This window comes from Trichosurus vulpecula, chromosome 7, assembly GCF_011100635.1.
Source record: "Trichosurus vulpecula isolate mTriVul1 chromosome 7, mTriVul1.pri, whole genome shotgun sequence".
Lineage (NCBI taxonomy): Eukaryota > Metazoa > Chordata > Mammalia > Diprotodontia > Phalangeridae > Trichosurus > Trichosurus vulpecula.
In genome coordinates, this window is record NC_050579.1 from 22,524,125 (window position 1) to 22,594,143 (window position 70,019).

The following is a 70,019-nucleotide window of genomic DNA, read 5'->3' on the forward strand; positions in this document are numbered from 1 at the left end:
GAGACATAATAAGAAAGGGAGCTGGAAAAGGGTCAGGGTAAACAGCATATAGGCCTGGTTCCCAACAAGCTAAAGTAAAAGCTCACATGTCTGAGCCAAGGGACCCTGGGGTGGAGTCCTTGTTGGGGGTGGGGGAAGGGGGATAGAGACGAGGGTGATGGCCGATTCAAAGGCCAATGGTGAGATAGCTGGGAAATTCATAGACTTAGTTAATGGAGTGAAAGATGAATGTACTTTTCCTCTAAATTATTTCTTAAATCAAAGGTCAAGCATGGTAGCATTTTAGAGAGAATGAGCCTTTAAGGAAATGAGGTACAACTTAGTACCTTTTCCCCTAGTTCTGAACCATTTCTATCAGAGCCTCATCTAACCCCAGTTGAACCACCAGATCATCCCAGTGGATTCATTTTGGGAGTCAGGCAGCTCCCAGGAGAGTTCTAGGTCTGGAGGCCAACATGACTTCAAAAACCCTTCATGGTGGTTCACTGCCAGATGCCCGTGGCTTCCTCAGTCTCTATTCTGTCTGGTCACTAGAGAAAACCTTAGTTTGCTGTTCTAAATGCCTTATCAGGCAGGAGAGTCTCTTCTTCATGGCCCAGAACCTGACAGAGAACAACTGAGTCACAATTCATCTCTCTGTATCAGCAGATTGAATGCCCATTCCTACCTTTTCCAATCAGAAGATGGTCATTCCTAGACTAAGTTTTTATTTCTTTATGAAATAACTTCATTCTTCCTCCCTCCCTTCAAGTATCAGGGGCTTCTACCTGCAATGATTCCCCTTAGATTCTTAAAGTAGGAGGGCATAACTTTTTTAGAAAGATGTTTTGATAACTGTATTACAATATAATTGGCTTTCTTTGTAATCCTTCGTATTTTATTTTATTTTATGCATTTAAAAACATTATTCCGTAGGCTTCACCAGACACTGTCCAAGGGGTCAATGGTGCCCATGAAAGCCCCTGCCTTGGAAGCTATGATTGCCCCTAGAAACAGAATTTTTTCCAACTTGCTTCAGATACAAATTATTTTAGGGGAAAAAATCCATTAAAACTAATTTCTCTGTTTTTTAATAAGTTTTATTGACACACACAAAAAAAACTTTCCAGGGAATATACCCTTCCTTCCATCCTTCCCCTCCTTCCTAGTTGAATCCTCCCTTTTAACAAAGAAAACTGTTACTGTTCAGTCATTTCAGATTCTTCATGACCCCATTTGGGGTTTGCTTGCAACCGCTGGAGTGTTTTGCCACTTTCTTCTCCAGATCATTGGATTGATAAAGAAACCAAGGCAAACAGGGTTAAGTGACTCGCTCAGGGTCACAGTGCGTGAGGCTAGATTTGAGTCTTCCTGAGTCCAAGTCCAATGCTCAATCCACTATGCCACCTAGTTGCTCTTAATAAAAGAAAACATCTACCCAAAAACACTCAATGCAGGGAGCTGGTCAGCTAATGTATGCAGTGCTTTACTCCAGCAGTCCCCGCCTCTCTGCCAGGAGGAAGGATCATAGCTGATTTTCTGTTCTCTAATGGCTTTTCAATTACTCAGAGTTCAGCTTCCTTTTAGTGACCTTTCTGCTTGCATTATTGTTCCTCATTGTGTTTATTGTTCTCTTGAATCGGTTCCAAACTGATTTCTCAAAGAGCTCATACCCCACCAAAATAAACATTTCAAAATGATTTGGCCAAGCCAGCCTCAAATACCAGGACTGTCCTGGGAGGGGTGCTGACTCCAAGAGAAGGATACGGGGGATTAGGAGCACAGACAACCAAGTTTTTAAGTATAGATTTATAGCTGTCTCATCTACACTGCTCACTTGTCTTTTCCATTTATCATGTTTGGGAGTTGGGGTGTGGATAGGATCAAGAGCTGGCAGGGCCCTTATAGGTCAAATCCAACTCCTTCATCTTACAGATTAAGATACAGGGCCATCGAGGACAATGGCCTGCCTGAGGTCACATTAGTAAATTAGAAATAAAACCAGGATTTGACCACATCACCTCCCATCGGAGGCGAGAGCCTGCTGGAGAAGAATTTCTGCAGACAGCTGGAAATTCATGAACATCTAGCCTGTTTCAGCTGGGAGGGAGGAAGGAAAGGGTGGGGGGAATGGCTTCTCCTCTCTGGGCCCCTCTCCACCTTCACTGCCCCCACTCAATCTTGCTCCCTTTCTCTCTGTTTACAGAAGCACTGGCTCCATCAGCAGCCGCGGCCAAAGCCGCCGCCAAAGCCGCCCAGTATGGTGTGTACCCTCCCGAATGTGTCAGACTCCGGACCTAATCCGTTCTTCAGTTTGGTTCCCAGGGTCTCCAGTCCTCTGCTAATGGGCTGACTAGTCATGCCCTGAGGGGAGCTAAATGGCGCCATAGTGCATAGAGTGCTGGGCCTGGAGTCAAGAAGACTCATCTACATGAGTTCGAATCCAGCCTCAGACACTTGCCAGCTGTGTGACCCTGGGCAAGTCACTTAACCCTGATTGCCTCAGTTTCCTCATCTGTCAAATGAGCTGGAGAAGGGAATGGCAAACCACTCCAGGATCTCTGCCAAGAAAACCCTAAATGGGGTCACAGAGAGTCAGATGTGACTGAAACAGATGAACAATAGCCATGACCAGGGTCCCCCAGCTCAGTTTCCTCTTCTTAATTAACTCTTTATCTATTACAATCCTTCTCTTCCATATCTGCCTCCACTCCCCTTCCCCCAAGACTTAATCACCAACCATTTCTCAAAGGGCTGGCACAAGTGGCCCTCCTAAAGGACAAAGGACAATTTGGGAATTTGAAAAGCACAGAGCATGTGAGTCCCCCTCCACTAACAATAAGAAAATGCATAACACAGATTTTGAACTGGAAGGGACCTCGCAGATGAGGAAACCGAGGCCTGATCATACGTGCTGTTGTTCAGTCGTCCTGGTCATGCCCGACTCTTCATGACCCCAAGGTTGTACATACATGTAGCAAATTTGTAGGCTCCTAGGTCAAGGGCTGTAGTCAGCTCTGAGGACTTCATTTCATAAACTGAGGCAGGTGGTGGTTAAGTAATTTTCATGGGGTCACATAGCTATGAAGTGTCTGAGGCCAGATTCAAACTCAGGTCTCCTAATGCCCAATCCAGCATGGAAGCTATGTTGGATTTGGAGTCAGAAGAGTCCTGGCTCTCCACTTACTAGCTGTGGGATCTGAAGCAAGTCCTGTAACCTCCAGTCCTCAGTTTCTCTCTCTGAAAAATGGGAGAATTGGAGTACAAAGCCTTTGAGGTCCCTTCCAGCTTTAAAGCTGGCTGATTCTGTGACTCTTCCCATGACCCCACACTCTCCATCTTGTGTCCCTAAGACCTGCAGGAGAGATCACCTCCTGTATTGCTCCTGGGTGTCTGCTCACCTCCCACGCAGCCTACTTCCAGGACCTCTGTGGCTCAGACATGGGCTCTAGGTCCCCTTTTTGTTCTCCACAGGGTTAGTCCCAGGTGTGGGAGGACTAGGAGGGGTCCCAGGTGTTCCTGGTGTTGGAGGTCTCCCAGGTAAGAAGGAATCCCTGTGGCATGGGGGTGTGAGAGAGGAGCCTTCGTGGACATTACTAAGTCCTCCCCACTGGAGGATAGATGGAACAGTCCCTGACTCCATCTCCCACTTTGTGTCTCCAGGAGCAGTATCTCCAGCAGCCCAGGCTGCAGCCAAAGCAGCCGCCAAAGCCCAGTACAGTAAGTTACATTTTGGAAAACTGCCTACTGCCCAGGCCCAGAGACTTTACCGTAGGACTAGGCTCTTACAATCAACCTTAGCTAACCATCCACACATGGATTCTGTTCTTTTCTGCCCCCAGGAAATCCTTAAAAGACAAAAGATCCAGGGATTGCTTTGGTTCTTGGTTTCTTCTCAACCTCTTCCGTGTTGGCTTGTGCTATTTCTCACCAGGAAAGACATTTGGGGTCTTAGCCTCTGGACCACCTCCCAATGGGCTTCCTTTTCCATTGGATCAGCTGTCCCTTGGTGTCCTAGCCCATGTACCCACCCATGGCTTTTCTTTCTCCAGGAGCTGCTGCTGGGATCGGAGGAGTTCCTGGCTTCCCAGCTGGAGTTGCAGGTGGCATCTCTCCTAGTATTGGAGCCATCCCAGGCTTTGGGGCTGGTGTAGGTGAGCATCCCAGACTGGAATGGATTTTAGCTGAAATTGTGCTCAGTGAGGGAGGTGGAGGAGCTGGTTTCTCTTCTCTAGGGCCATTCTAGGGGATATAAAGAGTATGAAATTGACCATGAGTTCAGTGGCTTGGGATGGTATCTGGAGCTGGTGGATCCCAAGTTCAGAAAGGCCACTGGGAACTTTAGTCATTCAACCCAACATGCACTGAGGGCCTGATAGGTGTTCTGGGGGAGAGAGGAGAAGACCCAAGCCCTGCCCTGTGGGAGCTTGTAACCTGATAGTGAAAATGAAGATTGCATGAATCCAGCAGAGATGCCAGAAATGTCACAAGTTCACCTGGGATAAGCCCCTAAAGGGGAGCAGAAACAGTCTGAGCTACAGTTTAACGGAAAGAGAGATACAGTGAATGTGATATGGCTGATGTATCAGCTTCCAGGAGGGGAGACTTGCCCTGAGCCTAGAAGTAGGAAGCTGGGTAGGCAGAGAGCAGCGGGTAGGGCTTTCTGGTCAGTCTGGTCTAGTCCAGATCTCAAGGGTCCCTTGTCCCGGAACCTTGTACCTCCATACATTTGGGACTGCGGTGTGGTGAAGTCACAGTCTGTCTCTTCCTCCCCAGCTCCAGGATCCTTGGCAGCAGCAAAAGCAGCTAAGTTTGGTGAGTATCCTTCTCTGGGCTCTCCTGGCCAAGTCCCAGGTGCCCCTTCCATTGTCTCAAGGCACCTTCTGTCCCACTTACGTGGCCTTGGGTCCTGTCCTGGGAACTGTGGCGTAGAAGGCCCCCTTCTTATAGGAAGGCTTAGCAGGCTCAGGGTGGGGGAAGAGAAGTATTTCTCAAGAGATGCAAGCCTGGCATCATAGTACAAGCACTGCGCCAGGAGAAATCAGGAGATCTGGGAAGGGAGAAAATGCTGATCCAGATGGGATAAGAACAGCAGACATTTACAGAGCGCTTTAGGTTTACAAAGCACTTTACACACATGATCTCCCTTGAGCCTGAGCAAACCTTCAGTTTGTGATGTTAGAGTGGAGGCTTCCTGAAAGCAGGCCTTATTGTAGCCCCAGCGCCCAGCACAGTGTCTGGCACATAGTAAGTGTCTCATAAATGCTGGTTAATGGTTGATTTATTACCCTCTTAGCTTCCTAAAGCTCAGAGTTTCGTGTGCCTATGTGACCCCAAACATCCCAAATGAAAACCGAAAATGTCTGGCTGTTTCAAACAGCTCTCTGGGCCTCAGTTTCCTCTTCTATAAAAAAGGGGGAGGGGGGCAGCTAGGTGGCGCAGTGAGTAGAGCACCCGCCCTAGAGTCAGGAAGACCTGAGTTCAAATGTGATCTCAGACACTTGACACACTTACTAGCTGTGTGACCTTGGGCAAGTCACTTAACCCCAATTGCCCTGCCTTCCCCCCTCTAAAAAAAGGGGGGGAGGGGTAGACTCATTGGGCTCTGAGCTCCTTTCCAGCTCTAAGTGATTTGTCTCAGGAGGTTCCAAGTCCAGCATTCTGAAAAGACAAACAAGGACGATAACACCCTTACAGTTCAGCACCATGAAAGGAAGGAACTTGGCCGTATATTCTCTCCAGGCCTCAGTTTCCTCGTTGGTAGGATAAAATCAAGGCCTCCTAGGGTTTCTTCCTCGTTAGAAGGGGTTGTACAGACTTGATATATTTGAGGTTCTTTCCAGCTCTACATCAGAGACCTTGTAGACATGCCTACATTCCAGTTCTTAGAAACTCTTACATAATGGGGTTTTAGAAGTGCTCCTTCTCTTCCTTCTCCTCCTCCTCCTTTTCTTCCTTTTCCTTCCTCTTCCCCCTCCCCCTTCTTCCTTCTTCTTCCTCTTCCTCCTCCTCCTCCTCCTCCCCCTCCTGCTCTTCCTTCTCCTCTAGTAAAGGGCAGGGGAATCATAGGTCAAAGCAGAGTCATCATGAGACACTTTAATGGAGTGAGGTGTCAGTCTGTGGCCATGGAACTATGTGGGACTGGCTCCCATGAGAAGAGAACTCCAAATCCCAATTCATATGCCCCATGCTCACTGAACCAACCAGTCGGCTCTGCCATATGGTGCCTGTAGCAGCAGACAACATCCAGCTACAGGAAGACAGGAAAAGCCACTCCCCTCAAACCTTGAGGCCATGAGTTCCAGATATGGTAGCAAAGATTTCCCGTGTTAATTCAATTTAACAAGCATTTTTTCATCTACTGGGTGCCAGGTGGCTAGGTAGCTAGGAGGCACCATAGGGCACAGAGTGCTGAGCCTGGGGTCAAGAAGACACATCTTCCTGAGTACAAATCTGGCCTCAGACACTTACTAGCTGTGTGAACCTGAGCAAGTCACTTAACTCTGTCTGCCTCAGTTTCCTCATCTGTCAAATGAGCTGGAGAAGTCAATGACAAACCACTCCAGTATCTCTGCCAAGAAAAGTCTAGTCTAGTGTCTAGGACCTAGACACTCAAGCACTCTAAGAATGTCATTTGAGAGCTATGGCAGAATGGATTATGGGTTCAGGTCTGGGCTTTGCCATGGATCAGATCATTAAATCGCAGGCTCCTTTCATTTGTTTTATCATCGTATCTCCAAAGCCTAGCAATCAATCAATCTTTTGCCTCTTTTTGTATCCCTAATGCTTAGTACAATGCCTGGCACACAGTAGGTGCTTAATAAATGTTATAAATTAAGAGCACTAGGGAAGCACCACTCCCATGCTAAAGAACCTGCTTCTCTTGGTCATGGGGCTGGGATTTAACCTGCTCTAGATTCTGAATACTGACTGGCTTGCCTGAAAGGGTCACTCCGCTCTCAAGCCTGCAGGTTTCTGCAGCGCATTCCTGGTCATCTGGCTGCCAGGATCTGGGCCATGCTGTGGCCAGGATCCTCTCTGCTAGATCTGTTGGTGGGGGACAGAGGAGGGGCCCTCTGGGCCTCTGAGGACGTGGCAAGGATGACAGCATCCCCAGGCTGGCACAACCCCAAAGCCAAGCTTGCGCCAGCCACCGACGAGAGCGCTGTCGTTTCTGGCCCATCCTGTACTCGGCAGCCCAACAGATGATTTTCAGCTTGGTTTATTAGGATTCTGCATGAAGCAGGATTCTTGGACGTCTCGGCCCAGCTGAAGTCCACTGACTGGCCCATGCTTGGAGACTAGGGGCCCAATTTCCATCTTGGAAAATCCCTTTCTTTTCCATCCCCTTCATTCCAATGCCACACTCCAGGGGTGTCTGCTCACATGCTTCCACGTCCACTCTGCTGGCCTGAAACCCACAAGCTTTTGAGGAAGGTCAGTCTCATCCCCAGTCGCTGAATGAGGCCTTTCCAGCTGGAAGGGCCTCAGAGCTCATCCAGCCGGACCCCCTCCTCTGACAGAGGAGGAAGCAGGGCCAGAGGGGAAGGGACTTGCCCAAGGTGTCCCGGCCAATGCTTGAGACATTTCCTGCCCTCAAGGAGCTTACCTTCTCTAGAATGGGTTTGTATTCTATCCTTGGGGAAAAAGAATGCCTTTCTCTGGTTTGTGGGGCATCCATCATTATTCCTTGTTCTTGTTTAGCATTTTAATGTTTCTGTTTGATTCTGTAAGGAGGGCAGAGACAGGCATTATTCTTCCCCATCACCCCCTCCCCCTTTTTACAGAGGAGGAAACTAGGAGCAGCTAGGTGGCACAGGGGAAAAGTGCCAGCCCTAGGATCTATAGCATCTGAATTCAAATCCAGCCTCAGATACTTCCTAGCTGTGTGACCCTGGGCAAGTCACTTAGCCTCAGTTTCCTTATCTGTCAAATGAGCAGGAGAAGGAAATAACAAACCATTCCACTATCTTTGCCAGGAAAATCCTACACGGGGTCATGAAGAGTCAGGCACAACTGACAAAACAACAACCTAAAACAGTCAAAAGGAACAGGTTGGAACCTTGGTTCTGACCACTTACTACCTACATGACCTTAGACAAGTACATCACTTCTCCTCCATGGGCCTCTGGAAAGCAGGTGTTGGACGGATAAACTCCAAAGTGCCTTCTGGTCCTTGATCTATGGATGAGCCCAGGACCTGTAGAGTGGAGGGGTTGAACTCCATGGCTCCTGTGGCCCCTTCCAGCCCTAGAGAGAGGATCCTAGGAGGGGGGAAGAGGAGTGTGCTGCTCAGTCTCTGACCTGCGTTATCCCTCTACTATCTGTCTCTCGCTGTGGGGATGGGAGCAGGGAGGGCTGAGGACCCTATACCCCTGAGACTCAATGCTAAAGGGGCCTTGACTTTCTTTCTCTCAGCAGCGGCTGGAGGAGCTAGAGGCCTTGGGGACCTGGGAGGGGTTGGAGCTGGCTTGGTACCTGGTGTGGCTGGAGTCCCAGGAGCAGGGGTTGGAGGTCTAGGAGCTGTTCCAGGTAAGTAGAGCATTAGGGTCCTTGTCAGGCAGCCAGCAAACATTGATTAAGCATCTACTATGTGCCAGGCACTGTTCTAAAAAGGCAAAAAAGGAGGGGGGTCTGCCCTCAAAAAGTCTATAGTCTAATGAGGGAAACAACGTGCAAACAAGATAATTTGGTAATCATTACCAGAGGGAGGGCCCTAGCATTAAGTGGGGTGAGGAAAGGCTTCCTGCAGAAGGTAAGAGTTTAGCTAGGACTTGAAGGAAGTCAGGGAAGCCAGAAGAAGATGCAGACATAAACCATTCCAGGGATGGGGAAGCCCTCTAGGCCAGTAAAGATGCCCTGAGTCAGGAAATGGAGCACCTTGTCCAAGGGGAAGAGGTCCATGTGGCTGGATTATAGAGTACATGGAAGTGGGGTGAGGTCTAAGGAGCCAGGTTGTGAAGGGCTCTAAAAGCCAGCCAGAGGAGTTTATTTATTTCATCCTGGAGGCAATGGGAGGCTACTGGAATTTACTGAATGATGGGAGAGGTAGACATGGTCGGACCTGTGATTTGGGAAGATCATTTGGTAAACAGGTGGAGGCCAAGAGACCAAGAAGTGCATGATCGTCACAGTCCAGAAGTGAGGTGATGGTGGGAGGAGTATCCTTAGGGAGGGGGACTGTCCCTTAGCTCTTCTGTCTCCCCAGGAGCAGGTGCTCCAGCTGCAGCTGCAGCTGCCAAGGCCGCTGCCAAGGCTGCCCAGTTTGGTGAGTGTCCTGTTCCCCAGGCCATCCTCAAACCTGCAGGCCTCTGTCCCTCTGTGTTTCCAACACCCCTGCTCTCCAGCTGGGTCTTGGGCTCCACCAGAGAAGTGTGCCAATTTAACAACCTAAACTTACATCCCCAGTCCCCTAAAAGTCCCCGCTGAGCCTTGCCATCTGTGATACCACTTCTCCCTGTGGACCAGCCAGGCTGCCTCAAACTCCTACACTCCACAGGAGATGTCCTCAGCTTTCAGCCTTACCACTGACCACCCCCCAATGCATCCCCAAGAACTTGGGGACCCTAAGCAATGTTTCCAGGAACTTGGTGTAGTGAAAGAATGTAGGACTGAGAGTTAGGAGGTCTGGGTTTCAATCTTGTTGCCGCTCACTCATTGTGTGACCCGAGGCAAGAGAAGTAAGAAGAGCTAACATTTCCGTAGTGCCTACTATGTGCCAGGCACTGGTGGGTGCTGTTATTATCATCTTACAGATGAAGAAACGGAGGCAGACAGGTCAAATGACTTTCCCAAGGTCGATGAGTTTATGAGTCTATGACTCCTACACTGATGATCACAGCCAGGTTTGTTCTCTTCATGCTCCACAGGCCTCGGAGGAGTTGGAGGTCTGGGAGGCATCCCAGGCGTTGGTGTTGGAGGTGTCCCAGGTGTTGGCATTGGAGGCGTCCCAGGTGTCGGAGTTGGAGGTGTCCCTGGAGTGGGTGGTGAGCTGTCATTCCTGAATCTGTGTGTGGATAGGACCTCCTTGTGTTCCCCTAAATACATCCTGCTCACTCCTTCCTCCAACCCTCAACTCAGACCCTTCCCCAAAACCTGGCAATCCTTCCCCTCCACCTTAACAAATCCCGATGGCCATCCCCCAAGCGGTGGGCACCTCCTCCTCCAGGAAGACTTTCCTGACCACTCCAGCCTCACTGATCCCTCCTCCTCTAAGCCTCCTCCACCCTGCTTGTCTGGCCCATGTCCTTTGGACCATATGCCAACTCGGGATGACAGTTATCTTTTCACGGAACTAAGTCTTCTCTTCTTAAGCAAACTAAACTCCTTGAAGTCAGGGCTTGTGTCTTCCCCCTTCTCGGCTATACCAGCCATCTAACACAAGGCTCTAAAGACAAGAAGTGCTCAATGAAAGCCTGGTGATGATGGATTAGTGAATGAATGAATGAGTGAGTGAATGAATGAATGCTTGAATGAATGAGTGAGCAAATGAATGAATGCTTGAATGAATGAATTCAAACAGGTAGAAGCTGCCTCCAGGTGGTAGTAGAAGTCTCTGAGCCTTCTCTTCTCTGCCTCACAGGTATAGGAGCTCCAGCTGCAGCTGCTAAAGCCGCTGCCAAAGCAGCTAAGTTCGGTGAGTGCTTGTCTCTGCTGAGTTTCAGGGAACCCCAGCAAATCAAAAGCCTGTGAAAAGAAGACATCTAGATGCATGGGGTGTTTGCTCATAATAGCATGGGGCTCTGGGGGGCAGAAAGCCAGAGAAGGATGAGGCTGAGGTTCTGGCTGAGGTTCTGACTGAGGGGGCAGCCCCAGTGAGCCCAATGACTTTGAGCATCTCAGGTAGGATGTGCGCTCTGGTCTGGAAGGAGGCCGTTGCAGCTGTGGAGCCTTGGGAAAGGAGGCAGCGGCTCTGCCAGGGACCCCCAGGCCCATAATAGAGGCATGCCCCTGTGGATCTGGGGCCTGACTTCTATTCTCCCTCTGCCATAGGTGCTGCTGGTGGGGCTGGCCTTGTGCCAGGAGCTGGAGGCTTGCCAGGGACCCGAGTGCTGCCAGGGGGTGAGTCCTTTCTCTGAGATCATGGTTATGCTTCAACCCAAATCAAGGAATCAACAAGCTTTTGTTAGTACTTCCTCTGTGCCTGGCATCGCATCATACTAAGTGCCAAGAGTAAAGAAAAAAAGCAAAAATAACCCCTGCCCTCAAGGAACTTATGTTCTAATGGGATAGGACTTGACCAGCCCTGAAGGTTTCTCATGAACCAGCCTGCCAGGAGCCATTGACTCCTGAGCCCTGTGTAAGTTCCTTTGTGCACAGGCCAGTGTGTGCACATATGGAGAAAGGCAGGGAAGGGGTGGAAGGGTAGTGACCCTTCTGAGACGAGCTAGGGCTTGTTTACTGAGGACTTCTGTGCCCTGAGTCACACTGACCTGGATACAGAGTGGAGAGACAGAGACATCCTTGGGAGTTCTGGTGGTGAGTTTCTGTTATTGGAGAGCCCGTGGGCTGATACGGGGGAGACCCTACCTCTGACCTTGGAGAGCTCCTGGTCTGATGGGTGAGACATGGTTCCTATCCTTGGAAAGATCCCATCTGATGGTGAGACTGCCTTTGGGAAGTCCCCTGTCTGATGGGGGAAACATGGAGCCCCAAATATGAGGACAGACAAATGAGAAAAAAAAATCTCTAACCTCTATGTAGTTCAGCACAGTCGATAGAACAGCATAGAGAGAAGGGGCAGGGGCAGGGGGATGATGTCTAGGAGCCCCAGTTGACCCTGAGCAGGGAGCAGCAGCAGTGACAGCCATCGAGTCTCTTCTCTGTCCCCTCCCCATGCCAAACAGACAGGCCCCTGTTCATTGCTCTGAAGCCCAGGACAGCCAGGGAGGCTCTCACACTTGTAGCCACCCTGGCGTGGGGGAGCAGAACCACCCTTGGGGCCCCACCCAATGGTTCCACCAGTGAGGATGATGGGAGGCAGCTGTCTGGGAAGTCCCTTGGCACCAAGGCAATCACTACCCGGAAAGCTGGGGTCAGAGACCTCGGCCAGGGTCTCTGGTCCCAGGGAACCAAACGAGGCCCTTGAGAGAGGGTGTGGTGAGCAGGGCAGGGACCAGGCCTGGGGCCAGAAGCTTGGAAAGGGAAGGCCAGGATTTCTCTGGAGACCTGGAGACCCGATAGGGTAGGAATACAGATTCTCTCTCCTCCGGGTCTGGTTTCATACTGACCCTCCCCAACAACCCTGGGGAACAGGCAGAGCTGGGGCTTGGAGACCAGGTTAGAGTTGGGGGGTCCAAACATCCCTGTTTCTGGCAAAGGCACCACCTCCTTCCAGTCACCCAGGTTGGCAGCCTCAGAGACATCATCCTCACCTCCTCACTCTCTCACCCCCGCCCCACCCCCCAACCCAGTCAGGTGCCGGATCTTCTGTCTGCTTCTACAGAACGTCTTCCCTCCAGCCCCTCTCTCCATCCACAGCCTCTGCCCTGGGTTACTCCTCTACTGGAATATTACAATCACTTCCTCCTTGGCCTCCCCAGGAGTCTCTCCTCACTCCAGTCCAGCCCCCACCCGGCTGCCAAGGCGATTTTCCTAAAGTCCCTCATCTATTCAGGAAACTCCACCGACCCACTTCCCGTTATGATAAAATACAAAACGTCTTATTTGTCTTTAAAGCCCTGGCCCTGACCTTCTTCAAAACCTTTATGGTAGAGGTGTCTGAGTGGCACAACGGACACAGTGCTGAGCTTGGAGTTAGGAAGACCTGAGTTCAAATCCAACCTCAGACACTCACTAGCTGTCTGACCCCGGGCAAGTCACTTATATTCTGCCTGCCTCAGTTTCCTCTTCCATTAAATGGAGATAATAAGAGCCCCCAAGCCCCAGGATTAAATTAGACAATCTTTGTAAAGTGCCTAGCACAGTGCCTGGCACACAGTAAGTGCTACATAAATATTCGCCATATATAATAATGATTGTCGTTCTCCCCTTCCCACAATGCAACCTGGACTTCTTGCTATGTCCCATACCTGGTTCTATCTCCCTTCCCCAATGTCTTTGATTGACAGTCCCCCATGCCTGCAATACCCTCCATCCTCAACTTCACCTCTTAAAATCCCTTGTTCTATCCATCAATCAACATGCATATATTAAGCGCCTACTATATGCCAGGCACTAGGGGAAAAAAGTGAAGCTTTACAGGACTCTCACTTTGATCCTCCCACTGCATTGTATGGCAGGTCTGGAGTGAGCGAGTCAACTTATCTCTTTGGGTCTCAGTTTCCTCATCGATAGAATGAGGGGATTGGGCCACAGAGAAGGTCCTCTGCGGGACCTTCCAGCTCTAACATCCTCTGATCCCACCCCAGCCCAGCCATCACTAACCCCTGCCTCCTGCTCTTTGCAGGTGCCCCATCACTTGGCTTTGGACTTTCACCTATTTTCCCAGGTAGGTGAAGTTGGCAAGGCCCACCCTGCACTAATGTTCACAGACTGAGGAAAACCAGTTCTCTCCCTCCTCCTCCATCAACAAGCCTCAGCTTCCTCACCTGTGGAATGGGAATAATGATCTTTATGAATCTATTACCTCCCTCCCAGAGCTGGAATGAAGGAAACCTTGTGTAACCTTCCAAGTGCTATAAACACGAGACGCAGCCTTTGCTCCCCAGCACACCCCCTCCTTTTCCTGCATCTGAGGGTCCTGTCCCAGGCTCTGGGGTGGAACCACTCTGCTCTCATCCCAAGGTCTTGACACAAGGGATGAAGATTTCAGTTGGATGTCAGCAAAGCACCCCCTCTCTCCCTCTCCCTCCCTCCCACCGCCTCTCTATTTCTCCTATCTTCCTTCTCCTTCTTTCCTTTTTTCTTCTTCCTTCTTTCCTTTTTCCCTCCCTCCTTCCTTTCCTTTCTCCCTCTCTTTCTCCCTCCCTTCTTCCTTCTTTCTTTCCTTTCTACTTTCATTTCTTCCTTGTTTCCTGTCTTCCTTTGTTGTTCTGCTTCCTTTCCCCTTCCCTATCTCCCAAATTCTTTTCTTCTTTCCCTCTTTCCTTTCTCTTTCTCTTTTCTTTCCCTTCCATCTTTGTCTCCTTCCTCTTCCCTCACACACTCTCTCCATCACTACCTCTCTTCCCTTTTCCTCTCCTTCCTTCTCTGCCTCCCCTTTTCCCTTTCCTTCCCTCTCTTTCCTCCTCCTTTTCTTCTTTCTTTTCTTTCTGCTTTCCTTTGTTTCTTCCTTCTTTCCATCCTTTCTTTCTTTCCTTCCTTTATCTTCCCCCTTCATTCCTCCTTCTTTATCTCCTTCATTCTTTGCTTCTTTCCCTCTTTGAGAAATCTCCCTCCTCTTTCTTTCCCTTCCCTCTTTGTAATTTTATTCTTCCCTCTCACACTCCCTCCATCTCTATCTCTTCTCCCTTTTTCCCTCTTTCTCTCCTTCTGGCTCTTCTCTTCCTTTGTGCTTACATATCTCAATCTCTTTTTAACTTTTCCAAATCACCTTTCACATATTGTCTTTAATGCACACATGCACACACACTCACACATGCACGCATGCAAGCACGCATGAACACATGCATGCACACATCCTCACAAAGATCCCTGTAAGGTAGGAAGGGCAGAAATTATTCTCCCATTTTACAGAGGAGATAAGCTGAGTTTAGAAAAGGGAAAGTCACCAAGTAACAAATTCATGGCAGAACCAGACTACTGTCCACCAGACATCCTTCTCCAGCTGCCCACCCCAGGCTTTGGGCTCAGTCCTCCCTTTCCTGGGGAGTCTATGGAGCCATCCTGTTTCCAGGCAGGGTGGGAGATGGGACTGAATGCTTGTTGACTGAATGAGCAGTACTCATTTTCCCAATCTCTTGCATTTGCAGGCGGTGCAGCTGGTGGGCTGGGATTTGGTGGTAAGTAACCTATACCAAGATGGCAGCATCCATGTCACTAGATTCAGAGGAATCTAGGAAATCTAGTTTCATTTGTTAGGGTTTTGGTTTTTGTGTTTGTTTTTTGCTAAGCATCCTTTACCACAAAGCTCTGGGCTTGCTACCATGAGGGATCCAAATACAGCCAAGAAGTGGTTCTCATACTCGAGAAGCTTGTAGTCTAGGAGAAGAGACAAGACATAGAATCCAGAGGTGACCTCTAATCCAAGGCAGAGTGTGAGGACAAAATCCTGTAGGAGTGCAGAGGGGGGAGCAATAAACTAGTGGGAGCAGGGAATGCTTCTTGGAAAAGGTGGGCCCTGAAGGATGGGTAGGACTTGGAGGGAGAGAGAACATTCCAAACTGGATAAAGGCCCAGAGGCAGTAGTAAGACAGACACAGACACAGAGACAGACACGTGCACGTCGAGGAATGGGAGGTTAAGCTGGCAAGGTCAGATTGTGGAGCACCTTGAATTCGGATCTTATTCTCTTGGCCACTTTACACTTAAAAAAATCATTGAGGAGTCCCCACAAAGGGCTTTTTAAAATTTGGGTTCTGCCTATCAATATTACAACTGATGAAGTTTTCAAATATGTATGAATGCTTTTGAAAATAACAAATATATTATGAAAAATGACTATATTTTATGAAATTTGTCTTTATGAAAATAACTATGTTTTCCAAAACAAAAAGAAAATGTGATGAGAGGAGTAGCTCTGTTTTATATGTTTTTTCAAATCTCCTTAACGTCCTTCTTAATAGAAGACAGCTAGGTTCTCATATCTGCATTCGATCTGTTGTGATAGGTTGTTCTGGTGGTAGCATCTGAAGAAAATCCAGCCTAGTACAGATATGTCACTGGCAAAGGGAAGACTATTTTAATAGGCAAATAATGTCTTAGTATTACTATGAAAGTAGATTTGACTTCACAGACAGGGTCTCAGGGATCCCCAAGAAGAGGTGTACTAGAGCTGGTACAAACAGCCAAGAACGTGAGGCAGCTAGGTGGTGCGATGAATAGAGCATTGGCCCTGGGGCCAGGAGGACCTGAGTTCAAATTTAGACTCAGACACTTGACACTTGCTGGTTGTGTGACCTTGGGCAAGTCACTTAACCCCAATTGCCTTGCCCTTCCCCGCTCCAAAAAAATAACTAGCTAAGAGCTGGTTGTTAAATGATCGGTTTCACACTTAGACCTCAGAAGCGAGCAAATACTATAAATCAGAGCTTCATTAGTCATTCTGCTGATTGTCTTCTTCAGGTGATGGGGGAAATGTGAATAATGTAGATTAAACTTAAAAGTGTATCATGAATACATTTTTCTTCCCCCCAGAGAGCTGGTTGTTAAACATTTACCAACACACTCCCATCCCTGGGGGTCCTTAGACTATACTCTGAGAAATGGTACCCTAGGTCATGGGGAGCCATTGAAGGTTCATGAGTGAGATCATGCAGGTGGTGTGTTAGGAAGATTACTCTGACAGTTGGGTATAAAGCAGATTCTAAGAAGAGAGGCTGGTAATAGAGAAACCAGTCCACAGGAGACTTATAACGGTCCAGGTATAATTAGGCAGACAGAGGAAGGGTATGAACCATGGAGTCTGGGTTCAGATCCTGCCTCTGATGTTTGCCAGCTACATGACCTCAGACAAGTTGCTTAGTCTCCCTAGACTCAGTTTCCTCATAGGTACAATGAGGGTTTTGGACTAGTTGCCCTTCAGGTTGGGAGCTCTAAATCTATGGTTCTGTGATAAGGCTTGGGTTCTCCTTATTTAGTAACCACCCTGAGCCCCAAAGCTGCCCAAACAGCCCCCTGAGCCAAGGACCCGCAATGGCCCCCCCTCAAGCCCCTTGCCCCCACTGGCTGAGTTGTCCAGAGGGAGGTGTTTGTGGGCACTGGTCTTGCTTGGCAGGAGGAGAGGGAAGGAGCCCAGAGATGCCATGATTCACAAGTGTCTCCCCCCACCCCTGCACTTTGTCTTCAACAGCAAAACCTGCCAAACAGTATGGCGGCGCCCTCGGAGCCCTGGGATATCGAGGTACGTGAGGACATTGGGGGTAAGGGCAGGTGTTTCAGCTGAGCTGGGAGAAGGGCAATGTCTATTTCATCAAAGGCTGAGATCCCCTCGACCTTGAGATGGAAAGGTGTCTCATGTGTCTCATGTGCACAGCTCATGTGTCTCCGGTGACTCCCAACTGTCCTATGTGGGTCAAGAGAACAATGTCCCTGATGCCCAAGTAGACAGGAATAAATAGCAAGATTCCACCAGCCCAGCTACTTCCCTGGTCTGGCTCCCTGGGCACTGCCAGGGCAGCCTTCTCCAGGGCCCCTGTGTTTGCCTGAGGGAGCTGGGTATACTTTCTCCCTTGTAAGAACCACCCTTCCAGGATCCTCCTTCCTACCGGGCTGTCCTCCCTTATGATCAGACCAGAGGGCTTTGGGTCCCATCTTCCTCAGCACCCCCTCCTGCAGGGAACAGGAAAAGAAGGAGAGGGATGAAGAGGAAGGAGAGAAAGAAACAGACAGAGATGGAGAAAAGAAAGAAAGGGAGAGGGAGGGAGGGAGGGAGGGAGGGAGAGAGAGAGAGAGAGAGAGAGAGAGAGAGAGAGAGAGAGAGTGAGAGAGAGAGAGAGAGAGAAAGGAGGGAGAGGAAAAGAGGAGAGGAAGGAAAGAGAGAGAAAGAAAAAGAGAGAAGATAAAGGGAGTAAGAAATTAAAGGATAGAGAAGGAAGGGGGGAACAGGAGAAAAGAAGGAAAGAGGGAAAGAGCAAGGGATAGAAAACCAAGAGAGAAATTCCTGGTGCGGAGTGTGGTGAGAAGGAGCTAACCACCTCTGGAGTGTCTACCGTCCAGAGCACATTTGTCCTTCCACTGCCCCTCTTCCTCCCCCCAACCCCTAATCCATAGGCACTGTCGATTTCCCAAGGCACCTCTGCACACTCTCTGACTAGCCCCATTTGACCGGTGCTGAACTTGGGTGTGATATGACTTACCCCCAACCACCCAGGGAGTCAGGGAACAGGCCTGAGACTAGTTCTAGCCAGAACTGGGGCAGGCAGAAAGGCTGGTCCTCCGTTCCCTACATGTACACTGGCTGCCACCAGGTGGTGGTAAAGAGTCTTACATGGGACCAACCAGGGACCTTACTGGCCTGAGATCTCAGCAACTCATTTCTAGGTCTCCTTAAATAGGGGCGGAAATGCTCTTTTCTTAAAATGGATGAAAACAAATGATTAAAAGAAATCAATATGAGTCCAAGAGGCCCGCTCTTCCACGCCAATCAGGTAAGAGAGAAGACAGGGCTTTCGTAGCTTCTCCTGCATCATTGGAGGATGCATGGCAGAGGCTTCTCCTTCTTTCTCAGGCTTGGCTGAAAGATTGTGGCTTTGTCCTCCCTGGGCCAGGAGACAGTCTGGCCTGGTGGATGAAGCTGTAGGTTCAGACCAGGAGCTCTTAAGCTTGATGGGTCCCCTTGGCGGCCTAGTGAAGCCCCATCTCAGAATCATGTTTGAAAGGCATAAAACACACAGGATTACAACAGAAGCTATTTGTACTGAAATACGGCTCCCAGAATTCTTTTTTAAAAAACAAGTTTACAAGCTTGTTTGAGAACCTGTGCTTTAGAAGCAGGAAGGTATGGATCCTGTCTCACAGTGTCACTGGCTGTGTGATTCTGGGTAGGTCACTTCATTTTTCTATGATACAGCTTTCTCGTCCGTTAAAATGGGCACGATAATGCACATACTTCACAGAGTCGTGAGGCTCAAATGCAGTATGGTGTGTGTGTGTGTGTGCCTGCAAATCTTAACCAGTCAAACTTTTATTAAGCGCCTACAATGCGCCAGGAACTGTGCTAAGCTAAAGTGAGCTATCCTTATCATCCTCTTCATTATATTGTTATTAATGACATGTGAGCTATCCCTGACCTCTCAGGCACTTAGGATCCGTAAGGAAGTCAGGTCCAATCTTTTTCACATCTTTGTGACCAAGAGCAAATGACATCTCCTTTCTGGTCCTTCCCTTCTTCCTCTACACAAAGGACACCGGCCTCACTAAATAGCACTCTCTTTCCTTCCCAGGTGGGGCTTGTTTGGGGAAATTGTGTGGCCGGAAGAGAAAGTAAATCTTCCCAGGACACCCGACCCGCGACCTCATGAACTTTGATGCTACTGCCTAGTCTAGAATGTATACCTTGAGTGACTCCCTCTCCCTCTCCCTCCTTCGCCCTCCCTTCCCTTCCCACCCTCTTGCCTCCCCTTCTCCCAGGGTCAGATCCTTCTCACTGGAGTGTTCCTATAGTCACCCACCCATCTGGTGGGGATAGGGGATGGGGTGGAGGCATGGGCCCACGGGGCAAACAAACACAAGAACCAGGGGTCTCCTTCCCTAAAGGAGCTTGGGTAAGGGGGGGGATCAGATCCCCTCTCTACCACCACCTCATTCCCACCTAGGAGCTCTCCCCTCTATGTTCATGATCTTGAGGGAAATATGGTGCTACTTGTTGGTGCTTATCACTTTCTTGGGGGTGAGGGAGGAGGGAAGAGGGGGGGTCCCCTGGAGGAGCCCCTCACCCAGAGGCTCCTCTAAGCACAGCCCTGGAGATTTTCAAGACATCCAACCCTACCCCTGCCAGGAAAGGTCAGCCCAGGACCCACAACCATGCTCTCCCACTGGGGTGACCAGTCTTTGGGGTTGGATCTGTTTGCCCTACCTTCTACCCAAGCACTTTAAGTCAGCCTCAGTCCTGGTTGTGACCCATCTAGATCTGGCTGCCTCTTCCCCCCAGAGGGTTGTCCCTTCAGTCTCTCCCTTCCTAGCTGCTCCTCACATCCATCCATGGAGCCAGTATACCTGAAGACTGGGAACAGCTATGCCCCTGATCTTTTCAGAATTTATCCTTCCATCCATCCGTCCACCCCTCGCTCAAAAAAAGTTTACCACCCAGTCTGGCAAGAGGCTCCAGCCCCAGAAGACTTGAATGTCTTTCAGTGATGCCCTCCACCTTGTAGGACCTGTCCTGGTCTTCCCCACCTCTACCCCTCACCCCAACCCAGCCACCACATACACTCACGCACACCACTGGCAAGGGGAGACCCCTGCCATGGAGAGTGTGGGAACGCATGCATGTACTCACCATTGACAGCGACTCCATCCCTGCCAGGCCTGGGACAGCCACCACTGCCTAGAACCCCAAGAGGCCCGAGGGTGGGGCTGTGGCGGGAGGGGAATCTGAGGGAAATGAGGGCCCAGAGCCCCCTGCCTATCCCTGGTATATCTCACACAGCAGTACTGTATCCTCAGTCCCTTGAGCCCCTGGGCGTCGGAGCAACTCTTCCCAACATTCAGGCCCTGTCTCCGTGTCTCGCTGTGATAGATCAATAAATATTTTATTTTTTGTCCTGGATACTTGGGGTTTATTTTGGTTTGGGATTATTTTTGTTTGATTTTGTTTTGGGGGTGTGTGTTTAAATTTTTTTCTGGTTTGGGGAGCTGTACCCCACAGAGGGGAACTGACCCCCTATGTTCATTTTAATCACTTTGGTATCACTTTGGATGGAACACACTTTTTTTTATAAGAAAAGAAAAGTAACTGCTTCAGAAAACAGACTAATAAATGAAAACCTTTTAAAGGAAATGGTGTCCTGGCCTCTTTCGACTTATCTCATTCTCTTACAATTGGTCAAACAACCCTCCAGAAAGACTGAGTGCTTACAGTGTGCCGGCCCCTCAGCTAGGAGCTGTGGAAGAGAGGAGTGGGACGTGCCTAAGGCTCCTGGAGCATACGGGGAGAGCGGAGGAAACTGGACTCATCCGTGTCCATCAACAAGGACTTAGGAAATACTATGTTTAAGCACTGTGCTGAGCTGGGGTTACAGAGGAACAAACATAATGCCTGCCCTCAAGGAGCTTATAATCTAATGGTCTAGAAAACAACTGAGTGTTTGCTTGATTCTGCGTGCTGGAAGGAGTCAGAAAGAGGAAGGGGGAAATGGAAGGACAGGAGGATTTAGGCAAGGAGAGAAAATCACAGGGTCATAGATTTAGAGCCAGAAGGGACCCCCATGGTCACCTAGTCCAACAGAGAGGAAAGATGGTAACTTGTCCAATGTCACACAGGGTCCTCCAACACCGAGCCATTGACGCTTTCCCCCAGTACCAGATGTGGGGAGGGTATTGGTAGGAAACTCCATTTTAGAGTTGGAAGGAACATTTGACATTAAAGGCCCGGAGATCAAGAACTAGGAAGAAGCCCAGACCACTCTGTCCAACTCCTTCCTTCTCCAAATAGAAAAACCGAGACCCAAAGAGACCCAGGGGGTTGCTCGGGCTCAGGCAGTAAGTAGAAATGCCCAGATTTGAATCTGGGTCTCCAACTCCAGATCCAGAGCTATTCTCCCCTCTGCCACGTTCCACCCTAACATACCATAGTCGACTTTCACCAGCCATGTAAGGGATCATGGGAGCCTCGGGTCAGAACTTGGAAAGGACTTGCAGGGTCACTAAGCCCAACCCTGCCATCTTACTTAGGAGGCACGGAAAGGTGAAGTGATTTACCCAGAGCTAAGTGTTGGAAACAGGATTCACACCCAGGCCTCCCTAATTCCAGGTTCCCTGTTCAAACCGCTGCACCAAGAGACGTCTTTCAGTTGCCCTTGAGGTCCATGGTGTTCTAGGATCTGCATCTGTATAGACAATCAATCAATTAACAAGCATTTTGAAAGCACTTACTATACGATGTATCAGGCACCCTGCTCAACACTGGGGCTACAAAGGAAGGCAAAAGCATAGTGCCTTCCCTCTGGAGCTTATATTCTAATGGCGGAGACAACATGCAAATAGCCGTGTGCAAACGAGATACGGTCATCCCATCTGACAGATCGCATGTTGACTTAAGAAATTAAATGGGAATTTGGGGGTAGTTTTGCAGAAGCCACAGATGACAGAGAAAAAGTTTAGAAACTCAGAAATGCATAAAATATGTGTATAGCATTGTGCAATACCAATATATTTTCTCTTTTAATACTGTAAACATCCCATAAAAGAAAAAGAGAATTCAGACTTCTTCTCTGGTACAAAGGGAGGGCCAAAAAATTTTAGCAGGTTTTCCAGATGGTGAAGGCACTGTGCCCCTAACCCCCATGATGTGGAAGGGAGAAGTGTATATCCAAGGTAAACTGGAGGTCGTCTCGGAGGGAAGGCACTAGCCATGTTGGAGAAAGTGGGTAAGGGATGGGGGGCAAGGAAGGTCTCCTGGAGAAATGAGAGGAGCAACTTAGAGTTAAACGTGGGGGTGGAGGTGGCTTTCTCCAGGGAGAGATGCTTGGGAGTAGAGAGAGCATGGCATCATTCTCCAGATGCCTCTAAATCCCTGTCGTCCATCTATAGACCTTGTCTGAGAGTCACCTCTTGATGGATTAGGTTGACCAGTCTTCCCTCCAACTTCACATCATAATCAAGGCAACATGAATATTTCACCTTCGTGTTGGTTCTGCCTAGTCCAAAAAGCTCCCTCAAGCTCCATGTCTTCTAGCCAGCCAGGTCAGGGCTTGGAACCATCTGTGGGTCCATAGTCATCCTCTCCCCTGAAAGTCATTGTAATGGCTGCAAGGGGGACCCTCTGCAATGAAACTGGGACAAACTGAAGAATGTGGGAGATTCAAGTTGCCAAATTCACAAGGTTTTCTTCAAGGTTGGAAACACCCATCTCAGGATGGATTTTTGGTCATAGGCTCAGAGACAGAAATACAAAGCAGGAGGTACAGCTGGGGCCCAAGCCTCAGGCTTGGACTCACCTAGGCACTACAAATGTTTGCTGCCATGTGGGAGCAGCTACCATTAGTGAGGGAGAGGGATGGTAGAGGTACTCCCCTCTCCCTTCATCCCCCTCCACCCCCCTCACCCTGTGAGAAGTCCCAGAGAGAATTCAGGAGAAAGGAAGATTAAAAAGGTCAGAGGGCAGTCACTGCTTTTAAGGTCTATTGAGTGGCTGTTTTTCACGGCTCAGTGACCAATTGTCTTGGATGTATCGCCCCCATCATGGCGGAACCAGGAGGCACGAATCCTTTACCATTCCTTGTCCCATCCCCCATGCGGCCAAAGCACATCAAAGCAAAGGTCCAATATGACATTACAACCTCATGATAGAACCACAGACACCAGGGATTGTCCAGCCTGGCCCTTTCATTTTACAGGGAAGGAAACTGAGGCCAGGGTGGCCTGCCTGAGGTCACACAGGCAGTGTCGGTCATGGCATGACAGAGCCATAAAATGTCACGAGGTAGAAGAGACCTTAAAGGCTGCCTGGCCCTGACCCCTTCATTTTAGAGGAGGAAGTTATAGCTGGAACAGGGAGGGGCTCAGTCAGGGCTATCCTGGGCACCTTTCAGTCTGCCTGAAGAGTCCACCCCAGAGCCTCTGCTCTGAACATGCAAGACACACACACACACACACACACACTTTCTTACACACAAACACACATTCAAACCCACTCATACACACACTGTCATACACACACTCACAAATACATACGCAAAACACACATGAACACGTACACACACATTCACACAAATACACACATAGAAACACGAATACACACTCACACACTCACATACAAGCTCAGTCACTCACACACAAATTCTCTCACAACACATACATACACTTTCATACACACACACATACACACATACACACACACACACACGCTCACACACATGCTCACACACTCAAACCCACTCCTACACACGCATTGTCACATACACAGTCACATACAAATATATGCACAAAAACTCACAAATAAACACATGCTTATACACACATTCACATACAAATACACACACTCTCATATACACAAAATGCACACACAATACATTCACAAACACACACACAAACTCTCTCACAACACATACAGATGCACATACACACTCCCCTTGAGCATAGTTCTTTAACCAACTGCTTTAGCCAGACTCAGACAAAAAAATTGATTCGATTAGTGCCCATTGGCCTGAACCATCACACATCTCCTGCAAGAATTTTCCAAGCCAAATCACCCTGGCCACGTGTTGGAGAGGGGTGGGGGAAAGAGACCATGGGCTCCCCGCCCTGTCCAGAGCGGGGCCTCTTTCAGCCTGGGCTTGAGTGGCCTGACGGGTGAGCAGTAGAGGCCCAAGGCATCACTCAAAGCTCAATTCAAAGCACTCTTTATTTGCTCTATTTGAGGCCCTGGGTGGCACTGAAGTGGGTGCTATAGGGGCTGATGACCCCATTCCTGGACTCTATAAAGTCTAGACTGGGGGGAAAGAGAAGATGTACACATAAGTCCAACAGATAGCTCTACGTTTCAATGGGAGCTGGAAGGGGAGGGGGAGGTGAGCAGCAGAGAGAGGAGGGGAAATGCTGCCCTGGGAAGCAGAAGCCTATTATCAAATTGCCAGGCTTCTAATTATTTCCTGTGTGACCTTGGACAAAGTTTCCTTCCACTGGCCTCCTTTTCCATCTTTTAAAGTGAGGGGTGGGCTTGAATGTGCCACTGGTCCTTCCCAAGCCCTCAATCTAAGGCTCTGGGGAAAGGCTGGGCCAGAGCGCTCCTGTCCTGGGCACAGTAGGGGGAGACCGGCAAGGGCTCCCAGCAGACTCTGTCCCTTCCTTAGGGAGACAAGCTCAACTTGGGGAGAACCTAGAGTACAGAATGAGGACTGTCCTGTAGGACCACGGGGACCCCTGGGCAAGTCCTTGAGCCCCTCATTTCGAGGCCCCGGGCTTCTTTCCCACCAAGCCACAGACAAGGGGCTCTCTGCACCGGGAGAGAGGACGTCAGCCCTGGGAATCTCCTGTCAGTGCGCCCCCAGGACCCCTGGACCCCTCCTGTGCCAAGCACTGTGCTACGTGCTGTGGGGGGTGGGGGGGACAATGCCAAGGACCAGAGAACCTCCGAGCCGGGCGCGTTTCCCTTTCCAAGCCAGTTTGTCCCTGTGCCGGTCCTGGCCACGGCCCCGCGTGGGTAGGGGGGACCCCGAGTCCGGGCTGGCCCCTGCCCTGGACCCTGGGGAAAGGAACCCATCGATCAGCGAGACCTCCATGAGGCGCCCACTGTGTGCCAAGAGGAAGGGGGAGGCGAGAAACTGCCAGAGACCGGGCCTCTCGGGGTCCTGGGAGCTCAGGAGGAGAGACCCAGACTGGGGGCGGTGGCCAAGGTCGTGGCGGGCCCCGCCCCCGCCCCGCCCCAGTCCTTTGCGCAGGCGCCGTCGGGGGTCCCGGCCCCGCCCCCAAACTCAGGCCACGCCCCCACAAGAGCCGCGCCGGCGCTTCTAGAGTCCCAGACCCCGCCCCCAAGTTCAGGCCCCGCCCCCAGACCCTCCGCGCCGGCGCTGCCAGGGTCCCCACCCCCGCCCCGGGCCCGGGCCCAGCCGCCGCCGCCGCCGCCGCCGCAACTCAGTCCCAGGGATCCCGGCTGCGCAGGCCCGCCCCCTGCTCTGCATCCCTCCCTCCCCTCCCCGCGGCGGCGGCTGGAGCCCGGAGCGCCCGGCGGCGGCCCCGGCGACGCAGCAGCAGCGGCGGCATCAGCAGCCCCAGCAGCGGCAGCGGCGCGCCCAGCCCGTCCGGCCCGCGGGGCGCCCCCAGCCCCACCCAGACCTTCGGCCCTCGCCCCCGGCCCGGTTCGGGGGCTGGTGGCTGCGGCGCTGGGCGCCCGGCCCGGCCCGGCCCTGGCCCCGGCCCCGGCCCGGCCGAATGCATGAGGTTGATGCTCCTCTGCTGCACCTGGAGGGAAGAACGTATGGGAGAGGAGGAAGGTGAGCGCTCGTGGGCAAGTGTGCAAGAGTGGGCATGAGTGTGCAACTGTGTGCTGGCGGACGCTCGGGGGCCGGCCCCTCCCCCAGCCCTGGGCGCTCCGGGGGGGCTCGGCTGCCTCCCCGCCCACTCCCCAGCGGCGCCCCCCCCAACTGCCCCACTGTCCTGTTCAGACCCCCCCCTGCGCCCCCCACATTGCATCCCCCTTCCCAGCCTTGCCCTCCCGCATCCCCACCCCCCGGACCCCATCCCTGTGTCATCCCCCTCTGCATCCTCCTGCCCCTGGCCACCTCTGGCCTCATCCCCTCTCCTCCCACCGTAACTTACCCCCTCTAATGTCCCCACCCCCATCCTTGACCGGGAGTATCATGTCATAGAAAGACGCTCCCCCCCAACAGAAGTCCTGGGATCGCAGATACTGAGCTAGAGGCCCCCCTCCCCCTCCCCGTTCTGCAGATGAAAAAACAGGTCCAGAAAAGTGAATTGATTTACTCAAGGTCACACAGGCAGGAAAAGGAAAAGGCAGAGTTTGAATTCAGGCCCCGGAGTCCGCTTCCGGTGTTCTCCCCACACCCCAACACTGCCCTCTTGATCAGGGGCCCGAGTTCAAATCCCCTCGGCTGTTTCACTGCCTGTGTAACCTTGGCCAAGGCACTTGACCTATCCAGGCCTCAGTTTCTTCATCTTCAAATTGGGGCAGTTGGACTGGGTGACCTCTAAGCGACCCGAAGCATTCCTATTCCCTTCACCTTGGTTTCCCTGACTGCCTCTCAATAGCCACTCCTGTCCTCTTTGCCTAATGCTGTCACCATAACCCATCCCTAGCCCCTGTGGCCCCCACTATCCCCATCTCTTTGAGCTTCCCCTCCCCCAGCCCATCCTAAGCATGTTCTAAATTAGGGCAGTCGGACAAGAGGATCCAACAGACCAATTCCCACCACCCCATCCCACCCTCTCCCCACCAAGCAGCCTCTCCTAGGTGGTCTGCCATCAGGCCTCCACTTGGAATCCTCCGTCCTCTCTCTCGATTACTGTCTCAGAGGCCCTTCCCCTCTGCCTGGATAGATGTCCACCCCTGACTAATTTGGGGGTAGCCTCTCCTTTCCCCGACACCTTCTTGACTGTCTGCTGTTGGTCTTGCCCTCACTTCTCAGCCCTGCGCCCAGACCTGCCTCTAGGGAGGCCCATAATGAAGGAGGGAGCTGTCTCGTTACATTAGGACACTTGGGTCTAATTCTGGCTCTGCATCTCATTTTCCATGGGATCTCTCTGGGCCTCAGTTTCCGCCCCTGAAAATGAAGGGGTTGAGTAAAAGAATGGTCCAAGTTTCCTTCCAGCTCTGACGTCCTATGCCATGGACGCGCTCCACATGTTGGCAGGCAGAATGTCGCCTCTTGGGGGGGGGGGTTGGGCAGAGCAGACCCATGACGTAGGTGAAGTAAGGGCATCCCTGGCTTCCCCTTTCTGGGCCCTTTCCCTCCGTCTGCCAGGCCTCCTCCTCCTTCCCTCCAGAGTTCCAGGATGCCTGACTTTCCTCATGTCAAAAGGCCCTCACACCCTGGTGGGACCTGTGTTCCTCCCATGGCTACCTGCCTTCCCATCCCGGTACCTTTCAGGGAAATGGAGAACATTGGCACCTCGTGGGGTTCGAAGGGTGGGGAATCAGGCCTCAGTCAGGGGACAACATTTGGGAGCAAGGGGCTGTTCTGGTTACTCCCCATTGTATGGAGCCTTCCTGGCCCATAGGGCCAAGCTGATGAGCAACTGGTGGTTGGTGTCATGAACTTGCCTGTGTGAGCTCATAAGAGAGACTTAGAACTCACCAGGCCCACAGAGATCATTGAGTACAGACCCCTGGTTTTACAGATAAGGAAACAGGCACCGAGAGGTTAAGAACACAGTGTTCACACGTAGAATTGGAGCATTTCCAGGCAGACTTTTAAATCCAGTGGCAGCTTCCTTCCATTCTTACCCCCAGACTTTTCCACATGCCCCCAGCCCCTTTGCCATCTACATCACCGCCAGACACATCCAGGGTAGGCTCAAGGAACCCAGATGCTTTCGAATATGTGTCCAGACAAGGCCTGTTTCTCAGAACCCTCCTGGGTTCTCCAAAACCAACAGAAGATGAGGGTCATCGGATGTCTTGAATTAGGTACTCGGTGGCTCCCCATGCCGTTGTCACGGAAAATCGAATGTGGCATGCTGGGAAAGCTTGGGGTTGGGTCACATAGGGAGACTTGGAGGGAGGGAGGGAGACGAGTCACTGGCCCTTTGGGCCTCAGTTTCTTCATCTGCAAAATGGGGGAAGCAGTGCTTGTTATGTGTGCCTCAAAGCTTTGTGGTCAGACTCCAGCAAGGGAATGAATGTTTAAAAAGGGCCAGAAGGTCCTTTGCAATGCTGACTGTGATCCTAATCCTTCTCTGGACCGCAGGTTCCTCCTCAGTAACGGAGGGGAATTGGCCCGATGGATCCCTGAGGGCTCCACCATCTCCCACATTCTGTGGCTGGTGTGGGGAGAGCTGGAAGCGTGACTAAGCACATAAGAGAAACCGGGAGGAGAGGCTCTTTTCCCCCTGCTTCTCCCCGGAGTTCTCCAAAGGGGAGCCCTCGGGCTGCTCCAGGGTCCTCAGTCTCGTTCTCTGACATCCCCTTCTCCCTGCTCAGCTGGGACAAGGCTGGCAAAAGGCTGGCCAGGGACACACCTGCTTCTTGGATCCCTTGGATGTCTGTCCCCTTTCCCACAGTCTGGAAATGAATCATGGGTTCATAGGCCTAGAGGTGGCAGAGACCTCAGAGGCCGGCTCGTCTGACATCCTCATGTTACACAGGAGGAAACAGGCCGAGAGACAGAATATGACAAGCCCAAACCCACCCACCCCACTCCACTCCAATTCCGGAGTCTTCCCTTAGAAAGGATTCCAGGGGACCCCATAGGGCCCCAGAGTCGGGGTTATTAGGCACCAACATAGCGGCTCTCCTTGGGATGGATGGACAGGGAGGGGAAGAATCCCGACCTTTCATTTCTCCTGTTTGTCAAGGTGAGCCATAAACCTTGAGGGCAGGAACTGTGTCGGTTTTGTCTGGCATATAGTAGGGCAGAAAGAATGCTGATTGATTGACTGATCCCTCCTCCTTTCCTTTCCCCCTCCCCCAACTAATCCTCTCTGAACCCCAGGTCCAGATGGCTTCCTGAAGGGTCCTGCTCAGCCCCAGACTGGCATGGGTGGGGGAGGGGCGGGCACCACGCCAAGCAGTCACTCACTCGCTGTCTCCTTTCTCCCCCATCTGCTCCACCCCTTACAGGAAGTGATCTGCCCGTTTGTTCAAGCTGTGGCCAGAGCATCTATGATGGGCAGTACCTCCAGGCCCTGAATGCTGACTGGCATTCTGACTGCTTCAGGTAGGACTGGGGGTCTGGGCAGAGAAGAGCAGGGAAGAAGGGGAGAGGGAGAGAGGGAGGAGAAGAGGGAGAGTTATTCTCCTGGTACTTGTTAAGTCCGGGGATCCCTGGCAGAGTTCAGAAATACCCTGGGGCTGGACAGAGACCAGCCCTGGGATTGCTTTGATATGGGGAGCTCCCAGTGAAAGAATTCCCTCCACCTGGGCAGCCCTGCTCCCCATTTGGCAGTTTACAGCCTTAGAAAGTTGCCTGGAAAGTGAAGTGACTGACCCAGGGCCGTGAGGCCAGGATGTGCCAGAAGCAAGACTCTCTGAGGCCAGCTAACTAGCTGGTCACCCATGACCCCAGGCTGCACCTCGATGGCTAAGCAGATGCCCCTAAACAAAATGTTTAGAACAGTCAGAGCGATATAGAAACAAGGCTAGATTTTTAAGGCAGAAGAGCTGGGCTCTAGACCCAGTTCAGTCCCAAATGCCCTGTGTCAGGGGAACTGCCTTGTCTGGGCCTTGGTTTCCTTTTCTGTAAAAAGAGAAGGGTGGACGAAGTAAGCCTCTTGTGTCTCCTGGTTGAGCTGGGATGTCCCGGAGAAGCTATTTATCTACATCACACCAGTTAACATATGTAAAGTGGTTCCCAAACCAGGGAAAGACAGAGACAGAGAGAGAGACAGACAGACAGACACAGAGAGGAGAGGAAGAGAGATACAGAGAGAGAAGAGAACATATGTAAAGTGGTTCCCAAACCAGGGAGAGACAGAGACAGAGGAGAGAAAGAGAGACAGACAGAGACAGAGAGAGACAGACAGAGAGGAGAGAAAGAGAGACAGAGAGGAGGGAGAGAAAGGGAGAAAGAGAGAGAAGGGAAAGAAAGAGAGAGAGATGTACACCCATCTATATACTAGTTATTATTTCAGCCGGGTATCCAACACATCGCACCGCGTCTAAGTCAGGGGGTTTCATCTTTGGTGGGGCCTGGGCCTCTGGCAGACAGTCTGGTGAACCCCACAGACCCTTCCCAGAATCCTCTTCTTAAAAGCACCAAATAAAAGACATAGATAAACTCATGTTATTGAAGTGATTTTCAAAATATTTTTAAAAACAAGTTCACACATGCCAGGTTAAGGACCTGTGATCTGAGTGACAGAGTAGACAGATGTGGAGAGTGCAGTGAGCATGGATTCAGAATGACCGAATCTTGGTCTGGCCCAGGTCAAATCAGAAAAAGGTCTCTAGTGGAGTGCCATAGGGCTTTGATGTGGAAGAAAGAGCCATGCATCTGAGGGTGGGAGGTCTGGGTCCTTGTTCTCCCTCTGCTTGGCCTCGGGCAAATGAATGGACCTTCTGCTTGTCATCACCTAGAAGGGAGCTCAGAGTCATCTTATTCTACAAAGGAGGAGGTTGGATGTGGCTTAGCCAACATCACACAAGCAGCTGGCGTCAGGGGCAGGATTTGAATCTGACTCTGCTTTGGCCTGTGGCCCGTGCTGAGGGGTGGTTTGTGCCAGGTATGGGGGCCTCTGTGCTGAGAATAAGGGTGGGTTCAGGTAAAGTGGGGTGGCATAGTGAGAAGGACCCGGCTTGAATCCTAGTCCGGACTGTGTTACTGACTGGCTGTGGGACCTTGGTGAGTCATTTCTTCTGGGTCTCAGTTTTTCTCTCTTGAGAAGGAGAGGCTTCCCCCAGAAGAGCTCAGACACTGTGATCTGAACGGCAAGGATGGGCAGATCCCCATGCCAGGCCCCATCCCGAACAGCCTTGGAGACACCAGCCTTTCGGCTTCCAGTGTCTGTCTTGTGCCTGCTCGAACCCAGAGTTCTCCTTTTGGGCCTGGCCCACATACGCCATGTCAACAATGATTTCTGTGCTCACCCGGGCCCAGAGTTTTTCCCTGAACAACTCACCCACCACCCATGTCTGGGCACCTCCTCCCAGGGTCCTGGCAGCCCCTGGGCCGGACCCAGCGGGTAGAGCTCGGTCTATTCCACCCTAGACAAAATGCTCACAGGATGGACAGCTGGGAGGGACCCTAGAGAACACCCATTCCAGTCACTTCGGTTTAGAGAGGTGGAACAGAGGCCCAGGGATCAGAAGGGGCTTGTCCAAGGTCCCACAGGTAGGAAATGTCAGAGGCAAGATTGGACTCCAAGCCCTGCGATGCTCATTCCATTTGTACCAAAGGAGCCTGTATTAGAACCTTGGTCCTCAGGCTCCAAATCGGTGTTTCCCCCACTCTTCTCCACTGCCCTTCCTTCCTGGGTGGCCGTGGGCCCTCTCTGGGCCTCAGTTTCCACACCTGTAAAAACGAGGGATAGGGTGGATTAAACAGCCTTTGAGGGCCCTTCTGGCCTCAGGCCTGTGATATGTGGTCTATGGATCCCACCCCCCCCCCCAAAAAAAAACCAGTATAGCCTAGCACAACAGTACTGAATTCCTACACAAGAAAACAAGTGTGTTATTGACAACTAAACCAAACTCACTGTTATCAGCATTAAATGATTGTGGGATACTCTTTTCTTCCATTTTATTGAATTTAAATTTAATAAAATAAATTTAATTTAATAAATCAATTAATAATAAATTACATAATGATAAATAATCACTTGGATTTATATCTTGACTACCCTCTCTGGGCCTCAGTTTACCCATGTGTAAAATAAGGGGAACTGAATGACCACTGAACACCCTTCCAGTTCTGTGACCCCACCTGTGTGATTCTGGACAAGTTCACTTCCTTCTCCAGGTCTGTTTCCCCACGTGTGAAATGAAGGAGGGGGTGGACTCTAAAGCTGGGAGCCTGTGAGGGAGGACATTGGACCAAGGACTTCATAAGACTGGGAACTGGCACTTTATTATTTAGGCCTCAGTTTCCCTATCTGGAAAATAAAGAGCTTGGACTCTGTGGGCTCTGAGGCCCTTCCATCCCTAAATCTGTGGTCCCGGAGATGGGTGCTAGATCAGGTGGTCGGAGAAGTGGGGGGCAGCGGGTGGGGGTGGGGGGTCAGGAGAGGCCACCCTTCTGAGCCTGGACTAAGGCCGAGCACCTGCTATCTCCTGCCCCGCCCCCTCCTCTAAAACATAGCCGACCCCAGGAACTTGCAGGCACTTTTAAACGGCCTTGGCGGGGGGTGGGCGGCAGGGTGGGGGGGACCCTTGCCCACATTTTCTCCTTTCTCCCGTCCCTGGGCTTCCACCCAGCCTGCGGCCACCCTAGCCCCACCCCTGGGTGCGTGGTTTCTAGGGGCATAGACTAGGGCTGGAGGTGGGGGTGGGGTTGTGAGTCCTGACCACGCCCCAGCTTCCTCTTTGGTCCCTAACTTCCCTGGAGGCCACAGCTACCGGGGATGCTGGCCTCAACCCTCAGGAGAAATTACTTCCTCGCCAGGGCCAAGTAAGTCCGAATAGATCCTTCTCCCCCTCCAGCTCCCAGTGGAGCGGCCCCCTTGGGGCTTCTTCATCTGAGGTACCTGTGCTTCCTTAGTTCCCCACCCCCAGGGCTGTCTGTGGTGGAGATAGCAGGGAGGAAGGAGGTGGGGTGGGGGACCAGGTCTGGGAAGCCTTGGAGAACTGAAACATGGTGGCTGGATGAAGGAGACCGTGATTATGTGGGCTGAGCCAGGCCTCTCCCCATAGCTCACAACCCGGACAGCCCTGGTCTGAGGGGCCACTCCCCTCATCCATGTCTAGGGACACTGGGGATGTCAGATCCATCCCCTCCATGGATTGTGATGGAGGTCTAGTGTCAGAAGCCCTGGTCCAGATCCTACCACCAACACCACATCTCTCAGTTTCCTTGTCTGTAAAATGAAAGGGCTGGCCTAGATCAGAGCTTCTTCACCTGTGTTCTGTGAACTTTTTTTAAAAATTTTTTTGAGAACTGTATGTCACATAATTAGTTTCTTCTCTAATTCTATGTATTTTATTTTATTCATTTATAAATGTGATTCTGGGCTGGGGTCAGCCCTGGACTCTGAGGGCCTTCCAGCTCTGCGCTAGGCATCCCAGCATGAGTACAAATGAGGTGATAGGGCCAGGTGCTATGATCCTGCCTGGGGTGGGGGATGGCTCAGAGCCAGGAGGATGCTCCTGGTCTGACCACCCTGGGGCATGGTCTTTAACCTCAGTATCCTCAGGTGACCCTCCTAAGATGGTAGGTTGCTGAGGAGTTGTTGACCTGCTCTCAGAGAAGGCCTCCTTTCCTGCTGGAGAGCCACCTACACCTGTGAAATCAGAACTTCTCCATCGGGCCAGGAACGGACCTGGGACAGTGCTCTGAGGGTTGGGTGGTTGACTGGCTGGCCAGCCTCCGGCCTAGTTCCCTCCCTTCTGGACTAGAGAATAATAGATTCATCTTCTTGGCTTATCTTACATCGTCACCCCAGTGCCCTGATATTATATACCTTAGGCCTCAGTGTGACCTCTTCATTTTATGGGAAAGGCAGTGGAGTCCCAGAGAAGGGAAGGGACTGGCCCAAGGTCACATAGATAGTAATTAGCAGAGCTGGGTTCTTGTCTTTCTACCTCTAGGCCCACCCAGGAGACTGGTGACCAGTCCAGTGCCCTGAGTACTTCAGACCTCTTCCCTCCCCTCCTTCCCCATCAGCTTTCTGGTTATTTTTGGCCAAGCTACCTGGCAGCCTTGACCAAAATCCCCTTGGCCGCTGAGCAAAAAGCATCTGGCATCCGCTGAATGGCTCACCCCACGGAGGCAGAGGCTGCCCTGTGCCCTGGGGCGGGCCCCATGTGCCAGTGCTGCTGCTGCTGCTTCTTCCCCTAATGACGGCCTCTTCCCAACTCCCTTTCTATGGAAAAGCTCTATTCCCTCGAAGAGAGGGGATGGAGTCAGAGTGTAATTCCCTCTAACGTCAGGAAAGGGACTCCTGTTGCCATCATACCCCCTTCCCCATTACCCGGTGCCTATTTGGAGCACCTCCACGCTGTGTTACTGGAGTGGACATTCAGTCTAGTTCAACAAGCCTCTGCTAAGCATCCGCTGTTTGCCAGGTGCTGCACTAGCTGGATACTGTTTTTAAAAAATGAAACAGCTTCTCCCCTCAAAGAGCGTACCCTCTACTTAGAGGGAGCAGCATGCACAAAGAGAATCAAATAGATCCTTTTTTTGAGAGTAGAGTGCTTTCTGGGGGAATCATGAAAAACTTCGTAGATGAAAGAACCTTTCAGCTGAGTCTTCCAGAGAACCACGGGTTCCCGGAGGCAGGGGTGAGGAAGGAGGAATGCTCCAGCCTGGAGGGGGGAAGGCTTGGAGATAGGAAGGATCAGATGATTGGAAGTGTGGCCACAGGGGCCGAGATTGATAGGGAAGGGCTCCTAAGGTCAATCAGAGCAGTTGGTCTTAGAGCTTGGAGGCTGTAGGGAGTGTCTGGATTTTTTTAACAGAGCCCTGGCATGGTCAGACCTATGCTTTAGGAATATCTGTGTGGCATGGAAAAGATGACTTCAGAAGGGAAGAGGCTGGAGTCAAGGAGGCCAGTTAGGAGGCTGTTACTCTCATCCAGGTGAGACGAGTTGAGGTCCTGAACTCAGGTGTGGGCCAATGAGTAGGGAGAAGGGAGCAGGTGTGAGGAACAAGTAAAGCAGTGAATGAATGAAAGGACTATGTGGGCCTCCAGCCTCCAGGTTTAGCCTAGCTCAAAAAAAGAAGTCTGTCTCCCAAGGATCCCAGCAAAGGTGGAAAGGGCTGCGAAGCCGGGATACAGAAAACCTAGGTTGTGTTCCTAGCTGTGCAGCCATGAGCTAGGCACTTCCTCTCTGGGTCTCAGTTTCTCTCTTGTAGTGGGAGGGATTAGGCTGTCTTTAGGGTTGTTTTCAGTAACAGAAGGAGAGGCCTTGGGTTTTCCCTGACTGCCTGCTGTGGATGAGGGCCCACGCGCCTGTGTTTCACATCCGATTTCTCAATGTGTCCTCACTGTCTGGGGCAGGAGGCTCTGACATCACCCTCTTCCTCCAGTGCGGCATATACCAACAGAGTGAAAGTGAAGGAAGACTTTTAACATTAGATTCTGAATGCGGAGGCTTCTGAGCTCCCCAGATCTCAGAAAGCCCTTGGTTGTTAGAAAGGCCAGGGGCTGGAGGAGGGCTGGGTACCAAGTGGCCTTTGGGTACCGGGTGTCTCCACGTTCTTTGGAAATTGAGGCATTCCAGAGGTGTGAGGGTACTGGTACTCTCTGGCTGTTGTTCTTAGAAGGGCCGTCATTCTCCTGCCCCCCAGACCCAGGCCCCAGCCTCTGAGGGGCTTTCTGAGGGGAGAGCTGGGCATCCTTAGAGCAGCCCTGTCTTGGCAGAGGCTTGGGGAGGGAGAGCAGAGAGGGGTGAAGCTCATTTGTGTGGGTGGGCCCTGAGCCGGCTCCCCTTGGGATCTGGTGGGGTACAGCCTAGCAGGAGTTAATGGAGTTGCTAAGCTCCACCCCCATCCCCACTGGCCCTAAGCAGCCATTGGCCCAGGCAGCCCTGCCTGGGTTCAAGTTCACCACTGAGCTCTGGGATGACATCATGGCACTGAAGTGGGGGCCTCCTGGAAGCCACGTTTCTCCTCTCCCCCTCCCCCATTGCCCAGCTTTGGGAACCTGAGCACACCTGGGTTACTCTCTACACCCACTATTGGCTTCCCTGCTAGGGAGGCAGCCCCAATGCCCTCAAAATCCCCTTCTTCCAGGCGTCTCGCTTCTGCTCTGCTGTCTTGGGCTCCCCCCACCAATACAGTGCAGGGCTGGTGCCTCCCCTCCCCCCTTCTCTGCTGGGGGCGTGGGCCTGGCTGGGCAGAGGCGTGGACAGCCCCGCCCCCTCCCCTCGGAGCCCCATCTGCAGCCCAGGACTGCGGCAGCTTCTGTCTCCTGGGCTCTTTGGGGGGATGGGGGGAGGGAGCAGGGAGGCGCTTCAGCTCCCAGACAATGAGGAACTAGCTGTCCGCCCCTTAAAGAGAAAGCTTCGCCCCCGCTGGCTCTGGGATGCCGCAGTCTCTCCTGCCTGGCCTCTCATGCTCCCCGCCTCCACCACCCACCTCTCCTCCCTCCTCCTCCTCTCCTTCCTGTTTGGCCAGACAGCTAGCCCCTTTGTGCCCCCTTTCCCCCAAGCATGTGGAATTCCAGCCCCGCTACTTAATCAGGCCTGAGCCGGGGGTCCTCACTCAGGAGAGGGGAGCTCATGTTGCAGTAGCCTGACCGATGATGTCATCAGCCTGGCTTCCTGCTGGGGAGAGGCAGATCACGTTCCAGCCCCAGGGGCCCTTCTATCCCCAACCTCCCCAGCTGGGCTCTTTCCTGCAGGTAAAAAAGCTCAAGCCTAGAGTCCAGAGACCTGAGCTAGCTGGGTGACCTTGGGCGAGTCTTTGAGCAGCCTTCCCAGGCCTCAGTCTCCCCATCTGTAAAATGAGGGATTTGTGCTGGACACCCTGTGCAGTGCCCTCCAGTGATGATATTCTGTTGGGATGACCTTGAAAAGTCTAAATGGGATTTGTGGTCCCATTTTGTTGATCCCTGCGTCAGAGCCAGCCTCTGCCCTCAGTAATACCGCCAGCCCCAGTGATCCTCTTCTAAAGGCCTGGGGCAGTTGGGGTGGGGGGCAGGGGAGGGACTTGCTGCTCTCCTTTGGGAGACTTTGTCTCTGGACTAAGTTTCTTTGTCTGCAAACTAAAGAGACTGCCAGGGCCTGGGCTCTCCACGGCTGTTTTGTTTGTTTGCCATTAAAAAACCAATCTGTTCAAGCCTGTGGATTCCTTCCCTGAATCATGTTTAAATGCACGAAACAAAATCCATAGCTTCCCAAAGGAAACTACTGACATACAATGATTAGAGATTTTTAAACAAATTCCTCGAGCCCAGGCTGAAAGCGTCTGGTGCACAGGGTCTCTCCCATCTCCAGAGGAGTCCGAGCAGGGCAGACTACCCAGGACTTGGGGTCAGAGGACCTGAATTTTAGCTCTAACTCTCGTCCCTGGGCGAGCTCAGGCAGATTTTTTAACGTCTCTGAATGTCAGTTTTCAGCTCACGGATCTGGAGCAGGGGGCAACCTCAGAGGCATCTGGTCTGAGCCTCTCCTTTTACACATGAGGAAAGTGAGACCAGGGGTGTGCTTGCCCAAGCTCACATGGGTGACAAGAAGCAACACAGTTGGGATTTGAACCCTGGTCCTGGTCCTTAGTCTCACTTCCACTGTACCACTGGTTTCACCTTTGTAGAATGATGGGATCAGACCAGATGTTCACTCAAATGCCTTTGAGCTTGCAATCTTATGACCAAGGGTCAGAGGATTTCGATATTCTCTTGGGTTCCATCCAACACTAAAATTCTGTGGTTTGGTTATCTAGGTCTGACATTTCTCCCCCACCCCTCCCAAGTGCAATACAGTTCCAAAGCCTTTGTTGTTTCCTTGTGATGTGTTGTGCCAGTGTAGACTGGGAATGCCCCCTTCCAAATGTTGATGGACCAGAAGACCCAGCTGCTGGGCAGTGGCTCTTCCTGGAGGGTCAGCATAGGAGCAGGTGCAAGGGTGCACATCAGAGGCAGGTCACCCACTGGAGCCTCCTTCTTGTCTCCGGCCCAGGTGCTGCGAGTGTGGGGCCTCCCTCTCCCACCAATACTATGAAAAGGATGGGCAGCTGTACTGTAAGAAGGACTATTGGGCCCGCTATGGCGAGTCATGCCATGGCTGCTCCGAGCAGATCACCAAAGGGCTGGTCATGGTGAGTACCTGCCACACATGTGTGTGTGTGCACACACACACACACATGCCCCCCATTATCTTGGGGGCTTTTCTATCCCTGGATTTCCCTCCCCATTTCTAGGACACCCTCAATCTCTTTCTTGTCCAGGCCTGGGCCTGCTCCAGGCTTGTGGTAAAGTTTTTTGTCTTTATCTCCATAGTTTGCCTTTCAGAATTTCAGGTCTCTGAGGAGCCAGGCTAAATCTGACTCAGCCTTCTCAGAGCTCTTGGCCCCTGTAAGGAAGGGCTTGTGTCTCTTCTAGTGCCCAACACAGCATTCTACAGATAATGGCTGCTTAATGAAGGGTGGGTGGATGGATGGATGGTTGGGTGGGTGGATGAATAGATGAGGGGGTGGGTGGTTGGATGGATAGATAATGGATGGATGATGGATGGATGGATGAATATATGAGTGGATGGATCGTTGGATGGATGGATGGTTTGATGGATGGGCGATGGGTGGTTGGATGAATATATGAGTAGATGGATCATTGGATGGATGGATGGATGGATGGGTGGATGGGTGGATGGATGGATGAATAGTTGGATGGATGAATAGATGGGTGGATGGATGGATGGATGAATAGTTGGATGGATGGATAGATGGATGATGGATGGATGGGTGGATGGATGGATGGATGGATGAATAGTTGGATGGATGGATAGATGGATGGTTTGATGGATGGGCGATGGGTGGTTGGATGAATATATGAGTAGATGGATCATTGGATGGATGGATGGATGGATGGATGGATGGGTGGATGGGTGGATGGATGGATGAATAGTTGGATGGATGAATAGATGGGTGGATGGATGGATGGATGAATAGTTGGATGGATGGATAGATGGATGATGGATGGATGGGTGGATGGATGGATGGATGGATGAATAGTTGGATGGATGGATAGATGGATGGTTTGATGGATGGGCGATGGGTGGTTGGATGAATATATGAGTAGATTGATCATTGGATGGATGGATGGATGGGTGGATGGATGGATGGATGGATGAATAGTTGGATGGATGGATAGATGGATGGATGGATGGATGGGTGGATGGATGGATGAATAGTTGGATGGATGGATAGATGGATGGATGGATGGATGGATGGATGGATGGATGGATAGTTGGGTAGATGGATGGATGGATGGATGGATGGATGGATGGATGGTTTGATGGATGGGCGATGGGTGGTTGGATGAATATATGAGTAGATGGATCATTGGATGGATGGGTGGATGGGTGGATGGATGGATGAATAGTTGGATGGATGGATGGATGGATGGATGGATGGATGGATGGATAGTTGGGTAGATGGATGGATGGATGGTTTGATGGATGGGCGATGGGTGTTTGGATGAATATATGAGTAGATGGATTATTGGATGGATGGTTAGATGGATGTTGGTTGGATGGATGGATGGATGGATGGATGAATTAAGTTGTGTCATTGAATCAGTGATTGGCAGAGGCTGAGGAAAATGTAGAAACCCCTGGCTAGGAGTAGTGCATAGAGGACAAGATTGTGTCCATCATGGGGAAATAGGACAGTCTCCAAACTCTTGTCTTTCTCCTGGTGTATCCAGGTGGCAGGGGACCAGAAATACCATCCTGAATGCTTCATCTGCCTCACGTGTGGGGCCTTCATTGGAGATGGGGACACCTATGCCCTGGTGGAACGATCCAAGCTCTACTGGTGAGTTCAGGCCCAGTGAGTGGCCAAGACAGAAGGCCCTGGGTTCTAGCTCTGGCCTTGCCAACAAGTTCCCTGTATATTGTTGAGCATATGATTCTTTGGGTCTCAGTTTTCCCCCCTCTGTGAACTGGGAAGGGCTGAACTAGATTTTTGTTTCCCAAACCAAGGTATCTTACAGATTAGTAAAATAGCTGATCTTCCACAGCCTCCTGCCGTCACTATTGAGTCTTCCTGAGCTCTCAGTCAATCAACAAGCATTTACTAAAGCCAGGCACTAGGGACGCAAGTATAAAGAATGGAGCAGTCTCTGTTCACAAAGAGCTTATATTCTAATGGGAGAGATGAGTTCCTATGAAAATATACACAGTATCAATGACATAGTTAATAAATACACAAATGCACAAAGTGGTGTGGGAGGGAGGGTGAGGTCATTTGAAGAGGAGGGGTGAGACCAAGAAATGGAGGCCTAGAAATGAGGAAAAAGAGGAAGCCTGAGATTGGGAGAAAAAGGAATCAGTTGTTTATAGGGTTTAAAAATTATGTATTTATCCTAGTGAAGTTTTTGCAGATCCATGACAATTTGTCCCCCAAACAGTGGATTAGCCAGTCTTTAAGGGCTCTTCCAGCTCTCACATGCTGATAACAGCCCCGGGGAACCGGGACTAATTAGGGCATGTTTTACCGTGGTTTCTTTTTTCTCCCTTTGCCTGATCACTGTCTTTCCTCCTCTCTCCTGACCACCTCTGCCCTCCCCAGTGGGCATTGCTATTACCAAATGGTGGTGACTCCGGTCATCGAGCAAATCTTGCCTGACTCGCCGGGGTCCCGCCTCCCACATACGGTCACCTTGGTGTCCATCCCAGCTTCCACTGATGGCAAGCGAGGGCTCTCTGTGTCCATCGACCCGCCCTATGGCCAGCAGGGCTGTGGCTCTGAGCACTCCCACACTGTTCGAGTTCGTGGGTGAGCATCCCTCTTGGGGCCCCTCAGAAGGTGGGAGGGCAAAGGTGGGTCACACTGAGGGTACGGCTCATGTGGTGTTCTGAGTGTTGGGGAAGGAGCAAAAGCTCAGAAATCTCAAGGTTTGGCCTCGTAGCCTTGGTTCACTTCTCTTCACGCAGGGAATATGGTACAAGCAAGGACACATACACACACACACCCCACACCTGACAAGTGATCACCCAGGATCTGATTGGGAGTTCACCACTTTGCCACTTCCCCAGGCTTCCATCTCTAGTTTGAGACAGCTCTCAGTGTTAGGAAGGGTTTTCTGACATTAAGCCCAAATGCTGCTTCCCACTCATTACGTTGGTTCTTCCTTCTCAGACCAAACAGAACAAATCGAACCCTTTCTCCTTATGACAGCCATTCAGATCCTTGAAGAGAAGAGTCATGTTCCTCCCAGGCTAAATATTTCCATTCCCTCCACCCCATCCTCCTATGACATGGACTCAGGGCCCTTGACCATTCTGGTTGTCTTCTTCTGGTCATTCTCTAATTTATCAATGTCTATCTTAAACTGTGGTGCCCAGGGCTGAATGCATAGGCCATAGGCAGTCTGAACAGGACAGTACAATGGAACCACCAGCTTGTGATTCCTAGAAGCTCAGCCCCATCACACTCCAGAGCAAGGAGCTGCCTTCTGACCTGGGCTAGCATCTCCATTTCTGGGCACAGACGCTTACAAACTGGAGGAGGTCCAGAGGAGGACAGCTAGGGTGGTTGCCAGGTCTGGAAACCGTGTCATTGGTTCAAGGGAATGGGGATCTTTAGACCGGAGAAGAGAAGGCGTGGGGTGGTGCTGGTGGGGGCTGGGAGAGGCACAGTACCTGGGGAACGGCAGCTGTCTTCTAATGCCACTGGGGCTGTAATCTGGAAAAAAGGGGAAGCCTTGTCCTGCTTGGCCCCTGAGAATGGAACTAGCAGCAGTAAGTGGAAGTTACAGAGAGAAAGATATTGGCTCAATATAGTAATAGGTTATGAAGATGATAAACGTTTATTAAGCGCCTGCTGAGCACTTTAAAAGTATCATCTCATCTGATCATCACAACCACCCCGGGAGGCAGGTGCAACTATACTTACTTCCATTTTACAGTTGAGGAAACTGAGGCAAATTTTTCTTAAGGTCAAACAGCTAGTAAGTGTCCAAGGCTGGATTTGAACTCAGGTCCTCCTAACTGTAGGGAATGAGCCAGGTGTGTCCTTCATGTACGGACTGTGAGAGCTATCCAACAGTGGATTTAGGTACTTCTTGAAAGTACTGAGTTTCCCATCACGGGAAGTACTCAAGCAGAAGCTAGAGAGAGTGCCACAGAGGGGCCTCCTGCATAGTTAGGAAGTTGGACGTCCCAATTCTGAGATTTGAGGATTCCCTCCATTCCTGGCCCTTTCTGTCCCCAAACTGGAGGCTGGCAGGGGCAAGAAGCCTAGAAAACCAATCACGTTGCCCTAGAGAGAGATCCACAGTTTTGCTCGCTGTCAGCCGATCTCGATAATCCCAGGCCCATCAGTGGGCACATCCCCACTCCCCTTTCCAACTCTCAGCCAACAGACAAGCACTCTTATTAATGTCCTGCTCTGAGCAGGGCCCTGAGGAGGCAAGGACAAACAGTGAAACTTGCCTGCCCTCAAGAAGCTGACGTTCCAGTGGGGGAGACACCATGTGCACATACAAGTCGTTAAGCTAAGGCCCAGCAGGAAGGAGGCAGAGCCTGGTCTCAGGCACCCCGACTTCTGCAAGTTTGGGGAAGGAGCCTTAAGGATTGGGACCCACCTTGTTAACCTCTTCCCTTCCTAGAGCTTCCTAGGAGGAAATGCATTTCAGCCACAGCTCCTCAGTCTTTTCCTATGAATGCATCATAGGATATGCATATAATGCATAGAAAATACATATAATGCATCTTTAATTAGTTGGAAGCATGATTAAGCAGAAAGAATGTGGGATTTGGAGTCAGTCCAGGGTTCAAGTCCCAGCTCTGCCACTTACTATCTGTTGGGCAAATCACTTCCCCTCTGGGCCTCAGTTTCCTCAGCCATAAAATGAGAGGGTTGGACTAGGGGGCCTCTAAGACCCTCCCGACTGGGAATCTCTGATCCCTGAGACTAGAAGGCCTTAGGTCGGTGAGACTCAGTTAAAGAGGGCCCTAATTGGGCAAGGGAGAAGCCTGATTGGCAGTTGTGAGACTTTACTCCTGCTGTCTCTAGGCCCAGGCCCTACCAACTGGAAATTGAAACACTTTGCTCAGCCTCTCTGCTGCCCCTGGTCCCTCCTTTGTGGGCTAAGAGGAATAAGCCGAAGTCCTCTTCTATGTGTTATGGCAGTGGTCTGATTGTCAGGACTCCTGCTGGAGGTCCTGAACCTGGCTGCTGCCCTTCCAGTTGTTGGTGCACAGGATCTGGCTTTTGCCAGCAGTTAAGGGTTGCAAACAGGCCTTTCTTGCTTCCTAATGATGGCTGTCTCCTCTGCTCAACGTGGGAGTTGGCCCAGATAATTCTTGTGGTCTCCATCTGTTCTAACATTCCATGACTGCATGGCGGTTGATGGTCTGTCCAACTCGTCCTATTCTGTGCCCCATAGAGTGGACCCAGATTGCATCAGTCCAGATGTGAAGAACTCCATCCACATTGGAGACAGAATCCTGGAAATCAATGGTACTCCCATCCGGAACGTGCCCTTAGATGAGGTATTCCCCACAGTGGGGTCTTCCAGCCTGTGCTGGAGGTGGGCAGAGGGAGGAGAGGGAGGTCTGGTGGGGAGGGGAGGCCGAAAGGTTTTGTGCCCTCTCGCTTGAGCACACCCATGCTTGCTCTCTGCAGATCGACCTTCTGATCCAGGAGACCAGCCGCCTGCTCCAGCTGACCATTGAGCATGACCCCCATGATGTCCTGGCCCATGGCACAGCTCCAGAGGCCAGCCCTCTGGCAGATCTTCGAAGCCCACTGTGCTCCCCAGCCCGAACGCCCAACACAGAAGCAGGGGGTCCTGTCCGGCAGAGGCCTGTCCTGTAAGTCATCTCCAGAACATAGCCCTCAGCTCTGGGCCTTCAGACAAGGGCCAGGGCAGAAAACAAGGCCCACCTTCTCCCACTGCTGCTTTTTCTGGCCATTTCCCAGTTTGAGAATAAACCGTAGGCTCTTCATGAAGTGAAAGTTGTTTTGTAGACAGCTCCCTCTGCTGGCAATGAGCGACTTCTCTGACTAGGAATTGAATGTAGTCATTCACTCATGTGTGTGTGTAGCTAAGACCCTTTGGAAGCCAGACCACTTAAGACATGGTCTCCCTGGACTGACCTTACCTATAGACAGACGAGGCAGGAAGTCACTACAGTTGGTGGGAATTCAGCAGGACCCAGAAGACCCCTTGTCACCCACCTTCCTCTGCCATTAGACAACTAATCAATAAACAGTTATTAAACACCTACTGTGTATATAGCGCTTTGCTAGGTCCTGGAGATAGAAGGATGGAAGTGAAATATCCCCTGTTTTCATTGCCCAATTAGGACTCAAGCTCAAATTCAGATATCCCTGCAGCCGGAGAATAAGTACTCATTCTCACTAAGGTGTGAGGAACTGGGTGGGGTTTAATAAAGCGGGAAGGTGGGAACACAAGCCTCCTGAGCACCTTAGGTGAATAAAGGAGCCCCACCCCCACCCCGCCTCCAAAGGTGGAAAAGGACTCCAATTAGAATCAGGCTTGCACAATTTGACCATTTTGCTGAGCAGTGACCTTAAATATGCCTCTACCATGGACAGATGGAGGGGTGGTAGGAGAGGGTCATTATGGTAAGAAGGACAGAGGGTACAAGGAGGGAGGAGGTAGATCTGGAGGCAGGGAGAAGACTAGCCCCACCCTCACCCCACCTAGGTAGGGAGTAGGGAAGGTCCCTCCATGTCTCTCTTGTCTGTGCCCACAGGAGAAGCTGCAGCATTGACAAATCACCCTGTGGCAGCTCCCTGGGCTCTCCTGCCTCCCAGAGGAAGGACCTGGGCCGTTCGGAGTCCCTGCGCATCGTCTCTCGGACACACCGCATCTTCCGGCCCTCTGACCTCATTCATGGGGAAGTGCTGGGGAAGGGCTGCTTTGGACAGGCCATCAAGGTATGGCCTCTGACCTTGCCCCAGGGTGGGTGGGAGGACATGGAGAGGTGAAGAATTGCTGAATATCCCTGGACATCCGGTCCCCTCCCCTCGCCTTCTCCCTTACATTCAGAGCATAAAATCAGCACGTGTGAAATCTAGGACCATTTGAGTTCCTCTAGTCCATAGCTCTCCCTTTGCAGGTAAGCAGACCAAGACCCAGAGAGGCACAGTTATTAGCCTGGGGTCACACGGCAAGTGGAAGACCCAGAATGAAGCAGTGAAATGTGCCTCTCAGCTCGTACACCCATACCACTGTGGCTGCTGCCGAACTGAGGTTGTAAGGCCCGTTGTTGACTTCAGTTCTGCTTCTTCCATGGCTCCTCTGTGTTACTTGGCTGTGACCCAGAAGGTTTTTCTGCTGAGCCGCCTCCCTCTCTGGAGGAGTTAGAACAGGGCCTTCTGACAGTTCCCCTCTGGACCAAACCTGATGTGGTGATTTCCCCCAGGTGACTCACCGGGAGACCGGCGAGGTGATGGTGATGAAGGAGCTGATCCGATTTGATGAGGAGACGCAGAGGACGTTTCTCAAAGAGGTCAGGCTAGCTCCAAGACCTACGAGTATCAATTTCACTTCAAGCCAAACCTCAGTTTGGGTTTTTAAAAAAAATGTTATTTTATTTTATTTTATTCTCAGGTTTGTATTCTCTTCTTCCCACCTCCCCCCACTTGCCCCTTAAGAAGACCAAAACCCCAAAAACTCCAAGACTCGGTTATCCAGTTTGCAGATCATATAGTCTTATGAGCTAGAGGTTGAATAAGGGGGAGACCCTAAGATCAAAGACTTAGAGTTAGACGTGAGCTCAGAGGCCATCCAATCTATCCAGCCCCTCATTTTACAGATGGGGCAGATCATGTAGAGAGGTAAAGTCACCTGCCCAATGTCACACAGGACATCACAGAAGTGTGACCTTCTGACCTCAGAGCCACCGGGATCTTTCCACTAAAAGGGAAAGAATAAAACCCACTCTTATCGTCCATTAGCTTAGAAGAATCTATTGATAGAAACCACAATAACTATTTATTAAACGCTTGCTATGTGCCAGGCATTGTGCTAAATGTTGTAGATACAAAGCGAGGCAAAAATAGCCCCTGCCCTCAAGGTGCTTACACTCTAATGGGGGAGGCAACATGCAAATAGTGATGTACAGGCAAGATATAGTTAGGATAAAACAGATCAACAACCGAGAAAAGGCCCTAGCATTGAGGGGAAGTAGGCAAGGCCCTTCGCAGAAGGTAGGATTGTAGCTGAGACTTAAAGGAAGCCAGGAGTACCAGGCATAGGCCCCGAGTCAGGAGATGGGCTGCCTTACTGGAGGGATAGCAAGGAGTCTAGTGTTACCAGGTCCTAGAACATGTGGAAGGCAGTAAGGTAGAAGAAGGGTAGGAGAGGACCAGGTTGTAAAGGGCTTTCAAAGCCAAGCCAAGAACGTTATATTTGATCCTGGAGGACTAGGGAACTGATGGAGTTAATTAAATGGGGTAGGAGGTGAAGGCGGACATGATCTGATGGGCACTTTAGGAAGGTCACATTGGTAGCTGTGAGTGCAGGATGGCCTAGAATAGGGAGAGGCTTGAGGCAGGAAGACTTACAAGCAATATTGCAACAGTCCAGGAGGGAGGTGGTGAGGGTCTGCACTTGGGTGGTCAGAGGAGACAGGGGGGCATGTTCAAGAGATGTTGGGAAGGTAGAACAGACGGGAATTGACAGCGAATTGGATGGAGGGGGTGGTGTTAGGGATAATGAGGGGTTGAGAATGACACCTAGGTTGTGAGCCTGGGTGACAATGAGGATGCTGATGCCCTTAACGGTAATAGAAAAGTTAGGAAGAGAAGAGAGTTTGGAGAGTTCAGTTTTGGACATGTTGAGTTGAAGAGCTTGAGATGTCCAATAGGTATTTGGAGATGGGAGATTGGAGGTTAAGAGAGAGGTTAGGGCTGGATATCCCATTCACCACAACAGCGTTTCCAAACCTACACAGAGGTGATGTCAAGGAATCATCTGCATAGAGATGACGATTGAATCCATGGGAGCTGATGAGATCCCCAAGTGAAATGCTATCGAGAGGGAAGAAAAGAGGGCCCAGGAGGGGGACCCTCATGGTTAGCAGGCATGACTTGAATGAAGATCTGCCAAAAAAGACTGAGTATTAGGGGAGGAATCGGGCAGAAGAGAGACTGTGAGCCAAGCATCGACCTCATGGAGGGAGGAAGGAGGAGAGTATCTATAGATGACAACTGCCAGATTCTTGACTGGGCGAAAAATAGGGATTAAATGAATCTCCAAGGGGGAGAGGCTGTGGTGTGATGGTAGTAGAAAAGTCTGGAAGTGGTGACGGGGAACAAGGATTATTCCAACTTTCCCACCACCACCAGTGAGCTGGGGGAAATGGTGGTCCGGGAGGCTGTGGGACAGTGTCAGGAAGGAATGGGGTGGAGGGAGCATTGTCTGATCAGGGGGAAGTGGGTGTGAGCTCAACAGCACTAATACAGTGGGGCTTCAGAATCACTGAAATAGGGAGAGTAGAAGGGGGTTGGAATATGCTTATCATTAAGGAACGAGTTCAGGCAGGTTGTTATGGTTCCCAGGGAGCTGGAAGCCATAGTCGAGGTGGGGCAGGCCAGAGGCAAGCTGATGGTGGAGAGTGAACAGGGAGACTGAGCCTTATCGCTGTACGGAAGTTACAGCAAAGAGAGCTAGAAGGTTATGTAGCCTAACCCCCTCATTTTAGAGATGAGGAAACTGAGGCCCAAAGACATAAGCGACTTAGCCAAAGTCGACCAACGCTAAGCATTTGTAAAGACTGATTAGAAAACATCGCCTTTCAGAACCATTTGGGGTTCTCTGAGGGTGCCCTCTTTTGAAAGCAGACATGGGGGGACCTGCAGAGCTCCACTTTTCCATCAGCCTCGTCTGCCTTTAGTTCTCATCAGTGAAGGTCCCCCCAGCTGCTCGACACCATCCCTTTCCGCCAGATACAGAGCAGCCTCCATTCCCCGAACAAGGGGCCCCTAATCTCCTGGGAACCCAAGAACAGAATGTTTCTTTCCTCATGCCTGTACTTAATACTCCGACCCTGAGGGAGATGCGAAGGCTCATCGAGACAGCCAATTGAGGAAGGAATCCTCGGTGCTGGAGGGTGGAACTCTTTTTTAACTCACCCAGAGCTCCCAATCTGTAGTAACCTTTCCCAGAAGGGCTCTTTGGCTCACTAATACTATCCAAAGCTCCCTACTTCCTGTCCCAGCTAGATCATTGGGAGGATGTTTTTAGCTGCTCTGACCCCAGGCTCTGCCTCTGCCTCTGCCTTTAGCTCTGATTGGCAGCTGGGCCCCTCGTCCTGGATTGCTGATTAGGATCTGCTATGGGACTGTGCCTGGTGTAGCTGGGGCTGTCGCATCGGCTGTAGCTCATACCTAGGACTGTGGAGGTTATCGGTAATCATTGGATAGTTGCTGTCACTGTGATCTTATCCATGGAGACTCTTAAGATGTTGCAGACTGTAATTTAGCCTCACCTTCTTATCCTGTACAGTCCTCCCATAACCAGCACAAATCTAAAGGATCCTAGATTTAGAGCGAGAAAGAATGTTAGAGTCATCTATTCCAACCCCTTCGTTTTCTAGATAAGGCAACTGAGGCCCAGGGAAGGGCCATTTCTTGCTTGCCCAAGGTCTTAGAACTAGTAAATGGCAGAGTCAGGATTTGAACCTAGATCCCCTGACTTGAAATTCATCTCTCATTCTCCTATGCCACACTGCCTTCTACTGGTTACTGGTTTCACAGTGCCTATGGAAGAGAGGAAGGTCGGGCTGGGGAAATGGGCACAGGTACCAAAGAGAGCCATGGGCCTGCAGGAGGTAGAAGAGTCCCTCTCTACCCTCCCCACCTGGAACCACAGCTGTTCCATCTCAAGTACCTGCCCTTTGTCCACTCCTCAGGTGAAGGTGATGCGTTGCCTGGAGCATCCCAATGTGCTCAAATTCATTGGAGTGCTCTACAAGGACAAGAGGCTGAACTTCATCACTGAATATATCAAGGGTGGCACCCTCCGGGGAATCATCAAGAGCATGGTGAGTGTGTCATAGTGTTTTGTGCTACAATGGAGATGGGGTCTCAGAGCTATATAGATGGCGAGTGTGTCACAGTGGCCAGTGCTGCAGTGGGGATTGGGGGCTCAGAGCTATAGCTGTGGACTACCGTGAGCCAAGAACTGAATAGCCCTTCGAGGGCCAGTAGCATTTGTGAGACAGCTGACTGAAGTCAGCAGAGGCTGGGGGACTAATCCTACACTAGGGCCAGGGCCCAGGTTTGTGTCTGGTGTATCAGTTTGTCTAGAGTTGAAGGTCTAGTCTGGATGCTGTGGTCAGGGGCCCAGTCTGAGCCCAGAGTCAAGGGGTCAGTCTGGGGAAGGAATGAGGAAGGAAGGAAATAAGCATTTATTTAAATAAGCACTTGCTATGTGTCAGATACTGTGCTAATACAAATACTAGAAAAAAGAAAGACAGTCCCTGCCCTCATGAAGCTTATACTCTAGGGGGAAGATGAGACATAAAAAGGACCTGAAGGGGGAAGCCAGACAATGAAGGTATTCAGCATAGGGGCGTAACTTTGGAGTCCAGAAAGTCAGGAGGGGCATTAAGGCAGGCAGGCTTGGGCCCCTTTATAAAATGTAGGCTCCAGGAAGAACCCACCGATGAGAGAAGGGGTTCGGGCCAAGGGCAGTGGGATCATTCTGGGGTAGGGGGTAGGGCCAAATGAAAGGGTCAGCCAGGAGCCAGGGGATAGGGTTGTAAAGAAGTGATGCAAAAATGGGCCTCATTTTAGAGCGGGGACAAATAGCTTCCAAGAGCATTGCCCATTAAGGTCCCCTAGCCAATTCAGAGGGAGCCCAGGGATGCTCAGCTTCTGCAACATGACCTGAGGCTTTCCTGCTGCTGAATGGTGTGTCTGGGGTTTGCATTTCTGCTAGCCCAGCCTTGTACCCCTGCTGTCTATCTCTCGTCATGGCTCAGTGGCAATCCCCTCTCTGTCCCCACAGGATAGCCAGTACCCATGGAGCCAGCGGGTTAGCTTTGCCAAGGACATCGCCTCTGGAATGGTAAAGGGGCAGGGAGCAAAAGGAAAGGGAGAACAAGACAGAGAGGGCTGTGGGAGGGGGTCCGATGCCCCTGGGTGACGGCAAGGAAAACTCTCCCTGCCACTGACCTCCTTTCACCAGTCTTTAAAAGCACTGGAAATTCTACCACGAGGTAGAATTATTCCTTTACTATTAAAGCCAATTGTTTGTTTTTCCAAGACCCCATCCTACTTGACCTCTTGGCAGCAACCCCCCTCCTTCTTATCCTCTCTTTCCTTGGGTTTTGATGGCATTTTTCTGTTATGGTTCCCTTCCTACATGCCCAATACTTCTCAGTGTCCTCTCTCCAAGATCTCCATTTAAAATGCAAATTTCCCTGGGATGGGGAACGCATAAATCCCTTCATGAAGTTATGAGCAGCTCGCCCCAGGTCTGGGCTGGGGTGAGGAATGGGAGAAGGAGGCAGGGCTGGAGTGGGGCACCAAGGGCAGCCAGACCTGGGGTTACATCTGCCCTCAGAGTGGGATGGGATGGATAGTATGTGAGGGGCAGAGGCCTGGACCTGGAGATCCCTGTCGTCTTGGGCCAGGGTCAAGGGAAAAGGGATCACAGCCCAAGCTGACCCCCTCACCTTTTACACACAGGCCTATCTGCATTCCATGAACATCATCCACAGAGACCTAAATTCCCACAATTGCCTGGTGAGAGAGGTAAGGTGACTGACAGCTGTGTGGGAGGGCCAGGAGCCAAAGGCTTTATGGGCCTCATCGCCCTTTCTCTCTTCTTTCCTTTCTCCCTGTCTCTCACATCTTTCTTTCTTTCTGGATCTTCCTCTCTTTCTCTTTCTCTTTCCCTGTCTTTCTATCTCTCTTTTCCTCTCTCTCCCCCTTTCCACTCCCCACCCCCTTTTGTCTCCCCTTCATTCTCTCTCTTTCTTTGTATCTTTCTCTTCCCCACACAAGACATATGTGGCCTCCTGGCTTCAAAACGGCATCTAAATGGGGTCCCCAAATCTGTTGGGCTTCCCTTCCGCTCTGCCCTCCTTCACCCAGCTTTCTCTAGGGTTTGGACTGTAACTCAGCCAAGTCTCCGGTGAGTAGTGACTGTGTGCCCAGCCCTGGGCTAGGCTAAGCTGTGAGGGAGGCAGGAGAAATGAGGGGCAGGGTCCCAGCCCTCTGGGAGTCACAACCCAGGTGGGAAAAGACTCACAAAACATCTCACAGCACCCAGCATTGGATAGGGGGGCTCAGCTGAGAAGAGAGGAGGTCAGTGTGAGCCAGAGGAATGCAGGAAGTCTTTCTGGAAGAGATAGGAATTGAGGAGAGGCCATTAGAAGTTCATTCAGATTTGGGAGGGAGAGAAGAAGAGAGAGGAAGGAAGAGGTGGGCGTTCTCAGTGAGGGACACATTGGGAGGAAGTGCAACGATGTGTGGAAAACAGCTTGTCTGGAATTAGAGGGCCAGTCTATGATGTTGGCCACCTCAGAGGGTGGTGACCCCCATGGCAAAAACTCTGACAGTCACATGCTCATTCACCCTCGCCGAGGGATGAGGGGGACTCCTGACTGGCAGGGATAAGTTCCTAGAGAGTCAGGGAGCAAACCCAGGCCCATGGAGCACCTCCACTGGCCTTCTCTGCCCCCTTCCTCCCAGTAATACCCATGGGTAGGTGGGTAGGAGGTCATAGCTGGAAGTGACCTTAAGAGTTCATCCAGGCCAACCCTCATTTGATCGATCAGGAGGCATCTGAGGCAGGTTTTGAACCCGGTCTTCTTGACTCTTCAGTCTAGTGTTATATCTGCTATTCCCCCGTGGAACTGAATGCCAGTGGGATCTTAGAGAGCCTCTCTCTTTACCCCCTAGAACAAAAATGTTGTCGTGGCCGACTTTGGGCTGGCCCGGCTCATGGTGGATGAGAAGAACCAGCCCGACCAGCTGCAGAGTCTGAAGAAGCCAGACAGGAAGAAGCGGTACACGGTGGTGGGGAACCCCTATTGGATGGCTCCAGAGATGATCAATGGTGAGTGTCGGCAGAGGGGGAGGGCGGAGGGCACGGGGGGCCTTCCCTCTTCCCCTGCCCTTCCCTGGCAGCATCTCCACCTGGGTTCAGAGCGGGCCTACGAGTCCTAGGCATCTAGCTAGGGCAGAGTGACCCCAGCTACCATCACTTCCCTACCATGAAGCTGTGGCCCACTGGAAATGAGCACCAGATTTGGAGTTGGGGGCCACCGGTTCAGATCCCATCTCCCTGACACCTAGATGTGACCTTAGGCAGGTTTCTAGGGCTGTTTCCTCATCTGTGAAATGTATGCCTTCCATCTATCCATCAACCAATAAGCATTTATTAAGCACCTACTGTGTGCCATTTGCATAGCATGATGGAGTGGCTGGAGAGCTGACCAACTCGGCAAGACCAGTCTTCAAGTCCCTGCCTCTGACATTCTGCCTGTGCGACCCTAGGCAGGGCAGCTCATCTCTCGATGCCTGGGCATCTTTCTAAGACTCTTCAGTTTAAGGGCAAGTGCCTGTCTCCTCTGGTAGAGGGAGCTTCCATCAGTCCTTCCCCATGCCAGTGAAATCCTAGTTTGGAGCCAAAAGAAAAATAAACATGCCCTCAGGGAGCTTCTATTCTAACAGCCTGCTTTAAAAGACACTGAGAAGTCTTGGGCATGTAGGGAGGGAACGTAACAGAAAAATGCCATCAAAACCCAAGGGAGAAGAGGGTACAGAAGAAGGGGGACTGCTGCCACAAGGGCAAGAAGGATGGGGTCTTGGAAAAAGAAACAACTGACTTTAGCAGCAAAGAAATAATCAGCTTCCTTAGATATGGGTAATATTAAAATGAAAGCCAGAGGGAGGTTTGGAGTAGCCAAAGTGGGGAGCATGATGGTCTGTCAGGGAACAGCGGAAGGATCAGCGTGCAGCAGGGAGGGTTTGTGGGAGACTGGACACCGTAGGGTTGTGGAGGGCCCAGCCAGCAGATCTGCATGGCTCCTCTAGAGCCCAGGGGCAGGAGCAGAGATGGAGGGCAGAAGGAACCCGTAGTCAGGGTCTGGAAAGAGATGAGCAGCCAAGGGGCCAGAGGACTCCCAAGGGTGGGCCAGGCTCGTAAAAGCAGGAAAGTGAAGCCAGAGTGAGGGTGGATGAGTGCCTGGGAAATTGGGGAGGGGCAGAGTGACTCGAGATTTCAGGGAAGCTAAGTCAGGGCATCCTTAGACGGTTGACTATCAGTGATGAATTGTGTTCACCTTGTCAACTTCTGATGCCTGTGCCCTGATGAGCCATGAAGGGAGCTGAAAGCTGCATCAGTGATGGCAGGGCCTGAAAAGATGAGACCATGGATTGCCACTGCATTGAATTAAACAACCAACAAACCAGCATTTATTAAGCACCTTCTGTTTGCCAGGCACTGTGCAAGCCACCTAGGATGCAAAGATAAAAGTGAGACAAGGCCTGCCTTCAGGGAGTTTGTAGTCCAATGGGATGGTTATCGGCAGGGTCTCAATCCAGCCCTTCCCCTGCACCTGCCAGGAGCACCCATGGGGGCTCACACATGGGAGCGTCTCCCCAGCTGGGGGAATGACTTCTTCCATCTCTTTCCCCAGGGCACAGCTATGATGAGAAGGTGGACGTCTTTTCCTTTGGCATTGTCCTCTGTGAGGTAGGGTTCGCCAGGTGCTGGGGAATGGGGAAGGGTCAGTGGGTAGCATTAGGGTCTCCTGGTCTGCCACAGTCCATTGTTGGCTACCTAAGACAGGGTCTAAGCAAAGGCTTTACCTGAAGGTTCTGGCTGGGGGCAGGGGAGGGCTTGGGCAGCCTGGGGGCAGGGGAGTTCCTCTCTGAATGTTCTGAGGATGGGCCCTCTTCCACATGTATGGAGATATTCCTCCTGGCATCTTCCTGACTCTGGGTCCAATGCTCTTTAACCACATTCCACCCTTGGCCAATAGTCCACTCTGTCACACCCTTATCTGGTCCCTCTTATCATCGAGAGCATATCTGCTGTTCCTTAGTTTCCTCACGTGTCAAATGAGGGAGTCGGACTCTGTGGCCTCCCAGGTACCTTCCAGTCCCGACAGCCTGTGGGCTTCAAGAATGTCAGGGGCCCATGTCTCTAGGGAAGATGTGCTTGCTTGTCTCCATCAAGCTTGGCCAGGAAGATGTCAGATGTTGGCGCTTTGGCCGTTGCAATGACCAGCTGGCAGTGTCTAGAGAACTTTGGTCTGTTTTGTCTGCTAGATCATCGGCAGGGTGAATGCTGACCCCGACTACCTTCCCCGAACAATGGACTTCGGTCTCAATGTACGAGGATTCCTGGATCGATACTGTCCCCCCAACTGCCCACCAAGCTTCTTCCCCATCACCGTCCGCTGCTGTGATCTCGACCCTGAGAAGAGGTCAGTGGCTGTGTTAGAAGATCAAGGAAGGGCCAGGTTCCCATCAGCAGCAAGGGCCAGGGCCGGGAGAGATGGAGAAAAAGCAAACTACCTAGAAAGATAAGTGGGGCTAAGGAAAGTGGGGGGCAGGGAGTCGCTGAGGCTGGGCAGGTCAAGGGGCAGTGCCCTCACTCAGGTAGGGCCTCTCTGCAAGAGAGGAAGCACCCACCCCCAAAGTTTCCCTTCCTTTGGGTCCCCAGGCCATCTTTTGTGAAGCTGGAACAGTGGCTCGAGACTCTCCGCATGCACCTGGACATCCATCTCCCCCTGGGGCCACAGCTGGAACAGCTGGATAAGGGGTTCTGGGAAACCCACAGGCGGGGTGAGAGCGGGCTGCCCATGCACCCGGAGGTCCCCGACTGAGCCAGACTGGCCAGCCCTGGCCCTCCTGGCCCCGTCCTGCACCGGAGCCCCCGTCTCAGACAGCATCAGCATCCGCTCACATCAACTGCAGAGCAAGAGGGAGGGGAAGGGAGAACCTTCCCCTGCCCCATCCATCCCCCTTCCTAGGCTCCCTCCTGGGAGCACCCAAGCCCTCCTAAAATGCACAGTCATCATCTCCTTCTCGCAGCTCGCCACACCCTAGGGTCTGGCCCCAACTCAGGAGCCCTTCCTTCCTTCAAGGAGGTTAAGCCAGGTTTGTCCAGTGCAGCTCAGGATCTCCTGGGTCTTTGGGGCATGGGAAAGGGGATGGGGGGGTCACCTCCCCCCCAAGACCCTACCCCGTGAAGTCTGGGGGGAGGGATGGGGGCAGAGAGAGTGTCTAGGCACCTTCCTAGAAACAGTCACCATTGGTGAAGACTTCAGATTCACATTTCAGCACTCACACCCCCTCCGCCATCTTTCTCCGCACCCACCAACCCCTTTCGACCAAACCTTTCACTTCTCTCCTTTGCCACGGTTACCTCCCATAGTGTGGTCTTTCCTCACCTTCACTGGGACTGCCCTTGGCTTCTGGGAATGGCCGCTCTCCCCTCAGCCTTGCCTGTAGCTCACTGTTCTGCCCCTTGTCTCTGGGATTGGCCCGAAGTGTGGCCCTCACTGGTGCCTGGGTCCAGATGATGCTTCCGTCGTGGTCCTTTATTCTCACTAGCTTTGGCCCTGCTTTGTGAGCCGTGTTCCCCTCTCCTACTGCCAGCCCCCAGGTTCTGCTCCTCTTCCTCTCCCACTTGTGGTGATAGGGGATAGGGTAGGGTGAGAGTGAAGGCTGGGCCTGGGAAAGGAAGAAAAGCTGCCCCTTCCTCTCCCCCCTGTGGGAGGAATGAGGCAAGGGTCGCCCCATCCCTGGAGAGAAAGCCAAGGGGCCAGCACTGGCACTTCCAGCATCCCCAGCATGTCCTGTCCCAGCTGAGGGGTGCCTTGGGTTTGAGGGGGGTTGTGCTGGAAGGGAACAAGGAAAGGTGAAGGCACAAAACCCTTAGCTTATCATTTTGGTTTTGTTTTTTTCCAATATAGAATTTCCATAAGGTTTTATAGGGCTTTGCTCCAAATGTGTTCCCTGTGGTTTAATTTTTTGGGACGTCTTCTGTCCCTGTCCTCCAGGCTGTTGAAAGTGTGTCCTTGTTTCAAGGCATACATAAGGGGTGTGTGCATGTGTGTGTGTGTACACATGTGTGCACATATGTGCATGTATGTTACATGAAGGTCTGCGCTGTCCAGTTGCACATGCCTCTGATGGAAATGCACATGTGGATTGTCTCCATGGTCAACCTCATCTAACATCTGCATGGCGCTCTCTGCCTTTCAAAGCCCTTTCTTTCATATTCATTCACTTATTTGAGCCACACAACAACTTTGTCATCCAGACACGTTAGGCACTATTATTCCCATCGGACAGATACAGAGTCCAAGGCCCAGGTGGGTGAAATCACTTCCTCGTGGTCACACTTAGGGCTTGGTGGCCAAGCCGGGGACTAGAGCCATATTGCATAGAAGGTCCAAGCTGGAAGGGACCTCAGAAATCATCTCATCATTTCACGTCCTTCAGTTCACAGATGAGGAAAGAAAAGCCTTTGGTCCAGGGATCACCCAGCTGACTCCCTGTGCTCTCTCAGTGATATCACGCTGGGCCCTCTGTACAGAGAGGAAACTAGTTGGAGTCAGTGGCCAAGCCAAGATTAGAACCCATACTCTGTGTATGTGTGTGTGTGTGTGTGTGTGCGTGCGCGTGCGCGCGTGCGCATGTCTCTTTGCTTGGATATGAGGGGAAGCAGATTGGGCAGCTCAGCAGAACCAGGTCCAGGCCAGTGGGAGAGAAAGGGTAGGCCAGTCAGAAAAGGCCAGTCCAGTAACTGGGAACCTTGTCTCCTGGGAAGCCCCAGCCTTTACCTATCCCTGTCATACCTGAGGTCATGGAGGTGATAGCTAACATTCCCAGGGCGCCAGCCTAGGAGCCTAGGTTTGATTAGCCACTGTCCTCCCTCATCCCAGGGGGTATTTGGAAAACCCGGGGCAGGGGCCTGTTTACTGCCCTAGTCTGTAGCACAGAGAAAGGGTTCCCTTCCTCTCTTTTGGTAGGTACTGATCCTTGGGGAAAGAAACCCCTTTAGCTAGAGTATCCCCCCCACTATTTTCTTTTTGTTGAAACCACATCAGAAGTTACTAAATCCCTCTGTGTCTCAGCACAACCCAGGCAGCTGCTTAAATGGGAGTGCCCGAGGGGCTCTGGGAAGCCGGTGGTGGCACAGTCTCTCGATTTTGACCCCCAGAAGGGCTGGGAGAGGCCCAAGGGGAGGCTGGGGAAGGCAGACAGCAAGTGTCTGCCAGCATCATCCCCAGCCCTTCATCTCGGCCCTCCGGGCCCCATCCTTGATTCCTCTCCCCCAAGGATGGACCAGTGGGAAGTGGAGCAAGGGGGTCTTCATGCTACTGTTTACCCAGGTTCTTTTGTGTAATATATTTTTTAAAAAGAGTTTGTATTATTTTTTCATACAGGGGCTGTAGGGGTGGGGGGGAGTTGGGGGGTGTTGTTTTGAGGGGAGAAGGGGGTATCTTTTTCTTTCATTTGGGGGCCATTTTTTTTTTCCCACTCTGCCTCAGTTGAGCTTACAGGAAAGTATTAAAACTGTGACGCATTTCTCAGTGCACTTTGGCCTGGAAGGAAAAAAAAAAACCCAGAAATGGGATATTTCTTTAAGGAGGTGGGAAGTGTGCCCTCCAGACCTGTGATAACACACAATAAAATCCATACTTTCCACCCACCAGTCTTTACCTTTCGGAAGTGTGTTCCTGTTTCTCTGGGTGTCTGGAGGTGGACTCGGGGTATGGGGTGGCCTGGCCAGGAAAGTTAATAGGATCCTCGCTCTAGGGCTGAGAGGGGCCATCAAGGTCAAGTCACCCGTTTTTACAGATGAGGAGACACTTGCCCTAGGTCGCCCAGGGCTCCCGGGTTCCAAGTCCCAGCTGCTGCATCAGTGGGGTCAAACTCTAGTAGAAATGGGGGCTGCTAAGCCATAGGTAAAGATCCCTGCAGACACATGGTAACTTAGAAAATCACATATTGACATTGTCACGGTTTTATAATATTTTTATTTTGTTAAATATTTCCCAATTTTAATCTGATCCAAGTTGCACAGTGGGGCCGTGCCACATACGCTGCCTCTCCTGCTCCTCCCTTTCAGGGGAAGAAAGGAAGGGAACATGCACTTACTGTTCGCCAGACTCTGTGATAAGCTCAGACACAAACACAAGCCAAAGAAAAGTGGCTGCCTTCAAGGAGCTAACATTCTAACCGCAGGATTCTGGATTTACAACCAGAGGGAACCTTAGAGCAGCCAAAGCCTTTCTTCTGCAGAAGAGCAAACAGGCTCAGAGAGGGCGGTGATTTGTCCAAAGTGAGAAAATAGTAGAAGAGACAGGATTTGAATTCGGGTCCTAGGGCTCTTTTCACTAGACCATGCTTTGTCTTCCCTAAAATAGTTGGTCAAATATTGGTTGTGTACCCACACACACACACCCAGGAGGAGGCTTCCCTATCAAACATCTCACTTGAATCTTACATTGGGTTTAAGAAGTGAATTGACCATGTGTGGTGGTGATGTGAGCAAACCGGGCCCGGCAGGGGAAATATTCCCTTTAAACCAGCTTTCTTACTGTTTTTAGGGCATTTTCCACTTTTGGGGGTTTTCTTGGCAAAGATACTGGAGTGGTTTGCCATTTCCTTCTCCAGCTCATTTGACAGATTGGGGAAACCGAGGCAAACAGGGTCACACAGTAAGTGTCTGAGGCCAGATTTGAACCCTGTTCTTCCTGACTCCAGATACAATGCTCCATCCATTGTGCACACATCTGTCCATAACACTTAAATATGAAACATTTCTGAAAAACAAACCAGTATATGAGGGATACACAGGATCAGTGGAGAAAAATAAATAGGTTTTTGTAGGTCAGAGAGGGAAAAGATGTCCTCCAACCTTGAACCAAGGGAGGATGTGCCTGAGAGTCAGGTCTTGTGGCCAGACGGCCGTCCTCCTTCCCAGGGTGTTGCTAGTAGGTGGGAGGACTGAATCTGTAATTCCTGACTTCCATCACACCCTGAAGAAACCCATCATGTTCCATGGCCCTTGGGCTGTCTGCTGCTTGCCATGGAAGGAGCCAGTGGCCAGGTGTCCAAGTCCATCATCGCTGCTTTGGGGAAATGTTTGCACGTAAAAGGAGACAGACAGACTGGTCAGTGTTTGTAGGATCAGAGCTGAATGAAGTCACAGAGATCTATCTAATCCAATCCACTCGTTTAACAGCTAAGCAAACCGAGGCCCAAAGAGAAATGACTTACCCAAGGTCACACAGCTTGGCTTGTCACTGCAGGAAAACATTTATTTTGGGATTTGTTTTTGTTTTTGTTTGTTTTTCACACACAAATGGAAGCTTATCTTGGGAGGTTTTTCCTCTTAAAGGCCAACCTTAACCCCAAGTCACTCTGGTCCCAGACCAAGCCCTACTTGCTCACAGTTTGGACCCTGATTGACTCAGAATGAACCTAAGTAACATTGTTGTTTTGGCCAGAAACCCTGAGGGTCTTCCCCTCCAAGATGTGCTTTGTTTTTTTTTTTTTTAAGAGGCCACTCTTGGCCTCCTTTTATTAAGCCTTAATCACAGAATGGGCACTGCCACAGTCAAACTGAGACCTGTTAAAGACCTTTCCTTGGAAAAGCCAAGGTCTCCCACTGCATCCTGGGCCATCTCCAGCCATCCCGATCCATATCTGGCCACTGGACTGAGATGGCTCAGGAGGAGAAAGTGAGGCTGGTGACTCTACCAGCCCTGCCTCACTTAAATCCAATTCACTTGCATGTCATGGCATCACCTCCCTGATGTCATGGTCCTGTTCGAGAATGAAGGACAAGAAACAGCAGCCTGGGGGCATGAGGAAGGGCAGGGTCACAGTTAATAAGAGTCAAACAAGATTATAACCAATAAGCCAATCATCTCTACTGAGCATTTATTTGTGAGGCCCTGTGCTAAACCTAGGGATACCTGGATTAAAATGCCCTCGAGAAGCTTACATTCTAATGGGACAGTTCATCCCACAAGCGTTTATAATGCCCTGATTATGTGCCAAGCACCAGGGATAAAAAGCAAGATCAAAAAACTGCCCCTGACCTCCAAAAGCTTCCATTCGAATGGGTGCATGCAAGATAACCTACGAGCAGATACGAGGTAGCCTGAGAGGGGATGGTACTAGCAGGTGAGCAGCAGGGGTTGTTCAGCCGTGTCCTACTCTTCCTGCCCCCATGTTGGGGTTTTCTTGGCAGAGACACTGGTGTGGTTTGCCACTTCCTTCTCCAGCTCATTTTACAGATGAGGAAACTGAATGCAAGAGGGTGAAGTGACTTGTCCAGGGTCTCACAACTACTAAAAGAGGTTGGATTTGAACTCATGAAGATGAGGTTTCCTGACCCCAGGCCCGGCAGTCTGTGCACTATGGCACCACCCAGTTGAGGAATAGAAGGGGTGGGAAAAGATGGTATTTTAAGAAGTGGAGGTCGGGAGGGAGAGCCTTCCAAGTGTAGCGGACAGCCAGTGGAGCATGGAGGGTGTGGAGACAAGAGACAGATATTCCCATTGATGACCCGTGAGTTCCATGATGGCGTATCATTGAGAACATGGAATGGATGACTGGAAAAGGAAGTGGGCTGGTCGAAGTGTCACCTGTGAAAATGGAAATTTAATTAAACAAAAGCGCATTAACCTCATGGTATGTCCAAGGGCCACATGCATGGCAGCATGGCGGAGGAGAAGGCCTTCAAGCCAGAAGAGCTGGGCATCAAGCCCGTCTCTGTCCCATCCTGGCTGGGGGCTCCAAGTAAATCTGCAAAGAGGACGCTAACCTGCATTGGCAGAGAGTTTTCTCAATACCGGGAGCCCCTTTTCTCTTTCTTCAGGTTTTTTTTTGTTTTTACTTTTTGTTCTGATCCTCTTTTTACTGAGGCCTCTCTTTTCTGTCTACTGCTATCTGATTCCTCCCAATTCTAAATTGGACCCTTTGGATGCTGCAGTCCTTCCATGTGGCCACTAGAGGGCGGAGACACGCGGTTCTTGACCAGTGAGTGATGCCGTAGACACAAGAGAAGCAAGTCCCCCAAGCTGCAAGCTCCCTCCTAGGACAGGACTGAGTGACCCGGTCCTGGGCTCCTTCCTGATTCTGCACATCTAAAGCAGCCTCCTACAACATCCATGTCCTAGCCTCCTTTCCAGGGCTAACGAGGGGGAGCCTCCGTGAGGCAGGTTGGGGGGAGGCGAGGAAAACCTTTCCAACCATTAGTCATCCTCAAGGCTGCCTTAGAATCCTAAGAGCAGAGGCAGCGAGGTGGCACCAAAGTGGGTCAGAGCACCAGCCCTGGAGTCAGGAAGACCTGAATTCAAATCCGGCCTCAGGCACTTACTAGCTGGGTGACCTTGGGCAAGTCACTTCGCTCCATCGCCAAAAAAGAATCATAGTTTTAGAGATTGTAGTTTTAGAGCTGGAAAGGCACCTCCCTTGGAGGCAGAGCAACCACAGAGGTACAGTGGATAATGTGATAAAAGGCTTGCTGTGTGCCCCTGAGAAAGTCACTAAACCGCTCTCAGCCTCAGTTTCCTTATCTGAAAAACGGGGGTAATTATAGCATTAGATAGGATCTAAATGAGATAACATATGTAAAGTGTTATTGCGAAGGAGGAAACTGTGGCATGTACTTGCCTTGGGTCACATGGGTAACAAAAAGCAGAACTAGGACTCTGACCAAGGTTCTCCCCTCTTACTGGACGTCTTCAAGCCACGGCTGGACAGCCACTTGCTGATGACCTTGTGTCAGGAATTCCTGTTCAGATATTACTCAGACTAGATGGTCTCTGGGTTCTCTCCTCCTCTACCAGTCCTGAGATTCTGTGATTCTGTCATTCCTACCCCAGCTGTGCCCTGTGCCCGCAACCCCTCCTCTCAAGGTGGCATTAAACACTAGTCATGTTCCAGGCACTATACTAAATGCTAGGGATACACACAGAAGCAAAAATAAAGACCCTCTGCTCTCAAGGAGCTTATGTTCTAATCCTAATCTCTATGCAAAGAATGCTGAATTTAGAGTCAGAAGGACCCGAGTTCAAATCCTACCCTGCTCCCCCCACCCCACCTCAAAAATTCAATGGTTCCCTATTGCCCCTAGGACAAAATACAAAATCTTCAACTAAGCATTTAAGGTCCTCCAGAACAGGCTTCCTACCTGCCTTTCCAGGCTCTGTTCCAGTCAAACTGGACTCTGAGCCATTCTGTGTATACAAGATTATATCTCCTACCTTTGGGCATTTGCGGAAGTTGTTCCCCAGTCTCAAATCTCAAATGCATACCTGCCTCACCTTCATCACCTTCCTAATCCTCAAGAACATGTAGTTTCCTTCAGAGTATACCCTCTTTCCTTTATCTCTTCCTCTGCAGCTCTCTCTCTCTCTCTCTCTCCCTCTCTCTCTCTCTCTCTCTCTCTTTCTCTCTCTCTCTCTCTCTCTCTCTCCCCCTCCCTCCCTCCTCTCCCTATCTCTTTGTCTCTCTGTCTCTCCTTTCTCCATCTCTCTTTGTCTGTCTCTCTTTTTTATTTCTCTATCTCTGTCTCTCCTCTCCTCTCCTCTCCTTTCCTCACCACTCCTTTCCCTATCTCTTTGGCTCTCTGTCTCTCTCTCCTCTCTCTGTCTCTCTTTGTCTCTCTGTCCCTTCTCTCCATCTCTCTTTGTCTGTCACTCTTCTCTCTATGTCTCTCTCTTCTCTCCATCTGTCTCTCTTTATTTCTCTGTCTCTCTCTCCTCTCTCCATCTCCCTATCTCTCTTTCTCTCCTGTTTTATCCTCTCTCTGTCTCTCTTTATATCTTTCTCTTTCCCAAGTAAAACTCCTGTGTCCTCCTGACTTCATCTTCCTCCCCAGAACAGTGTCTAAGTGGGACCCTGGAGCTCTTCTGGCTTCCAGCTTTGAAAGAGAAGATCCATGATGCCAGTTTCTTTTCAGGATTCTGAAGGGAAAGAAAGTCAATAAATATTTATCAAACCCCTACTATGTTCCAGGCACTGCACTAAGTGCTGGGGATACCAAAAGAGGCAAAAGACAGTCCCCAAACTCAAGAAACTCATAATCTAATGAAGCCAACACGAGAGGGGCTGGCAGGCTCCATCATGTCCCTATCCCCAGCTTACTACACTAGAGACTTTGGGGAATTTCCCTTTGGGTCAGATCTTAGAATCTCTGTCTTGGTTAAGCTGAGTTATCTTGCTCCCAAAGGGAAAGCTCATTTAACCTGTATTATCCGGCACATATATTCTCATATGTTTACTTTCTCTGATTTCCGTTTTGCTAGTGACTTGGATAAATAGGTTTCTATGCTATATGGTATGTGTGAAATTGGCATTTTGTAAGAAGTCAAGCACTGAATATAAAACTTGGGGCCTTCCTTTCCCATTAAGAAACAGTCATTAAGAGATTTCCTGGAGATTACATCCTTTAGACTAGTAATATTTAAGGGAGCAGATACACAAAAGTCTTAACCTGTACTCCCTCTCTTAGAAGAGAGCAGAGTAACCCGCTTCTGACCCCACATTCCTTCTGGCAGGAAGTTTTCCTTGGAGAAGGGTTAATGGGAGGAGATCCTAGAAATGCCTATTTTTGTCTCCTGTGGACAGACCCATGTGGACATACATAATCTGTAAGGGCAAAACAACACCCCACATGCCACCATCCTTACAAATACATGAACTATTTGCAATATTGAGAATAGAAGACATACTTTGGATCTTATCCTATGATACAAATATAGTCTTAATATTGAAACCAAGAAGAGACAGAACAGAGAAAGAAAATGATAGACCTTTTTCCCTAATGAATATTGACACACAAATTTTAAATAAAGTATTTGCAAGTAAGCTACAGCATATTAGAAAGATTTTACACTCATACCAGGTTGAGCTTATACCCGAAATGTAGGGTTGGTTCAGTATAAGGAAGACTTTAAACATAACAACCCACATTAATAATAATAATAATAATGATAATAACCCACTGTCAGCAGTGTTTGTATTCTGTGCCCTGACAATCTATATAGAATTCTTTTTTCCTGTGATCTGATCAGCTGAAAAAAAAAGGGCAGAAAAATTAAGTTTTTCAGCTAAAAATGCCAAAGATTTCACAAGACATAATCTTATCTCTAATTCTGTCCAGCTAGAAATGCAATGCTTAGGCAGCTTTCTATTTTCCTGGCTGCAGATGCTTTTCTTGTAATTTTTAGCTATGGGCATTCCTAATTCATTTATCATATAATTTGATTAGTAGTTTATTGCTACTGCTAAAGTGGGTTACAATATTTTTCTGTTGTCGTTCTCTCCTACCAGAGGGACCAACATGTTTATCAGTCGTTTAAAAACACACGTGTCATTTAATACATCATACCACACAAAGGCTTATTTTATATTGAAAAAAACGCTCACTCAAAACAGTTCGAGCACAAAACAGATCTTAAACAAAGCAGTTACGCTAAGCTAACAAGATTATTCCTACTATCTTATTAAGGTAATGAGACTTATTGTCACTACAGGGCTGTGGCCTGCACCAGAAGCAGCAGGCAGTGTAAGCCCTATCTACCCACCCACCTGCAGGCCATGGGAGAGTGGGCCCACCAACAGGACCCCAAACCAAACAAAATGAGGAGCTAGACTGAAAAGAAAAACAATTTATTAGCAAAATAAAGGAGTTTGTTTGCTGGTAAGTAGCAGCTTCAGTCCAAAGGCTACAGATTTTAACTTTTGCAGCTTTTTCAGGCCTATTTAGAGCATATACAGGCAACAGAAGAATTTTAGGGACCATCTGTCTTTACCAGGAAGTTGGTCTGCAAAGTCCTGAGTTATGCGTTGCATGAAAAATTTGTGGGATCATGTGCAGCTTAAATATGCTGTGTACAGCAGGACTTTGTGAATTTAACCTAAGTAGGATGAAGGTGGTTAAGTCAGGTATTATGTACTCACTGGGGGCAGCTAGGTGGCACAGTGGATAGGATGCTAGTCCTGGAATCAGGAAGACCTGAGTTCAAATCAAGCCTCAGATCTTTATCACCCAGTTGCCAGAGAAGTAGAGCCTCCAATGGGGAAAAGATTTGTTCTCTTCCAGGAAGGCAAGTCCTATTGGTGGTATTGGGCAAATGCTTTTCAGTTAGTATAGCAGGCAATGCTGTAATGGTCTTTTGGCAATTTGACTGGGCAAAAAATGTCATCGTCTTCAAGAGAGCCCTGGTACTTCTCCAGCTCCATATAGTTTTGTTTCATTTTTTTTTTTGAGGCAATGGAGGTTAAGTGACTTGCCCAGGGTCACACAGCTAATACGTTTCTGAGGGTGGATTTGAACTCAGATCCTCCTGACTCCAGGCGAGCTCTATTCACTGCACTACCTGTATGGTTCTGATGATTACTACAAATAGGATGAAAGTTATAACCAGCAAATTAACACGCTTCTTCAAGGTCAAATTCTCAGTAATCTGAATCACAGACAAAGGAGGACACAGTTGGTGCTTCAGGTTCATGAAATGGAGCGGACTAAGCATGTGTACATGCATCAGACTTGCCCAAAAGATGCCTGAAAGCTATGAGCAGGTGAATAAAACTTGAGTTCAATAACTTTACGTAATACATTTTTTTCAAATTCCGAGCCCCAAAATTAAGGTTCATCTTATACGTGGGGAAATACGGTAACAGTGATGGTCATCTTTTGTTCCCCTCCTTTGACTCTCATGCCTCTAAGGGATGGTCTCTAAACCACACGCCGCCCTCCCCCACCATTCTATACCTTCACAACTCACCACAATCTTTCCTGTACAAAACCCTGGCAGGAACATCGTTCTTCAAACCCACGAGTCAAGAATCCCCTTCGTAAAACATGAGCAATGCGGTCTAGATATAAAAGCTACTCCAGGGCGGCCTCCTTGGGTTGTTTTGCCTCCTGGGTAAACTGAGATCTGCATGACCCACCCCTTTTGAGCTTACTCATCTTGAGCCTTAAAGGCCACCAGGTAGGAGCTGCCTGCATCCCAAAGACTTCTAAACAAGGCATGGAGAATGAGGAAATTGATGGATCCTCTCTAGACAAGGCTCTGGCCCCTTGGTACCCAGGCCCTGATCGAGGCTATGAGAAAGAGAAAAGATGGGAAGAGGGGAAGGAAGGGGGCGGGGGGAACACAGTATGAGATTGAACAATGGCTTGGAGGTGGGAAATGGGATGTGGGAACACCTCTAAAAAGTGGCCCAGGGATGGCCCTGGAGGGCATGGGATGACCAGAGGCTGCATTAAAAACAGTTAGAAGAATGGCCTGCACCATTCCAATACCAGGTCTATAAACTTAATAAAATAAATTCACAATGAAACCCTTGGTGTTGATCTAACATTTCCCTCTTGGCCGAGTCTCTCCTTCAGCCCTCCTCCCCAAAGGCACTTCCCGAAGAAGTTTCTTGGATCCAAGGTCATTCCAAGCTCTGGGAAATGGAGTTTTCTTGTTGGGAGGATCCAGCTGGACCTCCTTTTCTACCTCTGGGAGTGGTATGCAAATCAGGCATTATCCAGAAGGTCTAGATAGCCTTGGTCATGTTCTAGGTTCTAGAAAGTACTTGAATTGAGGAGAAAATTCTCTGATTTGATAGGTTAGGAGGAAGTGTTAGTATTAGGTAGGCTCCAATACTGAAAGGAGGATAATTAGGCTGAAGAGTGAGGCATGGAAATGAGGGCAAGGGTTGGAGAAGAAGCTCACACACCGATTTGGGATTTCTATAGAAGTGTCCAGTATGGCCTCCCCTCCTCCACCCTCTTTCTAGCTTCCTGATTATGTTGTCTTGCTCCATTAGACTATAAGCACCTTGAGGGCAGGGACTATCTTTGTTTTTATTTCTTTTTTCTTTTTTTTTTTTCCTTTTTAGAGGGGGGAAGGCAGGGCAACTGGGGTTAAGTGGCTTGCCCAAGGTCACACAGCTACTAAATGCCTCAAGTGTCTGAGGCCGCATTTGAACTCAGTTCCTCCTGACTCCAGGGCCAGCTCTACTCATTGCACCACCTAGCTGCCCCTGTTTTTATTTGTATTGTGTCCTCTCTGCTTAGTACAGTGCCTGGCACTTAGTTGGCTTTTAGTAAATACTGATTGATTAAGAATCCTTTTCATTACCTTGTGTTATAAAAAGGCCAAACACAGTGGTCTTCCTTGAACTGAGGGGCTAAAATCTTACAGAAGTCACAGATGTCTGCTCTGGAGTATAGAGTATGTTGTGGGGTATCACCTGTAATCATCCTGGAAAGTCGGGGGGAGCAAGAAGTGGTCAAACCTGGGAGATGGGTATGAATGCAGATTTAGGGGATAGGGCTAAATTCTGAATGCCTCCCTTTACAGGAGGTGAGCTAGCACAGAAGACAGATTCAGTGGTCTTGCTATGGGTGGCAAGAGGCAATCCCCAGGAGGCTGGAGTAGTCAGAAACCACTAAAGAAGCTTCTTTATTTTTTAATTAATTAATTTTCAGAAAATTAACTTTGAGAGTTAGGTCTGCATTTTCTCTTTCTCTCTCTCTCTCCCCCATCTCCTTCTCTACCCATCTCCCACTGAGAAAACAAGAAAAACAAAACCCAATATAAATATGCAGAATCAAGCAAAGTGAACTTCCACATTGTCCACGTCCAAAAAAAAAAGCCTCAACCTCCACTGAGTCTGTCAGCTCTATATCTAGAACAGGCAGCGTGTTTCATCATGAGTCCTCTGGAATTTTGGGTGGTCATTGTTTTGATTAGAGTTCCTAAGTGTTTCAATGTTGTCTTTATGATATTGCTGTTACTGTAGAAATTGTTGGTTCTGCTCACTTTGCATCAGTTCATATAAGCCTTCCCAGGTTTCTCCGAAACCACATCTTTCAACATTTCTTACAGCACAATAACACTCCATTGCATTCATATACCATGACAAATTCAGCCATTCCCCAAGTGATGGGCAACCTTGCAGTTTTCAATTCTTTGACACTACTACCCTGCCTCCCCAAAAAGCTGCTATAAATATTTTTGCATGTATGGATCCTTCTCATCTTTCTTTGTTTTCCTTGGAATGTAGATCTAATACCAGTATAGCCTGACCCAAGGCATGCACATTTTAATCGTTTTGGGGGCATGGTTCCAAACTGCTTTCCAAAATGGCTGAACCAATTCGTGGTTCTACCGACAGTACATTAGTGTACATTTTTCCCTCAGCACGCCTAACATTTGTGATTTTGCTTTATTGTCAACATTGCTAATATGATGAGTATAAGGTGGTCCTTCAGTTATTTTAATTTGCATTTCTTTAATTATTAATGATTTAAAGCATTTTTACTATGACTATTGACAGTTTAGATTTCTTCCTCTGAAGACAGTCAAAACAATCCTTTGATCACTTATCAATTGGAGAATTGCATACGAACTTTTAAATTTCATCTAATAAAAATTGTTCATTTTACCTCCTGTGGAACTCTCTATTCCTCCTCCCCTTTTTTCAAGAACTTCATTCCTATCCATAGGTCAGTTAGGTGGCACCAGGGATAGGGCACCAGACCTGAAGTCAGGAAGAATCATCTTCCTGAGTTCAAATCTAGACCCAAACACTTACTATCTGAGTGACCCTGGGCAAACCACTCAACTCTGTTCATCTCAGTTTCCTCATCTGTAAAATGAGCTGGAGAAAGAAATGGAAAACCACTCCAGTGTCTTTGCCAAGAAAACTCTAAATGGGGTCATGAACAGTTGGACATGATAAAAATGACTGAACACCAATTTCCCTATTTATAGATCTGACAGATAATTTCTTTCTTGTCCCTCTAATTTGTTTATGATGTCACCCTTTATGTCTAAATCATATATCCTTTGTAAACTTGAATCAATTTCCTACATATCTTAGAAATTAGACTTTTATCAAAGAAACTTGCTGTAAAAATTCCCCTCCCCCCAGTTTTGTTTCCCTCCTAATTTTAGCTAAGTTTTACTTGTGCACAAACTTTTCAATTTTATGTAATAAAAATTATTTTACCTCCTGTGAAACTCTCTATCTCTTCTTTGGTCATGAACTCTTCCCCTATCCATAGATCTGGCAGGTGATTTCTTTCTCTAATTTATTTATGATACCACCTTTTATGTCTAAATCATGTACCCATTTGGTGCTTGTCTTGCTGTGTGGTCTGAGATGATCTACACCAATTTTCTTCCAGCCTACTTTCCAGTTTTCCCAATAAGTCTTTAATTAATAGTGAGTTCTTTCTCTAATAGATAGGATCTTTGCATTTTTCAAACACTCAGCCACTGTAGCTATTTGCTTCAGTATATTGTGTATCTAATCTGTTCCATAAACAACTTTTCTATTTCTTACCTGGCACCAAATTGTTCTGATGATTACAGCTTTATGGTATAGTTGGAGATCTGGTGCTGCTAAGCCTCCTTTCTGATCACTTTTTTTCTCTATTTCTCTTGAGATTCTTGATCTTTTTTTCCTCCAGATGATTTTATTATTTTTTCTAGTTCTGTAAAGTAATCCTTTATTAATTTAATTATTATGGCACTGAATAATTAAATTAATTTAGGTATTATCATTTAAAAAAATTTTATTGGCTTGGCCTACCCAAGAGCAAATGTTTCTCTAATTATTTAGATCTGCCTTTATTTGTGTAAAAAATGTTTTGTAATTGTGTTCATATGGTTCCTATGTGTGTGACCTGGGAGATAAACTCACAAGTTCTTTATAGTACCTATAGACATTTTAAATGAAATGTCTCTATCCTTTCCTACTGGATGTGTGTGTGTGTGTGTGTGTGTGTGTGTGTGTGTGTGTGTGTGCGCGTGTGTGTGTGTGTGCATAAAATATACAGACTGACACTCTATGTAGGTTTGTTTTATAGCCTGCAGCTTTGCTGATGTCAATCAATTAGTTTTTTAGTTGGCCCTCCAGAGTTCTCGAAGTAAACCATCCTATCACCTGCAAAAAAGTGACACTTTTGTTTCTTTTTTTGTCTTCGCTTAGAGCTTTGATTTCTTTCTTTCTTCTTTTCTTTCTCTCTTTCTTTCCTTCTTTCTTTCCTTCCTTCCTTCCTTCCCTTCCTTCCTTCCTTCCTTTGTCTTATTGCTACAATTCACATTTCTAGCACTATATTGTATAGTAATAGTAACAAGGAAAACTCTTTAAAAAAATTTACCTTTCATCTTATTGGAAAGGCTTCTAGTGTATACCCACTACAGATTAAGCTAGCTCTTGGTTTTAAATAGATTGTTCTTGTTGTTGTGTTGTTCAGTCATGTCCAACTCTACATGACTCCATGACTTTTGTCCGTGGGATTTTCTTGACAAAGATGCTGGAGTGGTTTGCCACTTCCTTCTC

At 50.0% G+C, this 70,019-nt stretch overlaps 2 protein-coding genes across 4 annotated transcripts in view; both read left to right on the forward strand.

The window, feature by feature from the left end:
- The window catches only part of ELN (elastin), a gene marked incomplete in the record, with an annotated part of 44,288 nt that extends 23,749 nt beyond the window's left edge, over window positions 1-20,539 (forward strand). The window contains 14 exon segments of one of the 2 annotated variants that reach the window (XM_036765980.1): window positions 2,186-2,242; window positions 3,454-3,519; window positions 3,643-3,699; window positions 4,032-4,133; window positions 4,756-4,794; window positions 8,398-8,511; window positions 9,188-9,247; window positions 9,849-9,965; window positions 10,562-10,615; window positions 10,972-11,040; window positions 13,388-13,429; window positions 14,853-14,882; window positions 16,892-16,942; window positions 18,984-20,539. In XM_036765980.1, coding sequence (XP_036621875.1) covers window positions 2,186-2,242; window positions 3,454-3,519; window positions 3,643-3,699; window positions 4,032-4,133; window positions 4,756-4,794; window positions 8,398-8,511; window positions 9,188-9,247; window positions 9,849-9,965; window positions 10,562-10,615; window positions 10,972-11,040; window positions 13,388-13,429; window positions 14,853-14,882; window positions 16,892-16,942; window positions 18,984-19,027 — 902 coding nt within the window. 2 annotated transcript variants of the gene reach the window in all.
- Window positions 20,540-25,611: 5,072 nt separating this feature from the next.
- Window positions 25,612-57,080, forward strand: LIMK1 (LIM domain kinase 1). Of its 2 annotated transcripts, XM_036768854.1 has the most exons (16): window positions 25,612-25,691; window positions 28,997-29,093; window positions 37,649-37,787; window positions 39,394-39,503; window positions 40,260-40,466; window positions 43,081-43,186; window positions 43,320-43,507; window positions 44,417-44,600; window positions 45,089-45,175; window positions 48,581-48,712; window positions 49,681-49,740; window positions 50,364-50,429; window positions 51,582-51,738; window positions 53,324-53,379; window positions 53,958-54,115; window positions 54,355-57,080. In XM_036768854.1, the coding sequence occupies exons 1-16, from the start codon at window positions 25,634-25,636 to the stop codon at window positions 54,515-54,517; spliced, it is 1,968 nt and encodes a 655-aa protein (XP_036624749.1). In that variant the 5' UTR covers window positions 25,612-25,633; the 3' UTR covers window positions 54,518-57,080. The 2 variants fall into 2 exon arrangements, with proteins under 2 accessions (XP_036624749.1, XP_036624750.1); XM_036768855.1 differs by lacking the exons at window positions 25,612-25,691; window positions 28,997-29,093 and adding an exon at window positions 32,417-32,480.
- The last annotated feature ends 12,939 nt before the right edge of the window (window positions 57,081-70,019 follow it).

Bases quoted from the DNA above. Each gene is read 5' to 3' on its own strand.
- LIMK1 (XM_036768854.1), top strand. From the start codon at position 25,634: ATGAGGTTGATGCTCCTCTGCTGCACCTGGAGGGAAGAACGTATGGGA. The intron at 29,094-37,648 runs GTAGGACTGGGG...TCTCCGGCCCAG, and splicing joins TGGCATTCTGACTGCTTCAG to GTGCTGCGAGTGTGGGGCCT. The intron at 49,741-50,363 runs GTAAAGGGGCAG...TTTTACACACAG, and splicing joins AGGACATCGCCTCTGGAATG to GCCTATCTGCATTCCATGAA.